Here is a 54288-nt window from a genome sequence, read left to right on the forward strand (position 1 = left end):
CCGTTCCTTCAGTATAATTTATACCGTCTCTTCGATAATTACCGTCTCTTCGGTAAATACCGTCTCTTCGATAATTACCGTCTCTTCGGTAAATACCGTACATTCGATAAATTCCGTATCTTTACTCACCGTACCGAAAAATACCGGTATACCGGAATATTCAAATACCGGTATTTTTAAATACCGGTAGTTCCAAATACCGGTGACTCACCGGTATACCGTAAATACCGCCAGCTCTAATACAATGTCTACAATTACTAACATTGTTGTACTATTTTGGTAAGTACTTTTTAATGATCATAATTTGTGACACATTTTTATCTTTGACTTTTTAATACTATTTTATTTATTTATCATAGTTCAATTTAATTATCAGGTCCTACAACCCTGAGGAGGCAGATTTAAAAATGATGTACCTACTTATTTATAGATGTATACATTATCCATGCCTACTGCAACCAGCAAAACTCATTCACAAACAACTAGGTAGTCAACGTATCATAAGACCAGGTACTGTAACATTTTTTTATTTTATACCTAAGTACAATGTGTTGTTTTTTAATTAACCAAGTTGAATGAAGGGTGTAGAAAAAAAAACACAAAATAAATATAATTTAGTTATTTTTATTAAATTCAAAATTTGATTAACTCATCACCCTCACCCTTGTCAACCTGCATATCATCTTGTTCTTGTTGTTCTATGTCCTATAACAGAATTTAATAGTATTTTGTATTTACTATAATTTTAGTTACAGTAACCTAACATCAAACTTGTTTTCCAGTGCATTTGTGTTTGAGGGTTCTAGTTACATTATTTATTTATTTTTTATACAGATTTGTGTCATATTTCAGGGTTTTTTTTTTGAGGTAGATGGGCGAGGTTACTGTTCAGTTACATTATATTCATAATATTAACAGTGAAATGTTTAGTAAATTCAATTAAATTGTCTTCAGTTAAAAGTAAACAAAAACAAAATTTTACTCAATAACTTTAAAGGTAAGATTGAAATAAAATTAACTTAATTAAATATTATAAATATAATTAACAAATTACCACAATTGAAAGAATAAATTTTGTCTGATAGTTATGCATGATAAGAAAATATTAACTTAAATGGGGATAATGTAATTCACTATAAAAGGTAAGTTATAAAAAAAAAAAAAAATCAAAAAGTCAACCACCTTTGTTTAAAACTACTAACAATTTGAATGATAACAAAGTATTTTGCGATTTTTCCTATGAATCATGTATTACCTATTTAGTTTTCTAAATAGTAATTTAAGTTTTCCTGCCATTTTGGTGGAGGGGGGCTGTATTCCCCTTAGCTTCTCCCCTGGATATGCCACTGGTAAATATATTAAATAAAGACATGGTGAAAATTGTCACGGAATTAAGTATAATTATTATTATATTCAAATATTATATAAGGCATAGTGATAGTTAAGTAAAAAAAAAAATTTACTTTACGTTTCCTCCGGATATTTAAAGTGTCCCGCAGATCTTTATGTGTGGTCTTCTGGAATTTAAAAATTTGTAATTATTGATAGTTTAGAATTAAAATTTCCAAACATAGTACTTCATGCAGAGTATACCTTATTATATATGAAATTAGTACTAAAATATATTGATAGACATCATTTGGGAAAGATTAGGGAATTATTAGAAGTTATGTTACTGGTCATTTTTAAAGATTGCTTTTGTATTGAAGAATAAAGTTGTTAGTTAAATAATAATTTTTAAATTATAATGCCAAAAATATTGAAAGTAATATTATGTTATATTGAATAAAATAATTACCGGTTCTTCTGCTGCCCATTAACATTTTGATTTGTGCCAATTATGGCAAATATTGCATCCTGGTGAAGCAACAAAATACATTATTGCTTAAGTCATTAAAAATTAAATATCCAATATATACTAACTTTTTGTGTTTTTTTTTGGTTTTTTTTTCGGCATTTGCCCTCATGGTTTTTTTACATGTACTGCATTCTTCAAAAAATTTAAATAAATTAGATAGGTATTTTAAATTAATTACACAACATCAAAATTAGGTATTAAATATATATACATACTAGGTTTTTTTGGTTTTGATTTTCTTTTCTTTTCTTCATTATTATCTAAATAAAAAAAAAATAATAATAATTAACCAATTTAAAGTTATTGATTACTTTGGCATGCTTACTATTTTTGGTGGTTGAGTTTTTTGGTTCTGCCACCCCATAATAATGATTATGATTAATTGTAGTCATCTATATAACACATAAATAACAGTTTTCAATATTTAATTATGGAATTGATAATGTAAAGCAATTATAAAGTATTCAATATTCATAACCCAAAATGTAGAACAAAAGTATTGTGTTAGGCATAATGAATAAAATAATTAGGTATCTGGATAAGATAATAAATATTATGCTGAACACTGTGACTTAATTAAGTTGGGCAAGGGATGACATTCATGACATCAGTGACAAGATTACTTAGAATGCAGATTTATGTTTTTGAATAATATATTTGGATTAAAATTAGTAAAATGAATTAAGTTTACAAAATACTAATTATAGTAATTATGTTCTATAACATAATGAAATATATTTAAATATATGATATATACAGGGTGATTCTTTTATCAAACAACACTCATTATTTCAAAAAGTATTCATGTTTTTAAAAATATTTTTTTATATACTTTCAAATTGTTAAAAAAAACAACGTTTTTATTAAAACATTACATTTTTAAATATTTTTTATCCATATAATTTTTTAAGTTTTTACTTTTTTGAATGACAACATAGTGTTTTAATTTCATATTCCAAAGCAGAATAATTTTCTGAGTATTTTGATACATAAAAATCGAATTTAGGGTGATTAGTTTTTGAATCATAAGTATTTGAAGTTTAGATGTGCGGAGTGGAGTGGTACGGGGTTACCCCGCAAAATGTTTGTCCACTACTCCGCTTGTCTATACTTTAAACAAGTATAACTCATAAACTACTGGCCCCATGGGCGCCCATTGGGAGGGGCAAGATGGGGCACTTGCCCCGGGTGCCAGTTAAAATCGCGAATGTCAAAATCGCGAAAACTAAACAGCGAAAATAAAAATCGCAAAAAGTTTAATAGCGAAAGTAAAAATCGCGAAAAGTAAAAATTCTATTAGGTTTATTTTTTCATAATCATAGGTATAAATTAAAACTATCATCTCTGCAGTATTATAAAATAAATTCAAATTCCTTAAGTATAATTAAATACAAAAAAATTATCGTCACAATACTATAAAATAAAATAATAATATATAAAAACATTATTGTCACAATCTCATAATACTATAAAATTAAAATTAAATTTGATATGATAAATTATAAGCAATACCTCTTAAGTATTCTAGTTTATTCCTATTTTCGTAGTCATCAACTAATTGTTTAATTGTATCCCTTTTACGTTTTCTGGACGATTCGACTACACCTGCTATATACTGGTTTATTTTCATTTCGTTTAAACTTTGTTCCTTTTGAATTGCTTCAATAAACTTCCATATTGTTGGATGACATGAACTCAATAAATTATTGAACCCTTCAACATAATTATTTGTTCTGGGTAAACCAGATATAGTAGACGTATAACAGTTCCATAGTGAAATAGGAAATCTGGGGTTCCTCCTTTTACGTCTATTTGGACGACCGATCCATGTATCCTCAAAATAGGAAATAAGTGGTTCTAAAATTTCTTCATTATCAGTGTAATACGTACTTTCACATAATGTCTCAAATACATCGATAACGTCATTTTCGGGAACAAAAGCTAAGGCAGATAGATAACGAACTTGCAATGAAAATTCCGAGTCTGTTTTATATTTTTCTACCATTCCGGAAATAGTTTGGATTTTTCGCCAAACGCATTGCGTTTGATGAAAAAAACAACCATTTTGTTTAGCATTGGGAAATTGTATTTTAAATGCGTTTATTGAACTTTGTTCAAAATCAGTCATTATTGTTTTGGGATTTATACTAATGTTATGTGTTTTTATTGCCGTAAATAACCTTTCATACGAACTTTGCGTTTTATCTGGCATTAAAGAGAAAACCACTGGTATAACCAAATTATTCTTTATAACATGAATCGTGTATACTTGTGCGAATAATGGAGGACATGACTTAAAAGTCCCATCTGCAAACCAATGATCAGATTTAGCCAGAAAATCCAAATTTTTTTCTGTGGCAAATACTAAAATCCGATTTTCAACTGGTTCAATATCATTTATTAAAAATTGACGACCATCAATAGTTTGGGAAAAATTATTGGGTATTGTAATATCAGTTAAAGTTAAAGGGTTAGATGGAGCAGAACTATTAATCTGTAGTATTCGACATAAAGTGCGTTTAATATAACTTACTGGAGGGAGAGCTCCGTGAACTGCTTGCGAACACAATGTTGACGCTTCGGAAACGATTTGATGTGGATTATCTTGAGATGACAGAGCTCGAATTTTCATTTTATTTATACAAACGCGTTGTTCAATTTCTAAATTCGAAATTACATGATTATGATCACTGGGTCCTTTGACTATTTCTTCGTTTCTTAAATTAATACGCGATTTACACAAGTCTTCATTACATCTCCAATACATGGTATTTTTATATTTTTTATCAAACCTAAACAAATAACCATTATATTTTAATAATTTTTTGTTTTTTTGACTTTGAATAAATTCCATTACGAATTATTATGAATTATGATTAAAGAAATTTATATATAACGGATATGATACGACAATATACGACACTGATACAGATCGGGCAACGGACGACTCAGTAATGGTTAAGTTCAAACACAGTTTATCTTTATTACCTACGTTATCGAAGACGCAGAAGTACAGATTGACATTGATTATCTAATATTGTTATTACTTATTACCATTTAAAAGTATATATAGGTTTTCTTACTTTTCGCTATTAGTGTTTTCGCTGTTAAAATATTTCGCGATTTTTTTTTCGCGGTTTTCACATAGACTCACTTGCCCCCCCCCCCCCTGGACAAAAAATATTTAAAACTTGTAGCTAAATAATATTACCTACCATAATATTATTATTATCTTTATTACCTTACATTTGAGAATTTTTTTATTTTGACCCCCCCTAAAATGTTTTTTATGGGCGCCCATGACTGGCCCTAAATTCGAATTTCAAATTATTCTGCTTTGGAATACGAAATTAAAACACTATGTTGTCATTCAAAAAAGTAAAAACTTAAAAAATTATAAGGATAAAAAATATTTAAAAATATAATTTTTTAACAAAAACTTTGCTTTTTTAACAATTTGAAACTATATAAAAAAATATTTTCAAAAACATGAACACTTTTTGAAATAATGAGTGTTGTTTGATAAAAGAATCACTCTGTATATAATGTTTATGATGAGTTTCAAATACAATTATCTACAGAAATTATTAAAAGCATTTGTATTTTCCAATTTAATTTAAGAATATAATTATAATGATGTACAAATATTTTTCTCAATGAATCCTATTATGAATGTTTTTTCATTTTGTAACTTAATTTTAATATTATAATTAGGGCTAAGATTTATATGCAATAAAAAACTGTAAAATATGCAAAAACAAATTTTCATTATTTCTAGAATATTATATTTTATCATAATTCAAAATTTATTATTGTTATTTATTACATTAAAATATTAAATATTAGTTTATTTAATCACATTTACAATAAATATCAGTTTATATTTTATTATTATTACATGCTACTATAATGTGTTGTTTTAATAATTTTCAAATATGAACATCCGGCGATTTGAACGTAAAATAGATTTATATTGACTAAAACTCCTTTCCACATCACACGCGGTTGTTGGTGCATATTTAAATAGCGCGATTTGTTCCGGAGTTAAATTAATATCGATATCTTAGATAGATAATATTTATACTCTATATTTACAATAATTCGATGGATAAACCAAAAACTATCGATTTTATGAAAAAAACACCATTTAAAATTAACAATAAATTATAAAAATTTGAAAATTTAAGTTAAAAAAAAATCAAAATCCCAAAAATCTATAAATATGCAATTATATGCATTGTGTTCAAAATATGAAAAAAAAATTGGTTCTATTTAAACGAGAATAAGCCAAATCGTGGACAAATATGACAACTATTAAATTTGGACTTAAGGAAAAACACATGCAAATGCATATAAATCTTAGCCCTAATTATAATATATGTAATTGTAATCCTGAAACTAAAGTTTGATATAAATTTGTTCTCGAAAGAACTTGCTATTGTTATCTTACAAAACGTATTTAACATATCTAACATAACTATATGCATTTAATTAAATCCTAATTATGTGTCAACATTAAGCATCCAGTTAACATTAAAAACCTTTTTAAATAAAATTATGTCAATATTTTACTTACTTTAATTTTTGGAAAGTTTAGTATAGACGTATAGTACTTCTTCCACTGAAGTAAAACGACGAATAGTCCATATATTTTCGGCTGCTAACGTTCGTACTTAAATCAGTTATTGGTTTATCCCTCTTATCATTAAGTATCAGTATCCTTGTAAATTTTTTCTTATTTTTATTTTGTCATTATCGTAATTTATTGCCTTCACTCGCGATATAATGTTACACGTTTCTACCGATGCTGTTCGATATAGGTCTAATTCATAGATATGCATTGTAATAAATAAAATTTCGGACTTTTGAATTTGCAACCTAAGACCTAAGATATTGCCGACACGCGCAACAAAATATCAAAAATACGGTTTTTCTATATACCTTCGTCCCTACCTATAGCTATTGGCATCAACTCGTCGATTAGGTACATATTTTATTTTTAATTTCGATTTAGCGTGTTTGTAGCTGTCGATGTGAGAGGTGCTTGTTTTCACTTTCGAATACCTATCAAACACATTGTGTTTCAGATGAGTAACTGCTTAAGTTTATTATAATGTTAGTTGGTGCACATAGGTGCAGTAGCGTATTTACGGGATGTGATCCGGGAGATTATCATTCCCTAGAGCCGTACTTAGATTCTGAACGATATACATATATATTAGGTACTTATTATTTAGGTATTTAATAATTATCCGGCCCACCTTCTTTTTCATAGTAACCATGTTGGTTCATATTTACCCATATTTGTGGACCTAACGTCAAGGGCGGATACAGTGGCCCTAATTAGTGAGGGGGGCAATTGCCCCCCCTTGTATTCGCCCTTGCCTAACGTAATTGTAAAAACCCCCTTGCATTGGTATTTAAGTATTTAACTGTTGATGATATTGCACAAAACTCAAATTTGATTGATATGTACATCTCATTATAATTAAATTGCATATTTATTATTAGACTCGAATAATGGTTTTAACACGGATGTACCTACGGAAAATAAATATTTTACTGATACCGTATATTAAGAAGATTCAATTTAAAATTAGTTTCATAAAAAGTTGTGGTGTATCTACTAATATGATCATCTATAGTTTTTAATTGAAAATAAATTATATAAGCTAATTTTTCTCTATTGAAATATTTTATTAATTATTATTATTATTATTTAATATTATTATATTATCTCTATTGAATTTATTACACAGTGTTATAAGTATAATTATATATTTAAAAAAATTATAATCTGGTTTAACTCTGTATGTATATAATTTCTGTATACTTTGTTGTATGGTTTGTGAAAAATGTTTATTAAGCAAGGAGGTAACATTACGTTAAGGCTAACTGGTGAATGCATTTTTTATTTATAATTAAACGTTAAGGGTCTAAGTCACTATGTCTCATTGATAATGCATTAATGACTATTACTATTGATTATAAATAAATATAATGTATAATAAGTATAATCAATGCTGTTATATTTAATTGTTTTTATGTACGTTTTTTTATTACATTGAACAATTTTGTTTTAGAACGTCAAAAATCTTGCAACAGTTCTAATTGGAGATTGCTATTTTTAGTTAAGGTATTTAATTTTTTATCATATTTTTTTTTTTTTTTTTTTGGTACATATTTTAACTAACTGTTTGTTTTTTAGGTTGTCAGAAATAGTTTTTTTTTTATTATTATTATTTTTTTTTTCTTTTCATTATTACTTATTTTTTTTCCTACAGTTTGGGAAGTCTTTTATTTGTTGTTTTATCTGTTTGTAAATAGTTTAGGTTTAATTTTTTTTCAATTTTTACTGTATTTTTTTTTTTTTTTTTAATGGGACGAATATCGAAACGTGCTCTCGAAAACAAAGAAGAAAAGAAACGATCCCGTGAAAACAAAACTTTTCGTGCATGTGAACTTGAAAATGATAAATTGAGAAAACAATTATTCGTGAGTCCCAAGATATCGTTGTTACTAATCAAATAAAATTACTTAATTTGAAGTGTACATTGAAACGATTGGAAGACCCAGTTTTAAAGAAAGCAAACCAGATCGCCAGTCGTAAGAGCATGTTGAAACGACTGCAAGATCCGGATGTTAAAAAAGCCAACCAGATCGCCAGTCGTAAGAGCATGTTGAAACGACTGCAAGATCCGGATGTTAAAAAAGCCAACCAGATCGCCAGTCGTAAGAGCATGTTGAAACGACTGCAAGATCCGGATGTTAAAAAAGCCAACCAGATCGCCAGTCGTAAGAGCATGTTGAAACGATTGCAAGATCCAGTTATAAAAAATGCAAACAAGGTTGCCAGTGTGAAGAACAGATTGAAACGAATGGAAAATCCAGTTTTCAAAAAAACATATCAATTCAAAATGTTCGAAACATGAGAAAGCGAAGATTACCATCAGATAGTAGCCTATGTCAAAATGTATCTACTAAAAAGAAAACACCAAATTCAATATCTTATAAAAAACGAGAACGGCAAAAATTAAATGAAACCAGGCAGAAGGAAGATGTTTTGATATCTGAATATATTTTGAAAAGGTCTCAAGGTTTATCAGAAAAATGTTATTCGTGTCATAGATTACGTTTCCCATCCAGTGTCAATAAATGCAACTCTGATATCTTCAGTCGATTGGGGATGTCAATTCCAAGTGATGCCAAGAATACTGTGACGACATGTTCCAGTTGTCTTCCGCATATAAAAAAATCCAAAGTTCCTCCGTTGTACAAAGGAAATGGTTATGAGTTAAACAGTGTTCCGTCTTCAGTTACGCAATTGAATCAAATAGAAAAGTAAATGGTTTCCCTTAGATTACCGTTTATGAAAATATTCAAATGTCTTCGCATTGATGGACAGCTAAAAATTAAAGGTAACGTTATCAATGTTCCAATATATCTGACTAAGACTACATCTATTTTGCCAAGGCGTGCCGAAAATTTAGCTGCAGTTAAGATGATGAAGGTAAAATTAAAAAGAAAATCGTGCTTTAAACAGCATTATCTTTATCAAAATGTCAGACCATCATTAGTAGTATCAGCATTGAATGATTTGATTAAAAAAAATCTATATAAAGATGCTGTAATAGACAAAGATTGGCTGGCGCATGTGTCAGAAACAACAAAAAGTTTAGAAAACAGCTCGGATCACGAAAGTGAAGAAACAGATGATGAAGACACAAATATTGAACCAATCAATCCGGGATCAATGGACACGATGATTGAAAACTGTGATTTTGTTTCTTTTGCACCAGGCGAAGGCATGAAACCGTTATCTATTCTTATTGATGACCATGCAGAGGAAAAAGCTTTTCCTGATTTATTTGGTGGTCATCCACGTACAAATAAATCACCTTTAAAAAATTACTCAAAAGTAGTAAGGTCTGAACTGCTGAACGTAGATCGAAGGTTTGCATCGGACTCATCTAACTTGTTTTTTAAATGCAAAGTATTATTTCAAAAACTCATTGCAAGCAATGTGCAAATTGTTTTACGAAAAAACAAAAAAGGAAACACAACTGCGAATGACGTAGCAAATCCAGCTGTTCTAAACAAAATGATAGATAACGATCAAGGATACCGAATGCTACACAACGTACAAAATTCACCTTCATATCTTGCAGTGATGAGAAAAAATGTTTTTGCCATGGTGCGTCAAGAAGGTCAACCGACATTATTCTTAACATTTAGCCCTAGTGAATCAACTTGGACTGATCTGTTAAAGATTTTGTATAAACTGCGTTACTCCAAAACGTTGTCTGATGATACTGTCCTAACTTATGCACAAAAATCAGATTTAATTCGACAAGACCCAGTTGTTTGTGCTACTTATTTTGATCATAGGTTTAGAGCACTTTTTAAATTGATCAAGTCCAAAAATGTTATTTTCAAAGAACACAGTGTGAAACATTTCTTTTATCGTGTCGAATATCAACATAGGGGCAGTCCACATGTACACATGCTATTGTGGTTAGACAATGCACCTGTTTTCGACCCAGCCAAACCAGAAACTTTTGGTGCATGTGTAACACTTATCAACAAATACATTACGTGTATGGTAGACGATGGCAGTCCGGCCCAAAGTATTTGCATAAAAATACTCATAGCCATACACACACTTGTTACAGACCTGACAAAGACAAACAAATGAAAAAGTGTCGCTTCAACATACCATATCCGCCAATGGATGAAACCTGTATATTGACTCCGCTAAAAGAAGACATAAGTAATCCGATCACAAGAAAAATTCGTACACTACAATATGAAAAACTTCTGAAATACCTCAGGGACTTCAAGGACAGTGATTCATCTTCAGCTCCATCATTAGAAGACATTTTACAAAAATTGTCAATTAAAGATGTTAATGAATATAAATCCATTATTCGAACCGTTAATAAAACAACGAATGGTTTCTGGATTCAATGAAAAATTATTTCCGTTATGGCAATCTAACATGGATATACAGTTCATATTGGACGTTTATTCTTGTGTTAGATATGTAATCGAGTATATTGGAAAAAGCCAACGTGGAATATCAAAACTAATGAGAGACATTGTCGAAAATCTTAAGTCTTCTACTGATTTATCGGTTAAAGAACAACTGAAAAAAAAAGCATTAACTTTTTCAGGGAGTCAAGAAATCTCTGCACAGGAAGCAGTGTACACTTATTTAGGTATGAAGCAATGTAATACTTCAACTGGGTATATATTTATAAACACTAGCCATGCTGATAAAAGAACTCGAATGTTGATACCAATGGCAGTTAGAGGAGAAATGGATCCAAAATCTGACGACATTTTTTTTGACGGTCTCAATGAATACTATTCATGTAGACCACACAATCTTGAAGATGTAACTTTAGCAGAATTTGGCTTCAATTATGAAGTCCGGCGGTAAAAAAAAACCGGCTAACAACAGTTCTGATTCTGACACTGATAATGAACCTGATACCACTTATCCGATTGACTCCACTCTAATCGGAAAACCAAACAAGTATATATAAAATCAGAAAAATCATACGGTATGTTAGGTTTAATGTGGATAAAAATGAACAAGACTTTTACAGAGAAAATATTATGTTATTTTTACCATGGCGCGATGAAAAAACTGATTTGTTAGATATTAACTGTAAACAAGTGTATGACACAAACATTGGTCAAATAAAAAAGTTGTTCCAACAGTTTAATTAAAGTAGAAGAAACCCAATTAGACGATAATGAAATCCAAATCGAAGGAGAACAAGGCCGTAACAATAATCAGCTTGTAGACGATGAAGATTGGGTACCAGACGATGTACTAATAAACGATGTTGGAGATTATGTTGAAAATACCAATACATCAGATGTAGATTCACCTAAAGATGATGGTAAGATAATAGTGCACCTGATAGACAATGAACAGTTTAAAGACTTAATCGGATGTCTAAACGACGGTCAACGCCAACTCTTATATCATACAACTAATGTCATAAGAAGTCAATTGGGGGAAAAGGTCATCCTGCGATGAAAGTATTTGTCACTGGACCGGCGGGAGCTGGAAAGTCAATGCTTATACGTGCATTAGCACAATCTGTAATTCGGATAGCAATCTTAGACCAGATATAGATGATCTGTCCACTTCCTCCCGTATTGCTGACAGCACCAACAGGTAATGCTGCATATGGAATAAAAGGATTAACACTTCATTCCGCATTCAAATTACCATTGGATCAATTTGCCGGATTGTTACCAAAGTTAAGTTCAGATATTTCAAATACACTACGTTGTCAGTTTGCCAATGTAAAACTTTTGATAATTGATGAAATTTCCATGGTTGGCATAAAAACACTGGGATACATTGATCAACGATTGAGGTCTATATTAAGAATAAATAAACCATTTGGGGACATAAATGTAATAGTGTTTGGCGATTTCTTTCAATTAGCACCGGTATTAGCAACACCATTGTACGATAGTTTTGAAGAAATATTGTCTAAATTTCCAAGTGCTGTAGAAATGTTATCGATTAAATCTATTTGGGAAACATTTAAGTTTTATGAGTTGACTGAAATAAAGCGCCAAAAAGATGACAAACAATTTGCAATAATGTTAACAAAGTTAGCCAGAGGACAGTTGGAGGAAGCTGATGTAAAATATTTTCAAAATCTTATAACCCACCTAGACATTACTTTTCAACCACAAGTAATGCATCTTTGGGCTACTAATAACGAAGTCGACGAAATGAACAGGAGAGTGCTTAACTCTATGAATCAAGTTAGTTTCATATCCGAAGCCATTGATACGTCTGCAAAACGATCGGATATTGAATCTGCCAAGAAACTGCCACGACAAAAGACTATGGGTTTAGCTTTAAGGTAGTTTTAAAAGAAACAGCTAAATACATGGTGATAGCAAACATTTCAACCGAAGACGGCATAGTGAACGGTGCAATCGGAGAACTCATGCAAATAAACAAAGAACAGACTGCAGGAGGTAAAGAAGTTGCAAAAAGAGTTTGGATCAAGTTTGATGAGCCAGATGTGGGGTCACTAACCAGACAGAAGATAAAAACAAACTAAAACCGAAGGCGAACACACAGATGATATGTGCAAGTGGACACCAATTGAAATTATAAAATTAGAATTTCAACTCGGTAATGCAGAGCACCATAAAGTAACTAGAATGCAATTGCCCTTAGTGGAAGCTTTGGCATTGACGGTACACAAAAGTCAAGGTGCCACATATCAATCTGTAGCATTTCATATACCTCAAAAACTCTTGAAGTGCAATATATTATATGTAGGATGTAGTCGAGATACTTCGGCTCAAGGTTTGCGTATAGACTACTTTCCTGCAAAGCCACCAAAACCTTCTGCAAAAGTTGAACATGAAATGTGCAGACTCAGGACACCAAGTTGTGATCTTATTCCACGCTTTTCTAGAATTATGACACACAACATGCCACTCTCCTGCATGTCACACAATATAAGGTCTTTAAAAAAATATGAAGCTCATATTAATGCGGATATCGTTCTTTTACAATCTAAAATAATGTTCTTCCAAGAAACTGGTTCAAAATCTACTGACACATATACCATTAAGAACTATACTGAATGCTGTAGAATAGACAGTATACATGCAAATGGTAAAAGTGGTTCAATTTGTTTTGTTGGAGAATCCATTAATCATAAAGAAATAACCTGAAGCACAACATTGCTTCAAGATCAAAAGAAAAACACACACTTATAGCGTTATCGATTTGACGCATTTTTGCACTCAGTGCAAAAATGTATTTGATTTAACCAATATTCAGAGAACTAGTGCGTTGTTTTGTATTCGATTTAATTGCACTGACAACACTGGTGTGCACTCAGTGCGCATTATTTGCACCACCGATTTTGTCAGTGCAATGAGTGCATTATATAAATATGAACCGTTTTTCTCGATAACAGGGAACATTATTATCTAATTTCCTATTTATCATATTATTAATTATTATCATAATTATTATTTACTTAATGGCCACTTAAAATAGTTATACGTTTTTAACCAAATCTCTTAAATTCAATATTGAATTATATTTTGTATTTTGTTACTTGTATGTATAATGCTTTCTTAAAGTATTTATATTTGGTATACCTTTATACCTACTTGAAAGTTAACTATGGATCATAACAAGAAACTTTCTATGTTGGTGAGATCGGGTGTTTTATCATCATCATCATCTTCCGACTCCTCTGACGATGAGCAATGGTTTTGTATTATACTTTCTAATGACTACGTTCATTCAAAACCAAAAATCCGAAATGTTGTTGAAAAGGTTGTTCATAAATTTACAGATGATGAAGTATGACTTTGTAGACTACTTACCAGTACCTAGTTTCTTAAATTTTTTTGACATATACAATTCTATGATTTAAATTTTATCTTTTTATAGTTTAAGAAGAATTTTAGACTTTCCCGGGTTACAGTGTACAAAATATTTCTGATTTTGAAATAAGTGATTTTATCCAAAATATACTGCAGGAAAAAAACAGTATCAGTTGAAGCACATATACTCATATTTCTATGGAAAGTTACACAACATTTATTATATGAATATTAATCTATTCTAAATATACAGGGAAGTAAAATGGAAGTTAGATACATTCATCATTTTTTCCCCAATATTTGCAGCGAAATGACCTTTTTACTTGTAAAAAATCTATTGATTCCGCCGGCTATCGACTCCGCCGTAGTTTTTTATTTATTGATTCCTCCGGTTAATACTTGTAAATATTTGTTTTAATAAAAACAAAATATAAAAGCCTTAAATTAATTTAAAATTTGAAGATAATTAAAATAAAAAATTGATAGATTTAATAAGTATATAAAACTGGCATCAAATCACTGTTCTGAAAATAAATCAATTAATATTATTATTATAGTTTATTATTACATTTTACATTATTTACTATAATTTATTTTATTTTTACTATTTTTTTTTGCGTTTTTGGCATTAACCAAATAAATTGTTAAACATTATATTATTATTTATTTTATTGTTACTAAATTAATTTTGCTTTTTTAGCGTTTTCTAAAAAAATTTTAAAATATATTATTTTTATTATTTTACTATTTTAATAAATTTTACTTACAAGAATGTTTGAATTGTTTTTTGAAATGTTTATATTTAAATTTTAAAAAAATATGGTAAACTGGGTATATCTTATACTATTGATTAAAAAATATACAGTCAGTGGAATCAACATAAACAAATATCCGGCAAAATTGATAGCCATCGGAATCAATAAATAAAAAAGTTCGGTGGAATTAATAAAAGATTAAAACTCCTTTACAATATCTTACATTTAGGTATAAAATGGTAACCATAAATTATATTTTTAATAAATTATTAGTGTATGTTAAAAATCAACCATATACCCCTCCCTCCACATAATAAAACCATTTGACTACCACTGTAAATATAAATATAGTTTCAGTTCTTTGCATTTTTTTTATTAATTAGGTAAATTTTTATTTTAGGTTTGCAGGTAATAAAACCGTTCTTAGAATAACAGCTCAGGTGTTTAATTGTAGTGAATCTACATGTTTTCATGTAATTGAAAGAGTTATTGGTTTTTTATTAAATATTATGCCTGATATTATTAAAATGTCCAATACAAATGAGAAAAAAAAAGAAACATCTGATGAATTTAAAAAAGTATCTACATTATTTATAAATAATTAATTAATGTTAATAACAATAATGTTCTAGTAGCTAAAATGTTTATTTAAAAATAATATTATTACACTTAAAATTATAGCTTGAAGAAAATCAACTATAGGTGGGCAAGTGGGTGTGTACCACTTTGCTATAAATTAGGTGTTGAGCAGCTGCGAGGGATCTTTGTAATGGATGTGTTAAATTTAATTTCAAAGTTTTCCTTACTTAAGCATGATATTGGATCTATTTTCATTTGTCTCAAATTAAAGCTTACTTAATTCCCCCTACTTTTTATAACTGAGTTACATTATTATTATTTTCCTATTTACCACACTCTTGGAGTTTTCAAAATGTAGATTTTGTTCATTCCTATTACCATATTTAACCATTAAAAAATCTAGAAAGTAAAATCACACATCATTGTAAAAATAACCTAACGCTTTGCTCAGAATCTAAAGAATCTGAGAACATGTTATGGTGTATACTATACAATTTTAAACATAAATATTCCAAGTGTAACCATAACAATTTAAATGCATTTTATTTTAGATTGCTGGTATACCAAACATTCTTGGTGCAATACATGGTACTTACATTAGCATAAGAAACCTAAACATAAAATTAGATCTACATATGTCAATAGGCACCATGATTGTTCTATAACACTTCAAGCTATTTGTGATGCTAAGAAAAATTCCTTGATGTTTTCACTGGGACCCCTGGTAAAATGCATGATGCACGGATTCTACAAATGTCATTTATTTATAAAGACCAATATTTGTATGAAGTGTGTGGATCTAAGTTCCATATATTAGCTGATTCAACTTACCCTTTGAAAGAGAACATAATAACTCCATTTAAAGATTATGGTAATCTTACTGTTACCGAAAAACAGTTTAATAAAATCATTCTAAAACAAGAGTTGTCATAGAAAACACTTTCGGCCTTTTAAAAGGGCGTTTTCGTCAATTATTAAAATTAGATTTTGCATTGACTGAAAAAGATGCCAATTTTGTTCTGGCTTGTTGTGTTTTACACAATATGTGTTCAGAGTCAGATGATATCATTATCACAGAACTACTACGAGAAGAACCTCAGCATATAATATTAGCAGATTTAAATCCAAGATCTTTAGATCCTCGTACAAAAGGAATGACAAAACTCCTAATATTATCAAACTCATTGTAATTCATACATTTAATAGGAATGACATTTGTTTTATTATTAAATAATAAAACATATAATATAATATTATAAAACTAAAATAAATTAACTTATGTAAGAAATTTAAATAACATTTATAACAATTAAAAAATTTAAACGACTAAAATTTCACTTATTATTTAAAAGAGCTCTAAGCAAATCAATTTTTTCATTATGGCGCCTTTCACAGTTTAGTTCTCTTTGTTTTTTATTTTCTTCTTTTTCTTTGAGCATAGCAATTAAAACATCTGTGACAGAAGTTTTAACTTTTTTGTTTGAAACGATTGTGAACGGGCCGGGAGAATATGACGATAATACGCGCACCCCGGACATCTACGAATATTGCTCACCACTAACACCTAGGTCTTGAATGTGCGAGGACTAGCTGGGTGTGTGGTGATGTAATAGCTCGAACAGCAGTGGTCGGGATGCATATTACCATTATGCACACGAAATAAAACCCATACGAAAATACGGCTTTCTCATTGGTTCCACATTTGGCGCGATAAATGAAATCAAATTATTATTATTTAATATAATAATATTATATATATACTTATTTAGGTGTAAGATCATTATTATAACTTTTTACTTCTTTTACTACTTTTTACTAACTTTTATCAGGTTCATACTTAGCATTATTTTAACGTACCCCCTCTAATTTATTCTTGACAGAAGATATTTAAATATTTTAAACACTTAATTCATAATCATGCAATAGAAATATTTATTTTAAACAATGCCATGTCCAACCCATTTTAAAATATTTTGTAGATAAATCATATTATATAAATACAATAATACCATGGTCCATGACGTGTCACCATGCCACCATCACTATATTCAGATTAAATAGATTTTTATACAAAATTTAAAAAGACCTACAAGTATAGTATAAAAAAAGGAGGTGTGAGTTATAAACCTAATAATTAAATCTAAAATACTTATTTAAATATTAGATCATTATTATTATTATTTTTAAGTATGAAATAGATAATTGGGAAAAATAAGAATATTGTCTTATGAAATATATTATTATATTATTATATTATTTATATATTATTATTATAATAAATAATATAAAAATTTTAACTCATATTACTAGTATTTAAATTAGTAATTATGTTATTTTGGTTTTGTTGAATAAATTATTATTTTTGTCATTAGTATAATATTATTTGGAATGGGTGGTTATTTTTAGAAAAAATTATGCTGTATTTTATAATATTTATATATATAAGACAATTAAAAAAAGTTATTATCACATAAATTATTAATGTTTTGAGTTTATTTATCCAAATTCATTATTATTATTTTTATGGTAAATTTCTTAAAGTTAAAAGATGATTCTTAAATTAACTCTTGAAAATCTCCCTTCATCATTTAAAAACATAATAACTGTAATTAATGATGACATTACAACAATACGGTCAAATTTAAATGATTTATCAAGTATGGCAAATTGGATAGAAGAATTTTCTTTTAAAACTTGTACTAAGTGGAATGTTAGGACATCTGTCCCTAACGGTAAATACATTCAATGCAGGTTAGTCTCTTTATTAACTTTTTATATTGAAATAAATTATAATTGTAAAAATGATTTACCAACTGTATGATTTATCTTTTTATTGTCATCTTAGAAAACAATATGTGTGCCATCATAGCTCTTACCACAAGGTTGATAGAGACAACAATAAAAGAGGTAGATCAAAAAATACATACTGTAAAGCCACAATTAAAATTGTCATCAAAGTTGATACTGTTTCTACGAGGAAAACAGATCCATTTGTCAAAGTAAGAAAACATTTTTTTTAGCCTTACCTATAAATTAAATTTTAAACAGTTATGTAAGTTATGTTATTGTATATTTATTTTTTACCAATTATAATTTATCATTAGGATTTTTATTAATTTATAACAGTATGTAATAAAATGTATTTATATATTATAATTCTTACTACCAATAATTAATTTATAGTAGCTACTAAATATGCGTTGTTAAATATATTTCAGGATGGATTGCTAGCTATAATCACTATTGTAAATGATCATAACCATAATTTAAACACTGCTGAAGCACTGAGATACTTAAGTGCAAACAAGGATCTTAGAATGAAGTTTGAAGAATATTTCACAGATGGTATGACCATATCTGAAGCAATGCGGTGGGTTCTTTTTTTTAAACTTCACTTATAAATAAAAGGATACTAGAATTAAAGTTATTATGTTTTGTTGATTCACCTTATAATAGATTTTAAAAAATGATAGTCTATTGCTAATAGTAAAACCTTTGTATTTTTAATTTTTAAACTACACTTTCAATTTACCATTTACCTACCTATAAAACTATTTTAATATTTAAAATAATCTTAATGGGTTTATATTTTTACAACAATTCGGTTTTGGCTATAGGTATCATGAAAGTGTTTTAACTATATCTGATTGTCCTATTGAAGATTTTGCATATGCAGGAATTAATCCAACATATAGAACAATTCAAAATTGGCATGACCAATGGAGAGTGTTAAATCTGGGACCACGTACTGGACAAGGGGTTATCAAGGTAACTATATATATTTTAATCGATAAAATAAAATAGTTATCCACCAAGTATTTAGGCATAAACAATACTTTTTCAAGTTCTGGTATGTAAAATGTTTAAAAAAATTTGTAGAACAATATTAATTATTATTAGCGATATTTTCAATATTTAAAATCGATATAACATTAGTTTACATTTTAAAGAAATATAATTGACTTAAAATGGTACATTAAATTCACATACTTTATAATTGATTTAATCTTTATTTACAGTTTAAATGTATATATAAAGTTAATCAGTAAATGTACACATTTATTATCTTATATAGGTAAATAATTACATGTCCCTATACATTTGTTGTAATAATATCATGTTGGAACAAATCAAGTTGACACCCCGTCATGAATTTTTTTATGATTATTAGTTTTTTTTATCTTAATTCCAAATTAGTATTAAGTAAAATTGATGAAACAAACTGTTAATAAGTTATAGAAATAAAAATGTCAGATTTGTGACTAGGGTGCTAAAAATAATTTAAATCAATCATTATAACTCAATTAATAAATAGTTAATATATTAATCTAGAAATTAGAAGAAAAAAAAGAAACCTATTCTGAAAGTGGAGTTTCAATATTTTTCCAATCTGAACCATTTGCTGTGTTAATATTAACGCCAATCATGAAACGAGCCCATGATTTACCTCTTTCAAAAAAAATAGTATTTGTTGACTCAACAAGTTCATGTGATCCACAGAACCATTGTGTAACTTTTTTATTGACGCCATGTGCAGCTGGCGCTGCTCCTTTAGGTGTGATAATTACACAAGGTCAGAGTGAAAAAGCATATAAAAGTGGATTTACTCTAATTAAGGAAAATGTCAAAAATGCATTTGGAGGACAAGGTTATCCTTCTATATTTTTAACTGATAATTCTGATGCTGAAATAAATGCTCTTATGACAGTATGGCCAAATTCAACTTCACTTTTATGTATTTTTCACGTTATGCAAGCAGTCTGGAGATGATTATGGGATAGCAAAAATAGTATAAAGAAAGAACATCGGACATTAATGATGCAAGCATTTAGGAAGATGTTATATTCTGATACTGCTGAAGAAGCTCAAAAAGCATTTTACTCTACTCTTGATGCAGGGAGTATATATCCAAAATGGCAGAAATATGTAATTGTACATCACTGGGAGCACAAAGAGCGTTGGTGTTTAGCTTGGAGGGACCATACAACTAGAGGCCATCACACAAATAATTATAGTGAGGTGTCAGTTAGAATTTTTAAAGAAAATGTGTTATGCCGAGTAAAAGCATATAATGTAGTTTCACTTGTAGATTTTTGTTGCACAAAATTAGAAGAGTATTATAAAAAAAAATGCCTTGAGTTTTCCAACGACAGAAAAGCTACAGCTAGATTGTATTTTGAAAGCATAATCAAGAAAAGTAATTATATTACAAAAGATAAAATTATTGTAGAAAATGAGCATTACTATGTTCCTAGTCAAAATAACCAACAACTGATGTATTGTGTTGAGCCAAGTATAGGAATTTGCTCTTGTAAGGATGGTATGTACGGAAGATTTTGTAAACACCAAGGAATAATTTATGTATTTTTTAAATGTATTGGGTTAATTTTCCACCTATAACTGTAGAGGATAAATTTTCAATATCAAAATTAGTATTGGGCGATAAAGCGCCCAGTAAGACATTTTATGAAGGACTTATACCTAAAGAGGCATTATACCAGCAACATGAGACTCATCTAGTACACTTGCCTATAACAGAAATACACAAACAAGATGTACATAACACACATGAAAATGATCATGATATTACAAAAAAACAAATGTTGATAAAAAGTATACCAGTATTCAATGCAGATAGTCTGATACCAAATATACAGGATAGTTTTACTGTATTGGAAGATATAAAAACTTTATTGACTAACAATGTAAAAAAGTTCAATCAATCTACTCTTGAAAATTTACTTCAATTTAAAAATAGATTGGATAAAGTAAAAACAGAAGGGCAATTTAATACATTTTTAGCAACTGCTGGTTCTATGACAATACCATTACGGCATAAAGATGGTGCAGCTATTAGAGTACAGCCGGCTACAATTTCTAGGCGAAGACCAGGGATAACAAGAGGTAGCAAGCGTTTACCATCAGGTAATTTATAATAAAATACCAATAAAATAACAATATTATGTCTTAACAAATTTGATTTTGTTGTAGGTAGACCAGCTTTAAGTGATCATGGTCCATCTAAAAAAAACCCCAGGAAACTATTACAAAACATTAAACTTTGTTTGACTAATGGAAAATCTCATTGATTATTTGTAATATATTAATTAAAAGAATAACTTTAAAAAAAAAATCAATTCATTCCTTATATGGTGTTACTTTTCATACAAATATTGAAATAGAAATATGTCATTAGTCATTATTATTTATTCTTAAGAGGACAATCACCCGTTGTGTTGTCCCCATATTACAAATACATAAAAGAGCAAATTGTATGGTACCTATTAATCAATAATCCATTTAACTCTGTTATATTCAATATTATTGAATTTAAAAGTAAGTATAAAGGTAATCTAATGGATATCACATTTTAGTTATGAGCATTACAATTTCAAAATTCTTAGAACTCATTTTAAATTTAAATGTAAAAATAACCTATGAGGTTCATAAGATAATATTCTTATTTTTCTCAATTACCTATCTATTTCATACTTAAAATAATAAAAATAATGTGATCTAACATATAAATAAGTATTTAACAATGCATATTTGATAGCTACTATAAATTAATTATTGGTAGCAAGAATTATAATATATAAATAAATTTTATTACATGGAGTTATAAATTAATAAAAATCCTAATGATAAATTATAATTGGTAAAAAATAAATATACAATTACATAACTGTTTAAAATTTAATTCATAGGTTAGGCTAAAAAAATGTTTTAAACATATTGTTTTCTAAGATGACAACAAAAAGATAAATCATACAGTTGGTAAATCATTTTTACAATTATAATTTATTTCAATATAATTCAATATATTTCATAAGATAATATTCTTATTTTTCCCAATTATCTATTTCATACTTAAAAATAATAATAATAATGATCTAATATTTAAATAAGTATTTTAGATTTAATTATTAGGTTTATAACTCACACCTCCTTTTTTTATACTATACTTGTAGGTCTTATTTTAAATTTTGTATAAAAATCTATTTAATCTGAATATAGTGATGGTGGCATGGTGACACGTCATGGACCATGGTATTATTGTATTTATATAATATGATTTATCTACAAAATATTTTAAAATGGGTTGGACATGGCATTGTTTAAAATAAATATTTCTATTGCATGATTATGAATTAAGTGTTTAAAATATTTAAATATCTTCTGTCAAGAATAAATTAGAGGGGGTACGTTAAAATAATGCTAAGTATGAACCTGATAAAAGTTAGTAAAAAGTAGTAAAAGAAGTAAAAGTTATAATAATGATCTTACACCTAAATAAGTATATATAAATATTATTATATTAAATAATAATAATTTGATTTCATTTATCGCGCCAAATGTGGAACCAATGAGAAAGCCGTATTTTCGAATGGGTTTTATTTCGTGTGCATAATGGTAATATGCGGTCGGGATCGCCGGGCAAAAACTGTCGAGCTACGTAATGCGTGTAGTATAATTATGTGTATTATCTGTGTGTTGTGTGTATATATGTAGGTGTGTATACAATAATTAAATTAAAATTAAATAAATGGTAACACGATTGCTGGTAAATAAGTTGCTATATAATACACAATATCAATAATAATATTTAAAAATATATAAAAATCACAGCAACACCAAGGTATACAAAATTATGATAATAAATAAATTAAAGCCCTTATGGCTGAACAAGATAAATAATATTATAAGCAGCTGTTATAGCTATAGCTGGTATACAATAGTATAAGTATAATATGATATATATCAGCTATTGGAGCCGTAGCCGTAAAGCTTTAATATTAATATAAAAGGCGGCCCTTAAGGTACGGTGTCCAAGGCGCGGCTAGCCGCAGTGGCCAGCCGCGGCCGCACTGCGTTTACGCGATTCCTATGGACTGGTTTCCAATGAGCGATTCCGGCTTTGTGACTATGAGTGAGTCGCTGCGACACGCGGCTCTACTCAGTCGAAAGCAGTGTAAAGCGACAGTCGCCAGCGGCATTTGCTATCATTTTCGATTTAATTCTATACTCTACTATACGAGTACCTACTTATATTTAAATACCATGGCTGAATCACAAAATGTTGCCAAAGTTATATTTTTGGCTGATCAAGAGGAAATATTAATCGAAGAAGTACGTAATAATCCTGTACTTTATGACCTGTCAAAGTCAAGCCATAAAGACATTACCATGAAAAATGATATCTGGAAAAATATTTCCATAAAAGTAGGAAGATCTGGTAAGTATAAATTAAAGTATTTAGATCATAATTTTATAATCTACATTTAATGTTTACTATATAAAATACATAGTAACAATATAAAACAGTTAACATACATCTATATACTTAGGGGTGGTGTGAACATTTTTCATTCATAATTTTAAGAACCACCCACCTCCAAAATTGTTGGATAAAATTCTTAATATAAAAAATGTTGTACTAACAAATTACATGTTGTGTACTAATACGGCATTGATTACCCATCCACCCAAAAACAGCCATGAGACCTAGAACCCTTGTGACGCCACCACTGTTTATTTATTTATTTATTATTATTATTTATTTATTTATTATTATTAACGCCCCCAGGGCAAAGAGTGTACATAAATTATACTATAACACAAAAGATTAATATTAATATTACTAGAATTATAGAATTATTACAAGGAATTTAGAATTATGACAAAAAGAATTTAAGTTCAATATTTACAATATAGTTATGCTATTACATTACATATAAATATTATAAATTATGTATCTATCCGTAGCCTAGACATAAACAGCGTAGTTTAAATTCATTTTCAAAATTAAAGTCAAAAGCAACACTATTGCAATTTCTTAGCATACGACTTAAAGGCTCGTTAAACTGTAAGACTGCGAGTGGAATGGTACATGAAAAGTAGTCGTGGTTCGAGCATTAAAGCGGGAACTTTCCAGTTTACTCTTTCAAGTATCTCAGGGCTACTTATCTTATTATTTAATAGTTTAAATATAAATGACACATCATTAAATGTACGTCTAGACGTAAGAGAATGTAAACCCAATTCACGTCCTAAGCTATCCCGAAACGTTAAGTTCAAACTTAAAAACTAAGTGTCTTAAGAAGTTACATTGGACACGGTCCAAACGTTGAATCAGGCCACTTTGGTAAGGGTTCCAAATTATGGATCCATATTCAAGACCTGAACGAACGAGTGAACAGTACAAGGTCTTCAAACAAATAATATTGTTGAAATCACAGCACTGTCGTTTAACAAATCCTAGCATACGCATGGATTTTGAGTAGATATAGGATATATGTTCGTTAAATGATAGGTCATTAGAAAGTATGATGCCAAGATCTTTAATGGAGGAAACTAACGTAATTGGGTGATTATCTAAGGAATATTTGTGGATTAAAGGGTTTTTCCGTCTGGTAAACGATATTATGGCACATTTATCAATATTAATTTTTAGTTTGTTCGTCGAACACCAATTTGAAAATCTACAAGATCAGATTGTAGCTTTTCACAGTCATTTACCGAATTAATTTTGATATACATTTTCAAATCATCTGCAAATAACGAAAATTTACAAAATTTGAATAAAAGTTTAACATCATTTATGAATAGTAAAAAGAGCAAGGGTGATAAGTGTCCACCTTGTGGGACACCCGAAAATGTATTGAAAGAAGATGACACTTTGCCTAAAACGATAACTTGCTGCGTCCTCCCTGTTAGATAAGAACTTAACCAAGATAATAACGGGCCGCTAATACCGTACATGTTCAGTTTGTTGATTAAAATTCCGTGATCAACTGAGTCGAATGCTTTACTTAGGTCTGTATAAATGGCGTCTACTTGCCCTTTGTTTTCAATGACATTAAGAATTTCAGTATAGTATATTAGTAAGTTAGAGGATGTCGATTTCTGAGGTCGAAAACCGTGTTGTTCATCAATTAATATTCTATTAAATAATGTAGATAATTTAGGTTCTAATAATTTTTCGAAAAGTTTTGATACTGTACTTAATTTAGATATTGGACGGTAATTATTTACAAAAGTCCGATTGGTTGATTTAAAAATGGGTAACACATAACTAGATTTCCAGTAATGGGGGAAAACGCCATCAGACAAAGATTTATTAAAAAGCAGATACAGGGGATAAGCTAATGCATAACGACATTTAAACAAAATGATTGGGGGCAGTTGGTCAGGACCATATGTGTTATCTAAATTAAGATTATTTAGGCCTTCAAATACCTCAGCTAGGGAAACATTTACAGAAGATATATTAATATTTGAATTTTTGTTTGAATTTGTTGGATTGGGAGCAATTATAGAATTCGGTGTTATATACATCGAGGAGAAGTAATCGGCGAAAGCGTTACATATGTTATCACTATTTTCGTACCGCACATTATTATAATACATTATAGTTGGAAGTTCGTTATTGTTTCTTTTATTTTTTATATATTTCCAAAAACCTCGAGGGTTGGTTGTTAAGTTATTTTGTACTTTAGATAAATATTGGTTACGGCAACGTTTAGAAAAGTATTTACATTTAGAGCGTAATTCAGAAAATTTCATGTAAGATGTTTGGCTGCGGTTATTTTTATATTCAGTGTGTGCTATGCGTTTTTCTTTTATTAATGTACGTAAGTTCCTATCAAACCATGGAGGATAATTGTATTTGAAATTCTTCATTGTTGGCACATATAGATTTAAAATTTTGTTTACCATTGTGTAAAAGTTTGTAACCGCTGCATCAACACTCATGCAAGAGAATAGATTACACCAATTAATTTTATTTAAAGCGATCGATACATTATCAAAATTGGTTTTACGAAAATTGCGATAAGTTTTTGTTGGTATGGGTAAATTATTACATTTATAAAATTCACATATAATATCTAGGGGAGGGTGAGGTTTATCTATTGTAACTAAGGGACTTGAGCACAGTTCAACGGATATTAAATTTAGGTTTGTGAAAATTAAGTCGAGTGTATTGCCATAGGAATTACGTATACAGTTATACTGCGATAAATTGTGAACCGAAAAACAATCGTAGATTATATTAACGGCTGCAGAGCGGTTGCCATCAATAGTTAATCCAGTATTGTTACATGAAAAGGTCGTTCCACGAAAATTATAGTCTCCCGCAATTAAGATATCGGTCTTATCGTCAAAACGTGAAAATAGCCAATTAATTGTGTCTGTATGCGTTTCATAAACCGATAGTGGACTAGTTTCCGGTATATAGCATGTGCCTAATATAATTTTTTGTACGTCATTTATTTTCATTAGTACAAAAACTTGTTCAATTGAGCCATAGGGAATCTGTATCAACTCACAGGTATATTTATTATTCACAATAATAACGACACCACCACCACGACTACAATTACTCGTTAGATTACTTCTGTCGCATCTAAATATGTTATAATTATGAAAACCTAGTTCTGAATTTAATACTTCGCTTTTAAGCCAGGTTTCAGTTAACATTAGAAAATCATACTTTTCACACTGTATATTACATATGAGATTATTTAGTTTGTTGTTTAGACTTCTAACATTCTGATAAAAGCCTGATAAATTAAACTTAATATTAGGGATATTTATATTATTTACATTACTTATATTCGTACGAGACACATTAGTGTTTATCAGTTTTTTTGGATTGCCGTGGGAACACCATCAATAAACTTAATGAACCAACTGTTATCCCCTCCTTGTTTCTTTTCATCAATTTGCCGCTTAATGTCCTTGTATTGATTACGTTGTTGAATTGTTTGATCGGTCCCGATGAAAATATGTTTTAGTGTATCAATCGTGCGTAATTTACGTTTCGCTTTAAGAATGGATAATACTTCTAATTTACTCGCTAGGTTAACTAGTATAGGACGTGGTTTTTCATTTTTTTCCCCATACGAGTGGCATGAATTATAGGAGTAGATACGGATAGTGCGTTAAAAATTCTCTTAACCGTATAAGGTGAGTCCATGTCCATATCACTATCTTCGTTAACACCAAAAATTATAATATTCTTTGACTTTTCCATACGCTCTTGAACTTCATGAATTAGTTTAAAGTCTGGATCGACAGTTGTTACTTTAGTAGATGCATCGAGTGAATCCATACGTTTACGTAACGTATCAAGCTCGGATTTGAGAGTTTTATTTTCCTCCCTCAAATTAGCAATGTCATACATAAGGTTTTCAAGTTTGTTTATAATTGAATCAGATTTATTTTCTTGAATTGATATTTTTGTTGCAATTGAAGTAAGTTTGCTATCTTGAGTTTTGAGAGATTTCATTATATCAGATAATGTAGGTTCCGTCTTAGAGTTTTGGACTTGTATAGGAGATTTGGTTAATTTCGACATTTTTCAGAAATTTAGATAAGTAAGTTATTAAAAATATATAGAACTTTATGCACAAAACGTGTAGTATAAGTTATTTAATTAAACAGATAACGGAGCGTGTTCTCTGATCAACGGTCAACAGTACACTTAACTAAATATGCGTAATTGGTAATTACTCGTATTTTTGTACTTAAACAAGTAAATACATATAATTTCTGACTTGCTGTGACTTGATAAATTAATTAAAACTAGTGATAAATTCGTTTCAAGTTATTTTCAATAAAATTAGCAATATTTGATTTTACATTATTTTGTCATAAATTATTGTTAATAATGTGGTACATATTAAATAGTATTCTTTTCCATGGTACATACCTGATATGGCTATGTGGCTATGTCAAATAATAGTATAATACAAACAATTATTTAAGAAATATGAATAGTTGGGAAATACACTATGAATAAACCGTGAACACTACACGATTTCTATTTCTGTGTACAAGCATACCTATTGAGATATTTTCATAAATATCTATAATATTTTCAATCTATAAATAATTTTAATACAATTTCAATGCATTACCATTGATAAAATTATATTTTAAACCACGATTATTTCATCAAATTATCCTCTACACACACAAAAACAAAAAAAGAGTCAGCCTAGGATATTATAATTTCCAGTGGTTGGTGAAAAAGATGATATATGTTTAAATGGTCTGAATACACCAAAATTTAAATTCTTTTATAATTATTGTAAGCCAAACTTGTAGAAAATCTTGTATGACATTTAAAAAAAAAATACTTAGAAAAATCGAAAATTTCAATGGTCTATACATTTTAAATATATTTTTTTTAATAAATTATTTATATGTTTTTTTTTTTTGGTATATATAAGGAAGGTAGGTAATTAACCACATTGTGGTGTAAAAACTATCAAATTAGTATAATTAGTATTAGGTTCTATATGCCTATACATACAATAGTAAAATTATTTATTTCAATCGATGATTGCAAGAAGCGATGGAAAAACATTAAAGATACTTTTAATAGAAATAAAAGAAAGTTAGGAACAGGATCTGCTTCATCATCTAAAAAAAAAATGGATTTTGGCAGATCGAGTATCATTTTTAAGCTCCGTAGATAATGAGCGAAGGTAAATAATTATTTTAAAAAACATGTTTTACTTAAATATGCAACAATAATAGTTAATCAATATTTTTAGTTCTACATCTAACATTGATACGCCACAAGATGAAAATGTAAGTGTTGGTACTGACGATGAGATTGATGTTGACGATTTCAATAAAGACCAAGACGATAATGATGTAAACTTACCAGGGTGCTCATTTGCGGGTAATCGTGTTGGATCAAAAACTGATAAGCTGGCCGCGATATTAGCTAAAAAAATGCGAGATCGAAATGCTATTATTCAGAATATTCAACGACAAAATGAACAACTCCTAAACAAAAACGAAGAAGATGATGTTGATTTATTTTTTAAAAGCATAGCTGAAATCGTGAAAAAGTTACCAACAAAAGGCATTAATGAAGCTAAAATAAAAACACTTATGTTAATAAATGAACTTCAAGAAAAATATGCTAACCCTCCTCAAATTGCTACATCTGGTTTTTTTCCTATTCAAAACTTCCAACAAATACATAAATTATTTTGAAACAAACATCGACAGCTTTTACAATATTGGGCAATTTATAGTAAGTATTAAAATAGTAAACAAAAAATTGTTTGGCAGTTACATAGTCATCCCCTACTATGCATATTAATGGTTGTTAAGTTGTTTTCATAGAAAAGTAATTATCAATTTAACTCTTAATTTGTATATACAGGTCATTAGTTGTGGGAACAGGGTGCATAAATGATTTCCTCGCATCCGCAATAGATGTCTTAATGATACATTTAATTTTGCTCAATTTATCAATTTCAACGGACTTAGATGTTGGAATAATCATAGAACTCAAAAGTGCAAATACTTAAACATTTCTAGAATCTGTATCATATAACAATGACAAACAATTTAACATTAAGAATAAATTATCTAGTTTTATTCAATTATACCTAATTCTATATCAGGATTTTGAGTTATCTGCTTTAACAACTCTTTACTGTTTCCATCCTTTACATTAGTTTTCATTAAGGTTATAATTCTCGGAGCCAAGTGTGACCATTTTTCGAAATATAAATCACCAGCTCCAGGATATATATATACTCAAAATCAATATTTATATAAATAAAAATATAATGACAATAACATTTTGACCAAAAAAACTAATAAATGAATATTTTTGAAATATATTAATCTTAAACTATGGTATGTCCAAATAACTGTTTATATAAAGGCCAGTCTTCTAGTATTTTGTTAATTTGTGTATCAGTATTTATAAGGAATCGTCTACAAATAAGGACTGTATCTTGCCATTTTATAAAAACTTCTTTTAAAGATTCAACATTGTATTGGAGCCATATTTTAATTTGTAACAACTTCTGGTCTATAGGGTAATAAATTAAAATTTAAATAGTTGAACAAAAGAATAAAATTGTATTTTTAACCTTCAACTTCAAGAGGCAATGACATATGTTGTAAATTATTAGAAGTATTAAAAGAAACAACTTTTGTATTTAAAATGTTCTGGGTCAAAGGTCATACTTTCGTAATTTTCTTATTGTATTGTGGTACTTCTGATACACTACCCATTTTGGTTTTTGTTTATTGTCGTTCAAATAATATGTTTCCTATAATACAAAAATTATGAAAATTGTATAAATACTATAACAATAATTTGAACATATAAATATTATTCACAAACCTTAATTTCTGATTTAAAAAATTTAATTATAATATTAGCAACGTGTTCTAGTGATTTGGGTGATGCCTTTATTTTATGTTGTATACTTGTATTAAATACTCAATAACTATATCTACCAATATTTTCCTAAACTCATCTGTTAATTTTTTGTGCTTTTTATAATATGCTAATATTATATTTCTTTTGCCAGAATTTGTTAAAAGATCTCCAATATCAATCTATAATTATCAATATTAATAAATTTAAAACTTTATTATTTTATAACTTTATTCTATTAAAATTAATAGAATAAATAATACATGAATTATATATTTTTGTAATTATCGTGTCATTATCATGTTTTAAAATATTATGTCTGTATAAAAATAAATAATAAGACATGTTAGAAAGATATTTAACATGGGTAAATTAAACTAACTACCTAAGTCATAAGTTTATTATTAATTAATATCTAAAGTAACTAACTTTTTAGCTACCTACTTAAGCTACTTAGGTATACATCCCAATTTTTTAATGTTAATACTTGTTTTTATATCTGTTTTAAATTAAATATAAACTTACGTGTTCCTTCATCAATTTATCACTACATTCTTGATGGACAAAATCAGATACAGATGAAAATTCAGAAGGTGCAGTGGAATTATCAGAACTATCTAAATGGTCATTCTAACAAAATTGCATAGTAAAATAAATAATATAATAACTATTAAAAATAATTCTTATGTTATACAATAAATTAATCTCAAATTCAATATGACTTTATTAATTAACTTACAACTATTTTGTTTTGCCAAATACGTAACTACGTAAGTGATGTTCAAAAATTATTCTTTCACCAAACTTACCCAATGGACAAATGGTATTAGTAGTAACTGGGTCCCTGGGGGATATTTATCTAACCCTATTATATTTAAACACTTTTAAGGTTATTATTATTATTATAATTATACGCTTATATATACGAACATTGTTAATATAATTCTTACAAGATATTATATTTTAATTACTACCTACAAAATGTTGTATAAATTTCAAATAATGTATTATATTTCGTAAAAAAAGAATGAAATGACAACTATTAAAACTTATTATATTTATGAAAACCATGAATTCATATGATTATACCTATTATTAACATTGAAATCTTTAATGTGAAAGATACAATTAATGTTAAACGTGTTAATACATTTTATCACATAAGTTTGAAAAAATACTATGTAGGTACTTGTATCTATGTTTACGTTCAACATTCTTTATTAATATTTTAACTGTGTTGTAAAAATTTATCACATAATACGAGTTGAATATAACATATAAAGGAAGAAAATAATATCGTATCGTTTACCATTATTATCGTTCGACAAGCGTTCGTATTAACCAAATCCGATCACCAGAGATACGTGTTTTCCGCATGTTTTAGCCACACGCAGCGGAAACAACAGGTTTACTAACATTCGTCTAATTGATTCAAATAACCGATGTACTGTTTCAATAATTCGATTTATTTTAAATGTTCTAATATACGGGTGATCCGCCCCGGTATATTTTGTTTCAATAACGTGATTGTATCAATAATCCGTGTTTCTAATAATAGGCTTCTACTGTATATTAATTATTGAATAAAATATTACCATTTACAGTTTCAAAAATAAAAATAATAAAATGGAATCATCTACGTTCATCAAACTACAAATTGAAGAAATGTATGAACGGCGTGAAACAAATTTTACCGATGCAGACGAAGAAGAAAAGATATACAAAGCAAAAATAAGAATAATAAACCAAATAATTAAAAAATTAAAAGATGAAAAAAAAACAACTTAAACTTAACTATGAAAAATCACAATTTGCATTATTTAAATCTGAATTAAGTATACGCAATTGTTTAAATTCACTGCACAAACAATTAGAATCATTGAATCTAGACTAAAACTATTCTAAAACTTTGCTATATTTATCATATAATAATATACATTAAATAATATAATGAAATTCAATGTAACAAAGTATTTTCGTAAAAATTCAAGGTTGACACGTACCACAACAATGTATAATTCTACATGTCAGCTTTGAGTTATGTTCCACAGAAGTGATTGTACGGTACGTACGTTTGGTCTATGTGCGTAAATGGCAAAGTTCCAGCGTTGTGAATGAATCGCACCATCGTTGCTGTTCACTGCGCATACCACTATCATGACCCTACAACGCGTTCGTATAATCCGAATCCGATCACGTTCGGTGGCTGTGACATGTCATTGAATAACATACTTTAATTAAATTTCCTGTAATATTCTGGTGAAATAATAATTAAAACGTACACTACAATAAGCTGAATATCTGATACACTAATAATTAAAACATTAATCACTTAGGAATATGAACAAATGTATTATTATTATTATTTTTTTAATATAAATTTATTTACAGTTACAAAATGAAAAGAAATACAATCACTAAACGTAGACGGATGGAATCAACTGCTGAGAGTGAACTTGTTGAAATTGAGAGATTTAAAAGCTGTTCGAGAACGTTTATTGTTAAGAACAAGGAAGAAATAATAGACTACCATGTATTTTTTAGTTATGTTTCTGAAATGTTAATTTCTAAGCTAACACAATCAAGTCAGCAGTCAGCAATTAAATTTATTTACATGTTGATAGCACGTATGAACAACTTTTAACGAATGAAGTACAAGATATGTCATTTAAAACAACAAACGTATTAGCATGTAAATCATCCAATTTTAATAGCTTATTAAACAAAATGTTTAACAAACTATTATCTGAGGAAGAACAGTTTATATCAAAAAAATCAGGCTGGTCACTTAAATCTATAGATTGTATACAACTACGAATTAATAAAGTTAATCCTCTTAAAGGAGGAAGTACATATTTAGATTTACCTAGTCATATTAAAAAAAAAAAAGCAGTTATAAATGTAAAAAATAACGATAACGAATGTTTCAAGTATTCAATACTAAGTAAGTACGATAATCGTTTGAATAAATCTCGGTTTAGTAAAAAATATTTTGATATGTTAGAAAAAAAAAGTGGACTAATTTTAAATGCATCGATTTTCCAACACCTATAACTCAGTTAAAAAAATTTGAAAAAATAAACGATGTATCAATTAACATTTACAGCTTAGATGATAAAAATGTAATTTACCCATTACATATAACCAATATTGAAAAAAAAAAATCATTTTGACCTATTTCTATTTAATGATAATAATACATCTCATTATTGTTATATTAATAACTTCTCAAGGTTTATTAGAAGTCAAAGAACTAAAAATTGCTCAAAGTTGATTATATGTAAGAGATGTTTTACTAGTTTTGGTAATAAACCGTGTAAAAGCAAACTTTGGGGTGAATCAGGTTTAATTAGACATAAGCAATTGTGTATTAAAAATAAATTAGGAAGACCTATAATGTTTGAAGAAGGAGATGACGATTTCATATACTTCAAAAACTATAAAAATACTCAACGAATTCCAATTGTTATATACGCCGACTTCGAATGTATTTTAAACCGAAAACAACCTGTTAAATTCATTCAAAGTGGTAAAAAACCAAAAACTAATATTACACATTTACATAAACTTATGAGTTATGGGTTTTATGTAAAAGTTGACTATAATATTATACCAAAAAAATTAATAAAAAAGTTTGAAATTCCTAGAAAAGTAGTAATTTATAGAGGTAAAAATGCAGCAAAAAAATTTATGAATAGTATGATTAGTATAGGAAATAAAATTAATAATATTTATAAAACTAATTTACCAATTAACAAATTAACTTTAAAAGAAGAAAAACATTTTCAAAAAGCTAAGGTTTGTGAAAAATGTTTATTATCATTTAAAGGTAATAATTTGTTAAAAGTTCGAGATCACTGTCATATAACTGGAAATTACAAACGATGTATTTGTGTAAAATGTAATTTTCAGCTAACTAATCCATCATTTGTACCAATTTTCTTTCATAATCTGACATATGACAGTCACTTCATAATTCGAGAACTTGGTTGTAACGATAAAGATATTCATGTTATACCTAATTCATCTGAAAAATATATATCGTTTAGTAAAGAAATCGCACCAAAATTGAACGTTAAGTTTGTTGATACATACCGTTTTATGGCTGAAAAATTAAGTAAACTAGCAAAAAATTTATCCGAAGATAAGTTGAGGTTTAGAGAAACTATTAAAGTATTTTCTATTAAAGTGTTAGATTTAGTTACACGAAAAGGAGTCTTCCCTTATGAATATGTTGATAGTTGGAGTAAACTTAATGATTCTTTTTTACCTTCAAAGCTTGAATTTTATAGCTCTCTAACCGATGAAAATATTACTGATGACGATTATATACATGCAAAAAATGTATGGAACGTGTTTAATATAAAGACATTAGGTGAATATAGCGATCATTATTTAAAAACTGATGTTGTAATACTAGCTGACGTGTTTGAAAATTTCAGAGACTTATGTTTTATACTCTTGAACTAGATCCTGCTCATTATATGACTGCTCCGGGATTTGCGTATGACTGTATGCTTAAATATACTAAAATCGAATTAGAAAGGTTAAAATGTCCTAACATGCTTTTGTTTATCGAGAACTCTATTCGTGGTGGAATAACTCAATCAACTAAAAGATATGCTAAAGCAAACATACCAAATATTGAAGGATTGAATTATAATTCTAATGAACCGATTACATGGATAACATATCTTGATTGTGTAAATTTATATTGAAAGTCTATGTTGACAGAATTACCTTTTAAAGATTTTGAATGGGTTGATGACTTAAACATAGACGTAACTAAAATTGCTGATGATTCTGAAGTTGGATATATATTAGAAGTTGATGTCGACTACCCTAAAAGTTTGCATAAAACTCATAATGATTTCCCGTTTTTACCGTTAAACGAATGTCCGCCATATTCTAAAGTTAAGAAATTGTTAACTACACTATTACCGAAAAAAAACTATATTGTTCATTACAAAAATTTAAAACAAGCTATTTCACACGGTCTTAAACTTGTAAAAATTCATCGTGCTATCCGATTTTCTCAAAAGAAATGGATGTCATCGTACATTGAATTCTGTACTAAAATGAGAACAGAAGCTAAAAACGAGTTTGAAAAAGAATTCTGGAAGCTTTTAATTAATAGTGTTTTTGGAAAATGTATGGAGAACGTTCGAACAAGAACTTCTATAAAACTGGTTTCATCGGGAAAAAAAGCTAATAAATTAATGGCAAAAACTAATTTTAAGGATAGAACTATATACTCTAAGAATCTTATGGCTATTCATCAACATAAGGAAACTATTAAATTCGATAAGGCGATTTATGTAGGATCTGCAATTTTAGACGTTTCGAAAACTTTTATGTATGATTTTCATTATAATGTAATGAAAAAGAAATATGGTAGAAAAATTAGTTCTTTATATTCGGATACAGATTCGTTGATATATACCATTCAAACAAAAAATTTTTTCGATGATTTAAAAAATGATTTATTGCCATATTTTGACACATCTAATTATCCTAAAGACCATTATTGCTTTAGTGAAATTCATAAAAGCCAACCAGGATTCTTCAAGGACGAACTTAAATCAATAATTCTTAAAGAATTCGTTTCATTAAGACCGAAATTATACGCTTATAAAACCATAGATGATACTGTAGAAAAAAAAGCAAAAGTGTAAAAAAATATATAAAAAAACCATATGAAATTTATTGATTAAATAGAGATATTAAATGCTTTTATCAACCATAGATCTGTTGAGAAAAAACAATCTCACAGAAACATGAACTTCATTCAATCGAATAAACATGTTGTTCATTCAAAAACAATGAACAAGCTTGTTCTCAGTGCCAATGTCGATAAAATATATAATGAATGATGGGATAAATACATTGGCGTATGGTCATTACAAACTCACAAAATAATTTATTTAAAAAACTTAATGATTCAACAATCAGTATAAACAGTGTTATCTATCAGTATTATACAACATTCAACAGCTTTATTATTTTCATTGAATAAATTTACCGCTAGGAGCGCTATTATACAACAGTATTATTATTTTTTCATTGAATACATTTATTACTAAATAGCGCTTTCTATTTATATCGATTGCGGATATATTACGTTTTTTAAAATAGACTACGGAGTACTAGGAGAACATGTGAAATAATTAATTTTACTAGATAAAAACCCTTGTATATTTTTTTTATTATAAATGTATCATACATTAAAAAAAAATCTTTATTTTAAATATCTGATGATGTTATCCACGAATTTTGACTCGAATCAAAACCTAGCCATTTAACAAACATTTTATTCCCAACTTTTTTTATAATACGTTCAACCAGGAAGGTGTCTGGAAAATCAGTTAATTTAATTTCCTGTTCATAAAAACCACCTAAGATTATATTGTCTGATCCATCTTTTAGTTGATAAGTTACTGGATTTGTCTGTAAAACTTTTGAAACTGTAAATATTTCCGTTGTCCAATTTGGTGTATATCCTTTACTAAATATATGTTTATACTTAGATATTCTTACTTTGTCATTAACTTTTAATTTTGGTTTGTATAATGTATCATTATTTTGTATTAAATTTAATTTTGTTTGTATCCATTCGAGCTTCATTCGGTGTACATTTGATTGTTCTATGTTTTGTGTTATTATAGTTATGTATAATTTTCGATATTGTATTATACCAATTCCATGTACCTGTTGCAGTAAAATGTTTATATATATTATTTTTAAGAGTTTGTATGACACGTTCAGCCATTGAACACTTGATAACACTGTATGAACTGTAATGTTTAATTTTATATTTTTTCATTAAATTTTGAAATTGAATATTATAAAATTCTGTACCATTATCTGTCTGTAACAATTTTGGATGAGCTTTTTTCAATATATTAAACATACCATTTGTACATTCCTTTGATGTTTTATTTTTCAACGCTTCCACCCAAACGTACTTACTATATGTGTCTATGACAACTAAAATATATTTAAAACCATAATTCTGTCTAGAATGAGATTGCATATCTATTAAATCAGCTTGCCAGAGGTCGTCAATAAACCGCGTTATTACACTACGTCTAGGAAATATTTTTCTCGCTGGTCGATGAAGCTCATTAGCTATACTCTCTAAGGTTGTCATTAAATAAAATATTTCTTTCACGTAATTCTTCTAAAATAGATATTATTTCATTATTAACACCAGTATTACCAACACTTTGTGATGATGTTAAAAGATTTAATCTAGTTACTAGTTCATTCGGGTCGTCATAATAAACTAATTGTGTTTGCGGTATTACATCTTTATATAAACCTGAACCTTTCTTAGGCTGCGGTGTTAAAGTAAAATTAAACATATTTTCAACTGCGGGATCTGTAACTATAGAACTGTTTGCTTCTGGATTAAAATAAAATGGTTCGTTTTTCATAGTCGTATCATCATTAACATTACTACGTTTAGCGTTCGAACTAGATAAATGATCCTTAATTGGTGTTAAGTTAATTTGAGGAGATCTAAGGTTATTAATTTTAGCTATATGTTCGTTTAACTGTTTTTCTTCATGTTTTATTCGATCATACAGAGGTTTTACAACGACTGACCATTTATGATACTTTGAGGTTTTAGGTTTCCCATCTTCTTTTAAATGAACTCCAGTAGTTTTCAAAATGTTGTAATAGTTTTCTATATCTTCTATAGTTGTTTTTTTCGGTTCCTTCTCACATAATAAAGACCATAGTCCTATAGTCCAAGGATAGTATTTATCGAGCAGCTGTAAGTTACCATGACTAAAAGTTATAGTATGTTTTCCAATTTTATATGAATCACTGACTTTATCATAATACATACCGTAGGATTTATCGTATCATTTTATTGTAGAACGTTTGTTATTGAAAAAATGTTCAAATGATGAATTTAATTCATCGTCATCATCTTCGTTACTAGAGCATATGGTTTCTATTTTTTTTAATTCAGTTGGTTGTGAGTTACATAAAGTATTTTTTTCTGTCCGTGTACTTAATGGTTCGATTATTGGCTTAAATACATCACGGTAATAGTTGTCAGAATCTATAACACCACGTTTCATTTCCATTATTTTCCTTTTAATATTTTTTTTTGATGCTATTAAATTTTCTAACAAAACTTTTTCTTTGTTCATTGTAAATTATAAACACAATATAACTGTATCGGATGACTACTGATAGCACTATGTACGGTATAACAGTACTATGGTGTATATATATATATATAAATTATTTTATTTTAATAAACGTATGGAAACCGCATCTATATCTTCCTTCATTCATTTCCCGAGTTTTATCGATAACCAAAAACCCGTAATCACTGTGATTCCAACAGAAATGACACATTTTCCGAAATTCTGAGAAATCCATATCTGCAGACGAATGATCGTTAAATATATGTCGTAAATTTGTATCATCTTGTTTCAGTATTATTAAAAAAATTGAGTTATCTCTTACTAACTGTTTTGGTATTTTAGAATACGTTTGCGCCAAATAAAATACAGAGCTAGCACCTGAATGTCTGCAAATGCTGAAATATTCTCTGATTACAGATTGTGGTCCACATATAACATCATCAAAAATTATAATAGACTTTGTCTTAGTTAAGTTCGGTTTTATGACCTTATCAACGCTAGTAAATATGAAAAAATTAGCACCTTTTACATCGTCTATTATTTTTTTTAATAAAACATATTTTTCCTGATTGGAGGTTTTAGAGTATAAATAAATATTTTCAAATCTTAACCCATTTGCATGTGTGATCAGATTGTACATTATATTAGTTTTTCCTGATCCGCTGGGGCCGACTAGTATAGCACGTATAGTATCATTTAATAACGAACCGTGTCTTGATGGTCTTTTTGCCATCTGAACATCTACATTTATAACCTCTAATTTATCTTTTTGATCAATCAAATCCATTTTTTCTTATATATACTCTAGAATTTTCAATTGTTTATCAGTTATAGATGACGCGTTCAACTCGTAAGTTAAAATCAAACAAGACTGGCAAAGAATTTGTAAACTCCCTTATAAATAGTCTCCCAGTTGAAGCCCATGTTTCAGGCTTGTAGTCAATATTGTGGTCCTGGTACGAAATTAAATATTGAAAGGAATATGAAAATATTATTATTTTTTTATTGAAAGGAATAAAAATTTAGGCGATAGACATAAAGCTGATAAAGTGTTAGAAAATCGTGCTTGGGAAAGATATAAAGCAAAAGACACTCTTAGAAAAGAGAAATTGTTTGTGTACGCGGTAACAAACACGATGAAAGCTAAAAGAAAAATAGGTATGGGTTGTAAAGGTAAACGGAAACGTGTTACAAAAAACAATAGTATGCTAACTGCGAAGAAAAAAAGAACCTCGAAGAAAAAGAATAGTGGTAAAAGGTTGATTCCCATCCCAGGACAGTCAGGAGGTGTAGTTCCCTTAATACCTATATTTGCAGGATTGTCAGCACTTGGTAGCTTAATGTCTGGAGGCGCTAATGTATACAACGCAATTCAAAATTCAAAAAGTAAAAAAGGCAATGGTTTATATTTAAACAATAATGGGTTGAGAAAAAAAAAATAATGATTACGCTACCTGACAGACCGCTTTCGACCCAAGATATTATAAAATACGTAAGAAAGTTGAAAATCAATCATTTCCGTGGAGTCTTTTCACGTGATAGCTTGCCTAAAAAACCGCACGTCATTGAATGTGGCATATTAAACTTAGACATATCTTCAGGCGACGGGAGCCATTGGGTAGCGTTTCATAAAAATAAAGATAAAGTCATATATTTCGATAGTTTTGGCGATTTACCTCCACCAATTGAATTACAACGTTATTTTAAAAAGTTTAAAATAGTATATAACTATTCTAACTATCAAGACTTTAATACATTCAACTGTGGACATTTATGTCTTGAATTTTTACAATGCATGAATCTCTTACACTAAGTTTAACTGGAAATTCGACTGTATTGACTGCAAATTATTTTCCATGTCTAAATGTTTACGAGGATTCAGAAAAAGCTTTGTTATCTTTGCAAACGTTCAATTCATTTCCAAATATTATAAATGCAATTAATAACCGACTGAAAATAGAAGTAATTCCTTCAAAGAGAAATAAATATAAATTGCATACTTTTGAATTTTGTTTGGAAGAAGGATGCTATGAAATAGAAGATATTAACAATAAAATTGCAAAAGAGTTATCCCAAGTTAATAACAACTACGGAACACAGCTAGCATTCAGTGTACGTATTGATCCTTTTGATTTTAAAACGTATATAAAATGTAATGGAATACTTCAGTTCAATACTCCACATAGTATAGCACCTGTTTTTGGGTTTAAAAAGATAAGATGTGGACCGTTTCATGAAGCTCGTCGATCGGATAAAGCGACCAATTTAAACACGATTAACTCTATAAAAGTATTGTGCAATATAGCACATGGGTCATTCAACAACCAACTTCAAAGTCATTCGATATATGAGTTTTTCCCGAGTGGGAGAACAGGAACAAAGGTTGTTCAATCTCCGTCAAACCTTATATATTACAGATTAAACAAAACAGATATTAATTTAATAACTGTTCAGTTAGTTGACCAAAACAATAATCCAATTGACAATTTTAACGAGACGTTGACAGTTGTTCTGCATATTAAACGTCACGGATCTCATTATTAAATTTATATCTTAGATTTTGTAATGTACGAGTCAGTTACTTTAAGTTTAACTGGGAATGCTACCATATTATCCGTAAATTATTTTCCGTCTATAAACCTTTACGAGGATTCAGAAATAGCTTTGTTATGTTTACAGTCATTTAATTCATTCCCAAATATTAATGAAAATAATAATAAATTTTCTATACAAATAGTTGACGATGAAAACAATAATACTCCTATGATGTGTTATATTAAATTGGAAGAGGGATGTTATGAAATTGAAGATATTAATCAACGAGTTAAGAAGCAAATAGATGACTATAATAGTGAAAACTTAACCAAATTAACATTCGATATTTCGGTTGATCCTAATGATTTCAGATCATATATAAAATGTAATGGGATACTACACTTTGAGATTCCATTTAGTATGGCACCTGTATTTGGTTTTAAAAAAAGACAATATAAACCAGAGTATGCAATTCATCGATCGGAAAAAGCAGTAAATTTAAACACAATTAATTCTATAAAAGTAATGTGTAATATAGCTCAAGGATCATTCAACAACCATCTACAAAGTCATTCGATTTACGAGTTTTTCCCGAGTGAGAGGACAGGATCTAAAGTAATTCAGACACCGCCAAATTTAATATATTACAAATTGAATAAAACAAATATTGATTCGATAACCGTTCAGCTAGTTGATCAAGATCATAATCCGATTGATAATTTTGGTGAGGCATTGACAATCGTGTTACATATTAAACGTTACGGATCTTGATATGGGATTAAAATTCAATATAAATCCGCTACTTCGGATCAGTTCAACTAGTCATAAGACTAAAGTGGTACCGTTAACATCAAATAAAGTAAAAAAATTGACGTTGACAAATAAAAAAATTTTACAAGCTCTAGGTTATCAATTAAAGCAAAATGCCTGAAAGTGATATTTTAGATATAAGTTCGCGGTATGAAACGGATTCTAAAATAACAAAAATTGAATATCATTCATACACACCGTATACTACATCATTTAATAATAACGACGAAATACGTATATCAATTTAGCAAACAGATGTTTATCCGTATTTACACGAAAGCTTTATTTTTCTGGAAGGAATGTTTTCGGAACCTGACAAAGTTAAACTATCTAATAACGGTTACTCTTATCTCTTTGAACAAATACGGTTGGAAATGAATGGTATAGAAATTGATAGCACGCGTGTTCTTGGAATCACTAGCTCGTTGAAAGGATACTTATCCGGTACACCAGACAACTATAATTGTTATGAAAATTCTGACTGGAATTTTAAAAACGCAACACAATCAGCAAATGATAAAGGTGAATTTAGTGCTTGCATTCCATTGAAATATTGGCTAGGTTTTTTTGAAGACCATAGAAAAATATTAGTTAATTCTAGATTGGAATTAATATTAACTCGAAGTCATAGTGATTTAAATGCATTAAGGTTGAAAAGTGGTATAAATAATACTACAGTCAAAGTTACTTTAAACAAAATAGTATGGAAGGTTCCGCATATTACTGTTGACGATGGAGAAAGGTTGAAATTATTGAAACTTGTAGAAAAAGAAAAAAGTTTGTTTATTCCTTTCAGATCTTTTGAAACTTTTGAATATCCTGAACTAGGAACCGCTAAAAAAGTTGTATGGAATTTGAAAACTGCATCGAAATTAGAAAAACCGCGATTTATAATAATCGGATTGCAAAAAGAGCGTAAAAATACGTTAGAAAAAGACTGTAGTATTTTTGATCATTGTAATCTAACAAACGTTAGAGTATTTCTGAACTCAATACCTTATCCGTACGATAATTTGAATTTAGATTTTACAAAAAATAATTTTACCTTATTATATGATATGTATACATCATTTCAAGAATCGTACTATGAAAAAAGTATACGAAATCCGATATTGAGTCCTTCTACTTTTCTTTCAAACGCTCCAATTATAGTCATTGATACTTCGAAACAGAACGATTCAGCCACAACCTCAGCAGTGGATGTACAATTAGAAATTGAAGCTTCAGAATCGCTTACAGGTGTAACTGCTTATTGTTTATTGATTCATGATCGTATTGTAGAATATGTACCTTTTACTAGAGAAGTAAGAAAACTTGTGTAAACAATTTATAATAATAAAAAAGTTTATTTAATAATTTTGCGTTCTTTTCTTGAAATAATTATTTCAGTAGGTGGACAATATATATGTTAACACCATATTGTGTTACACGGTAAATCTGAGTTAGCGTAACATTTAAACAAAAAAAATTGAGATTTTTTTTGTTACACAGTGAACGTGTGTAGAAATCTCATTGTAAAAAAAGGTGCTCAGAACATACATTAGGGTTTTTTGAGAATTTTGTTACACGGTGGAGCATGTAGAAATGCCCCCTGTAAAAAAAGTGCTCAGAACATACAAATATATACTACTATAATTTTTATATTAATAACCGTAATTATTTCATAGCGCTCATTTCCATAAAATTGCTAAAGTGATATTATATGAATATAAAATTGTTTAGGGTGTGCAATTAAATATTAACGAATAAATAATTTAAATATTGAAATATATAATATATATATATATATATATATATATATATTAATTTATATGATAATATATCGTATGTTTAGTATAGATTATATAAGAAAAATATTTTATTCAATAATTCATTCTTAATAGGTTTTGTTAAGTATGGTTCTAAATATAATTTGGCTATGGGTATCGCAGTCGGACAGCAGCAGCAGCAGCAGTCATCAAGTGTGTAGTAATTATTATATTATTAAAATGTATTGGAATCGATAATAATAATTGTTATTATTATTTCTATAAGGTTCGGTGGGTATCGTAGATAGTGTTGCACCCACGTCAAATATGAATGATTCCATTCCACAGCAAGCCCCCACTCCCCCCGCCCCGTCAGTTAAACGCGCTAATACCAACTCGACGCGTAACATTGTAAAGTTTAAAAAAGCCCGCATAGGAATGGTTAATACGCCGGGTTTTATCGAACTCGACTCTGCACTTGATAGAACCGTAGTATGGTATTATAGGGGGAATACCGAGAACTGTGTGAGTTATCAGGCGTTTTTAGAATCGATAAAACTCGAGTTGATTGAAAAAATCAATTATTGCGTGCGTATTAACCCGATCAAATATAATTTGAAGTTGGAGAGCGTGTACGCACATAGGGAATTACCAGCCGAGGACAGAGCTTTTAAAACCGTGTCGAGGGAGGCGTACATTCATAGTGATGTGAGTGCTATGGTCGATGAGGACTTTGCAGTGCTCATGTCCGAGGAAGATCGTTACATGAAAAAGGGGTCGGGCTTCACACTATCTAGTATCGATGGCTTACTGCTAGGTATCTATGAACATACCCCTCTTGGAGGGTCTTCGTATATCCAACTCCCAGAAAACATTATGCGGAAAAAGGCCGTCATTAATCCAATGAATATTGACGATGACTGCTTCAAGTGGGCTATTCTAGCCAGACACGCTCCAGTAGTCAACCATAATCGTGTAGGTCAAAACTATTATAACGAAGAGTATCGGTACGATTTTTCCGAACTATCTTCCCCGACACTTATTTCGGAAATCCATATATTTGAACGACGGAATAAGGGGGTGTCGGTAAACGTATATGGATTGAAACCCGGTAAGGGGGGAAAGGTGGGTAAGGGGGGAAAGGGGGAAAAAGTAAGTAAAGGGAGTGTAGTGTATCCAATCAGAGTTGTCGAGAACGAGAAGGCCGAACATTTCGACCTTCTCGTGGTTGAAGGCTCAGAACGAATGCACTATACATACATTTCTAATTTTTCTCGATTGGTGCGAAGTCAGAAAACTTCTCATGAAAGTCGACTTTTTATCTGTAAGAGATGTTTCACATCATTCGATGAGCGGGTTAAAAAAAATACATTGTCTGGTAATGAGGCTCTCCAGCAACATATGCGATTATGCGGGCTTAATAAACCGATTTTACCAGTTGTGCCGGAGGAGGGGAAAGTGCTCAAGTTTAAGGGGAGGGCCAATATGCAGCGTCATCCATTTGTGATATGCGCTGATTTTGAAGCCCTACTCGAAAAACAGACGGAGCGGGTGGGGGCTAGCACTGACAGGATACACGCACATCATCCGATGAGCTACGGGTACTTTGTCAAGGCGGCGGCAGACGTACCCGTAGCGCTGATGGAAAAATACGACATACCGCAAACACCGGTCGTATACCGCGGCTCGGAATCGCGTGACGAGGTGGCCAAACACTTTATCGCCAGTGTCACCGCGCTCGCCACCAGGTTGGGTGATCTACTGAAGGCGACTAATGTGCCGATTTCAATGAGTGTGGAGGAGTTACGTACGCATAACGCGAAGAGTGTGTGTGATATGTGCAAGTTATCGTTCACTGAGACCAGATGGAAAGTCGCCGACCACTGTCATCTGTCGGGACGGCTGAGACATACGCTCTGCTCGCCGTGCAACCTCATGCTCGTCACACCCAAGTTTGTGCCGTGCTTCCTTCACAACCTCTCGAAATATGACGCACATTTTATCGTGACCGAACTCGGTTACGATAAGGAGTCGATAACGGTGATCCCCAACACCGAGGAGAACTACATTTCGTTCTCGAAGCGCGTCATGCCCGACTTCAGTGTGAGGTTCTTGGACTCGTGTCGGTTCATCCCACATAACATACTAACCTTGAATGAGCTTTAAATTAATATTGCTATTTGAATGTTCATGCTTAAATGAATGTTAGGTTTTGGTTGAATTATGATCGTTTTAATATGAAATAAACCTTGCATAAATCTCATTTGAACCAAAAAAAAATATCAAATCAACACTTAGTCCTCAATGTTGGTTTAGTGTTAAAAAATAAGGTTTATTAAACCTAAGTTCATGGTTTAAATTTATATTTATACAAGGCTTGTTAAACCTTAATATTAATTATTCTCAATGAATATTTGATACTTATTGAACTCAATCTCAATCTTTTTTTAAATTTTATGCAAATTAATCCTTATAATTATATACATATAAAAATATAGCTTAATTCAACTTTTAACTATCTATACATTAAATTCCATCCATTTAATCCGTTTGTTTTACCTTTTATTGAGTATATAATTCAATAAATTATAATATTACCTATAATGATGAGATTTAGTAAACAAAAGAAGACACAACCAACAAAAAACAAATAATAATACACGGTAATAAATAATATTTTATTTTCAAATTATATTATTACTTTTAAGTATTAGTTCTAACTTTTAGAAATGAAATATTATTATTATTCAGTATACAAATAACTAGAAAAATCAATGCAAATGATAAAATTTAATAAATAGCAACTATAGCTAACAAAAAATGTTTGATTATATACAAATTAACAAATTACATAATATATTATATAAATTATGTGTTACATAAAATATTAAAATTAAAAATAAACAAAGTTAAAAACTATTGTATCATTAAAAAAAAAAAAAATGTATTTTAACAAATGATAATAACTGTACCTATGTAATCGAGCTAGCATAGTAAGAGTATTTACTACTTAATACATACAAATTAGAACTTGAAAAGTATATAAAAAAAAATATAGACAAATCTACTGTAATATCAGTACAATATAATATAATGTAATATATCATTAATATAAATATACACATTTTTAATAAACAAATAATAAATATTAATTATCATAATATGCAAAAAAGAATCAAAATTTAAAAAATCTTATGTTAAAATATTATAAATGGATATTGTAAAAAGAAAAGATTTAAGAACAACGGTAGTAATAACATGTATACAATTAATATAAAACATCTTGTATAATTATATATTTATGTAAATTATTATAATATAACAATAAATCTTTAAATTGAGAATTACATTTTTAAACTAGTGTATGTATACCTATATATATATACATATATTTAATATTTAGTGAGGAGCAGTAAAAATGTAATTGAATGAAACTGCAGTTAAAAATAATTATAATAAGATAATATGATGTAGGTATAAACATTAAAACCAAAAATAATTTTTAAAAAAATCAATCACTAGTTTTATTCTTTATTTTAAATGGAGTCTGAATAAGAACATACTTTATGACTTGTTCTATTTCGTTGGATGCATTGTCAGACAAAGCAAATTTTTTTATAGTTTTAACGGATTCTAAAAATTAAAATTCATTAGAAATAAAAACTACAATAATGTAATTTAAGTTCCTTACCAAATATAACATTCTTGACCAGTAACTTATCGAAAGGACGTTTTTTATTTCCGCGGCCATTATAGGAAAATTTACATAATAAGTCAGGTGTAAATAGCAAGGTCATAATTCGTTTTACCATACATTTAATAGACTTTCCACCAACCGATGATAAACGTAGAACCTTAATACAATATATATAATTATTGCACTTAATTAATATTAATATATTTAAAAAATAATGTTAAGATATTATATACGACATACCAACCGATTCCGAAAATTTTTATCATTAGATAAATCACTTTCAAATGTTTCAAGCTTTTCTTCATTTTCGATTGGTAATCTATCATCTATAATGAATGTATCAAAAACACCAGAGTCTTTAGTCTTTGTCATAAAATTTTCTTCACTGTTTTGAATAAGTATGTCTAATTTTTCATGAATTGAACGTATTTCATACTTCATTGTTATCATATAATTCAATAATCTTGTATACTGATCATCTGTTAAAAAAAATGTAAGTAAATACAATATTTCTTAAGTATCTAGTTGGTAGGATAAAGCAAAAAGAAATACAGCAGCTATATTATTTTGTAAGCCTTATAATAATTATCCTAACCAAGAGTTTATTGTTGTTTAAAATTTAAAGATGAGATCTTAAATAGTTTCCCAATGATATTATTGTCATAAACACACATTTAAAATGAAATTTTAATTCAATAATAATAATAAGAACAATATATAGATCAAAATACTATTTCAAATTATTTATATGTATCATAATTATGTATTACCTATTTGAACAGTTTTTTTCTTGGTAGATGAAAATGAGCTATGTGCCTTTGGAAAACTATAATCATCTATAAATTATAATAACATAAAAATAAATTATTAAATAGACACATTTTTATAGTTATTAATAAGAACATTTTTAAGGTTACTGCTCGTATTATAAGTTTGTTTGCACTATATTTGACTAGAAAATTAACTACAGTAGATGCTCGATTAGTCAAAATTCAAGGGAATGACATTTATTTAGACTTATCGAGGTTTTACTATAATTCAAGCTCAAGTATTGGATAAAATAAAAATGCAATAAACTAATAGTAACTATGAAATATATTAAATTTAAGTACAATAAATAACAAACCATACCAGAAAATGAAGTTTTTGAAAACATAATTGGACTGTTGTTTAAAACAATAGTTTGAGAAGTATCCAAGTCTGAAAATATTAATTTTCTGTTAGCTCCTTAAACAAATATATTAATAAAACCAATTAATTTATAATAATAAAAAATACCAATATATACAACCAAACATATTATAATGCAAGTAGTATACATTAAAAGTAATAATTTGAAGACTAAAAATATAGGAAATAAATACCAGATGATAAATGTGATTTGTCTTTATGAATACTGGTGTCGACCAGTTTTTGAGAAGATAAAGCTGTGGTGGTAGCCAAAGAAGTTTTATCTGCTTAAACAATTTAAATAATGTTATTAATTTATATTTATTATATAAGGTAGAAAATTAAAAATTATATATTAATAAAATATATTATGATAAACATTACTATTCGTAAAATCAATGCTGTCGATTACTTTACATGAATTAGAGTCTTCAGTAGAGTTCAAAATGTCATCATTTATTAAACTACTATGAATAGTTGGTTTTAGAGGTATAACTAAAAATACAATAAATATTTAATTGAGAACAAAAATAATAAATAGTTTATAAGTACTATATTTTATAGCTACAGATGTATTTTAAAAACTAATGAACTATTTACCAGATGAAGAGCCAACAGAAATTTTTAAGGGAGACCATCCATTTATTGGTTTTTTATAAATTGAGAGATTTTGCTCAGTCATATCATCATCATATTTAATACACTTAGAAGATCCTTGAATAGTTTTTCTAATTTCAAGTTCATCATCTGCATAAAATCCACCAATAAGTTAAAGACCTACTTACATATGTGTAATAACAAAGGTAGAAATCATTAATTACCTGTAGAACATAATGGTAAACTATCAGATTTAAGTGAAGTATCAGAAATGTCTTCATCTGAAATAAAAAAAACACGATAATTTACTTAGTGTTGTTAGAAATTAAAAGAATAACTATACTCTTCTCAGTGCCCCAAAAAACCAGTTGATCAGAGATCACACAGGCAGCATTATACCTCACACTATAAAATATAGTCAATGATCATTAATAATAATATAATAATATTTGTGGCACTAAACTTAGGTTTCATTTCCAAATCAATATGTAAGTATATAACAATTAATGAATATTTAATGTTTTAAATGTTAAATATATTTATAGGTATTAAACAATTTAAAATTTAAGTTAAAATTTTGTTTTATCATTAAAAAGATAATTTTAACATAAAATTGCTTATGTGAAATAATAAATATACATGATAGTTATTTTATAATTTTAATTTTTAATCAATATAACTTAAAGATTTAAGATATATATAGGTACTCTAAAATAAGTTTAAATAATACCTACTACTAATTTCAATAAAACTAAAAAAAAGGTATGGTAAATATATAAATTATACTTACCAAGTTAAATAAAAGTAGAATAGAAGATTTTTTTTAGTAGAAACTTATTACTATTATATATTTTTATAACGATAAAGGCAAGTATAAAAAATAGTAAAATAATAGTAAAATTATTAGTAAAATAATGGCTATTCACAGAGCTATTCTTATTTTCTTTTTAAATTTAGTTTCTTCAGAACATGATGAAAGATCAGATTTCGATTTTGCTATGTTACATTTTCTGATAGCTTTTGTATAACTGTCTAAATATGAACAAAGTTACTGTGATTACCAAGTAAACTAACTATATTTTTATAAAATCATACAACAATGAATAATGAATTTAAAATAATATACCTACCAATTATACTGGACAAAGCACGAGCCTCAAAAAAATTAAATTCATTTTTATTTGCTTTTATTTTATTTCTTATTGCTCTTTCGACATCTATTTTTTTGGTAGATTTTGGCCATCCACAAATACCTTTTTTAATGTTCAACCATTTTTGAGGAACCACTTCCACCGTGTCATCCATTATAAAATTAACTACCAGCCACATGGTACAAACGTTTGAAGCACAAAACCAAAAATTATGTTTGTTTAAATATTTTGAATAAAATCTGGAACCATATTATAACAATACGTATTGTGAAGTATAAAACTATTATTTTATTGTACATGTATACTTACCAAACCAATGAAATGTTGTTTAGTCGAGGGTGCAATGATGTTATTTAAATTTTAAATTATTCAAAAAAAAAAAATAAAAATAATTTTATTAACAGAAACAAAAATAGTGGTTGCAGCACTGCATCCCGTGTAAGTGTACTGTGTAAATATAATAAATTTGCAAAAAGCCAAAAACTGCTAGTCAGTATCACTATAAAAATAGTAGTACTCGGTAACACTACGAACACTACAAATGGAGAAATAGTTAACACTTAATAGGTACATATATTGATATATTAGGTATATTAACCACGTACGAATTATAAACGCGAAGTATTATACAGCAATACAAGTATACAACACCCGAGACACGAGGTACGAACTACGAAGTACGAAGGTCTATAACTCTAGAAACAATGATTTGAGCTTACAATATCAAAAGTGTATAACGCGTCAACGCTAATTTCGCCGTTGCAATTTTTCATTAGTTCATACTACATAGATGATAAATATTATCGATAACGAATTTGGAATTCCCTGCGCGTCGGCCGGTTCAGCGTATAACATTAGAATTATTTTTATTAAATAGCCGGTCACACGGATTCGACATTCCGATATCGTATTTGTATTTTATTCTGAATAGCAGCTGTTATATAATATTATTATTACCATAGACCTTAAATCTGAATACGGGTAAACACTAAACATCATTATGTTGGTATATGGGTTTGTTTTCTAGGATTAGACATCATATAATAGGAAAACATAAACCCAATCAGCAGCGTTTATACTATATAGTATTTACTATTATATTACACTTCGACTATATAAACTATAAAGTATAAAGTATTATATAACTTTATAATATAGTCGAAGATAATATATAACAGAATAATATTATTATTTATTTTTAATAATCATTGTTAGGTTACATTAATACTGGCAACTTTTACTGCCATAGCGCAATACCACAATATTGAATATAGTTATATGATGATGTACACCAGTCACCAGTACGCTTAATCTGTACAACCCGTCATTATCATAGAATGCGACAGTTTTAAATTTGTAATATTATAATAAATTATAATTTTTAGTTTTTTATTTATTTCTGGCCGGAGGTTGATACTTAATATGAGTCATTCTTTGAGTAAGTCAACCAAAAGGAGGCGGGTTCTTCAAGAAATTGATGAGATATTACCTAGTTTTGACACAGTCTACCATGAATTAGAAGTAGAACAATTAATGCAATTTAATACTCCAGACCCAGTTGATAAAGACAGTGAACTACATTCCGTTGATAATAATGTTGATATGTCAGTTGTTGAAGAACAAAATCAACTATTAGAAGGTATTACACAATAATATAGTTATTATTAGTTATTACAGATAATTTATAAGCCGAAGGGGCGCATCAAGCGGAGGGGGGGGGGGCAAAATAATTTCGATAATATCGTATGTAATATAATAAAAATAAAATATTTAGTGGAATAAGTATTATTTACCTATTTTAGTTTACGGATTTTCACTTCCGGAATGTTTAAAATTATACTGAAAATTAATATTAGGACTATATATTACTTTATTATTATAATTGATAACAGAAATTCCGAGTTGCTCGACTACATTGACCAAGGAGAAAGAATCTATTGATATTACTAAAGAAGATGTTGGCCATGATGAGTCTGCAGATAGCTCAGATGAAGAATTTTGTACTGACTTAATTGATATATCACCTTCAAATCAACTTGCCCAATGGGCTATAAAACATAACATATCTAACGTTGCAACTTCTGATCTATTAAAAATATTAAAAAGTTGCTATGACTCATCATTACCAATCGACAGTAGGACTTTACTTAAAACTGATGTTTCAACTATTAATATTCCTATAAAAGATGTAGAACCAGGTAAATATTACCATTTTGGGATTGCTAATGGAATTAAAAACCATTATATCGAAAAAGACGAAAATATAATTAAATTAGTCATAGGTATAGATGGGTTACCTTTAACTAAGAGCTCAAAAAGCACATTTTGGCCAATTCTATGTTACATACGGCCATTTTCTAAAATTGTATTTCCAATTGGAATTTATTGGGGGTACGATAAACCAACCGATTCTAACGATTTTTTACGGGATTTTTATGATGAGATTGTCAATATCATATCAAATGGTATCCAAATTAAAAATAAATCAGGCGTTATCCGTAATAAACAAGTTGTAATAGATACATTTTGCTGTGACGTGCCAGCGAAGTCGTTTATTTTAAAAACTAAGGGGCATAGTGGTTTTTTTTCGTGTTCCCGTTGTTGTACAGAAGGTGAATATTTAAATAGACGCGTTTGTTTTCCCGATCTAAATTGCTCTGAAAGGACCCACGAAAATTTTGTACAAAAACAACAAGAAGAACACCATATTGGCACCGATTTATCTATTATAACTTGTATTCCGGGAATTGATATTATTAACGTATTTTCATTAGACTATATGCACTTAATATGTTTAGGAGTAACAAAAAAACTTATTACTTTATGGTTAAAAGGTCCCTTAAAAATTCGTTTAAATAGCGTTAAAAGTAAATCTTTGAGCAATAATTTAATTGATCTCAAAAATGTTATACCTATTGACTTTCATCGGAAACCTCGTGGTCTCGATGAACTTCCGAGGTGGAAAGCTACTGAGTTTCGAACTTTTTTATTATATTTAGGACCCGTAGTACTTAAAAATATAATAAATGAAAAATGTTATTTAAATTTTATGTGCTTGCATGTTAGTATTTTCATATTACTTAAATCAAATATTAGTAATAATTTATTAAAGTTCAGTAAAAAGCTATTAAACTATTTTATTAGTAATTTTATTTCTATTTATGGTCGCGAATGGGTATCTCACAATGTACACGCACTGCAGCACTTAAGTGATGACTATTCTCGCTTCGGTTCATTAGACAACTGCAGTGCGTTTCCATTCGAAAATCACATGAAAGTACTTAAAAAATATGTACGAAAAAGTAACCAACCCTTACAACAAGCGGTTAAACGTTATAATGAATCCATATGTTATAGTCTAAAATCAATTTCAACTGAACCTAATTTAAAAAATTTCACCTTTAAAAATAAACATTGTGAGGGGCCGTTATCAACAGAGTTAAACAATTACTTAAATCATCAATATAAAATACTTATTTTTCATGACACTGAAATTCGGATTCACCACGAAGCTGCAGATAATTATGTACTTATGACCGACGGTAATATTGTAAAAGTTGTAAATATAGTAAGTAAAATATCCAACAACGGTTTTATTTTAGGATATTGTTTTGAAACAAAAGAAGCG

The 54288-nt window shown here is 28.7% G+C and overlaps 6 protein-coding genes and 3 pseudogenes across 6 annotated transcripts; 6 read left to right on the plus strand and 3 right to left on the minus strand.

The window, feature by feature from the left end:
• Positions 1 to 3370: 3370 nt before the first annotated feature.
• LOC126555020 (uncharacterized) lies at positions 3371 to 4625 on the minus strand (the record flags this gene model as incomplete). Its single annotated transcript, XM_050209990.1, has 1 exon — positions 3371 to 4625. A coding segment is annotated over exon 1 (1255 nt), but the record flags the coding sequence as incomplete, so codon positions are not given.
• A 7382-nt stretch (positions 4626 to 12007) lies between these two features.
• On the plus strand, positions 12008 to 12760 carry LOC126555025 (uncharacterized). Its single transcript, XM_050209994.1, has one exon. It carries the CDS (start codon positions 12008 to 12010, stop codon positions 12758 to 12760), a length of 753 nt encoding a protein of 250 aa, XP_050065951.1.
• Positions 12761 to 14045: 1285 nt separating this feature from the next.
• LOC126555026 (putative nuclease HARBI1) lies at positions 14046 to 16775 on the plus strand (annotated as a pseudogene).
• Positions 16776 to 18192: 1417 nt separating this feature from the next.
• Positions 18193 to 19429, plus strand: LOC126555024 (uncharacterized). The gene is made up of 3 exons (XM_050209993.1): positions 18193 to 18584; positions 18804 to 18955; positions 19203 to 19429. The coding sequence occupies exons 1-3, from the start codon at positions 18387 to 18389 to the stop codon at positions 19387 to 19389; spliced, it is 537 nt and encodes a 178-aa protein (XP_050065950.1). The 5' UTR covers positions 18193 to 18386; the 3' UTR covers positions 19390 to 19429.
• Positions 19430 to 20400: 971 nt separating this feature from the next.
• On the plus strand, positions 20401 to 21728 carry LOC126555023 (uncharacterized; annotated as a pseudogene).
• Positions 21729 to 29563: 7835 nt separating this feature from the next.
• Positions 29564 to 30519, minus strand: LOC126555027 (uncharacterized; annotated as a pseudogene).
• Positions 30520 to 40420: 9901 nt separating this feature from the next.
• LOC126555021 (uncharacterized) lies at positions 40421 to 41496 on the plus strand. The gene has a single exon (XM_050209991.1). The coding sequence runs from the start codon at positions 40744 to 40746 to the stop codon at positions 41494 to 41496; it is 753 nt and encodes a 250-aa protein (XP_050065948.1). The 5' UTR covers positions 40421 to 40743.
• Positions 41406 to 42322, plus strand: LOC126555022 (uncharacterized). The gene has a single exon (XM_050209992.1). It carries the CDS (start codon positions 41518 to 41520, stop codon positions 42256 to 42258), a length of 741 nt encoding a protein of 246 aa, XP_050065949.1. The 5' UTR covers positions 41406 to 41517; the 3' UTR covers positions 42259 to 42322.
• Positions 42323 to 47455: 5133 nt separating this feature from the next.
• Positions 47456 to 49983, minus strand: LOC126555028 (uncharacterized). Its single transcript, XM_050209995.1, has 10 exons — positions 49968 to 49983; positions 49734 to 49817; positions 49513 to 49659; positions 49297 to 49407; positions 49085 to 49196; positions 48874 to 48965; positions 48513 to 48578; positions 47983 to 48221; positions 47737 to 47899; positions 47456 to 47678 (listed from the first exon to the last, which is right to left on the minus strand). The coding sequence occupies exons 1-10, from the start codon at positions 49981 to 49983 to the stop codon at positions 47557 to 47559; spliced, it is 1152 nt and encodes a 383-aa protein (XP_050065952.1). The 3' UTR covers positions 47456 to 47556.
• Between the last annotated feature and the right edge of the window lie 4305 nt (positions 49984 to 54288).

Source organism: Aphis gossypii, unplaced genomic scaffold (genome assembly GCF_020184175.1).
Source record: "Aphis gossypii isolate Hap1 unplaced genomic scaffold, ASM2018417v2 Contig00682, whole genome shotgun sequence".
Lineage (NCBI taxonomy): Eukaryota > Metazoa > Arthropoda > Insecta > Hemiptera > Aphididae > Aphis > Aphis gossypii.

What these genes read in the sequence shown, in the direction of transcription:
- LOC126555025 (XM_050209994.1), top strand. Translation starts at nt 12,008, where the DNA reads ATGATCTGTCCACTTCCTCCCGTATTGCTGACAGCACCAACAGGTAAT.
- LOC126555024 (XM_050209993.1), top strand. Translation starts at nt 18,387, where the DNA reads ATGATTTACCAACTGTATGATTTATCTTTTTATTGTCATCTTAGAAAA. An exon ending in AAACAGATCCATTTGTCAAA is followed by an intron (nt 18,585 to 18,803) that starts GTAAGAAAACAT and finishes AATATATTTCAG; the next exon opens with GATGGATTGCTAGCTATAAT. An exon ending in ACCATATCTGAAGCAATGCG is followed by an intron (nt 18,956 to 19,202) that starts GTGGGTTCTTTT and finishes TTTTGGCTATAG; the next exon opens with GTATCATGAAAGTGTTTTAA.
- LOC126555021 (XM_050209991.1), top strand. Translation starts at nt 40,744, where the DNA reads ATGCATGAATCTCTTACACTAAGTTTAACTGGAAATTCGACTGTATTG.
- LOC126555022 (XM_050209992.1), top strand. Translation starts at nt 41,518, where the DNA reads ATGTACGAGTCAGTTACTTTAAGTTTAACTGGGAATGCTACCATATTA.
- LOC126555028 (XM_050209995.1), bottom strand. An exon ending in CAGCATTGATTTTACGAATA is followed by an intron (nt 49,197 to 49,296) that starts GTAATGTTTATC and finishes TTGTTTAAGCAG; the next exon opens with ATAAAACTTCTTTGGCTACC. An exon ending in GGTCAAGAATGTTATATTTG is followed by an intron (nt 47,679 to 47,736) that starts GTAAGGAACTTA and finishes TTTAATTTTTAG; the next exon opens with AATCCGTTAAAACTATAAAA.